Source organism: Micromys minutus (genome assembly GCF_963924665.1).
Source record: "Micromys minutus genome assembly, chromosome: 8".
NCBI lineage: Eukaryota > Metazoa > Chordata > Mammalia > Rodentia > Muridae > Micromys > Micromys minutus.
The window spans coordinates 25,410,968-25,471,274 of record NC_137977.1 but is presented as its reverse complement, the minus strand read 5'-3'; the positions used below and the strand labels follow the sequence as shown (position 1 = coordinate 25,471,274).

Here is a 60,307-nt window from a genome sequence, read left to right as displayed (position 1 = left end):
TCTTAATCCCTGAGCCATCTCTCCAGCCCCCTACCATGTAGATCTTAAGAGAATCTGAAAACTTGATTGTTATTTTTTTTTATGGAGGTTTCATCCTAAAAACAAAATGAAACAAACTAATGATAAATTGATAAAGAAAAGCATGCGGATAACTCTGTTATGAATAATTAACAGAATTTTAACCATGTACTAGGCCCTGCTGGAAGAAGCTGTGTACTGACTGAGCTAAACATATAGTGACCCAACATAACAGTCATTGCCTTGGCCATCATCAGCAACCTAGCTGTCACCATCCCTAGTTTATTAGGTTTAAAATTTTGATTATGTGAGTGTATGTGTGTGTGTGTGTGTGTGTGTGTGTGTGTAAAAGTATGTGCACATAAGTACATACATATGAGATCAGAGGCGTTGGATCCCCTTAGAACTGCAGTTACAGGTGATTGTGAAACAGCTAACATGGATCTGGGGAGCTAAGCTCGGGTCCTCTACCATAGCAGAACATGTTCCTAATCACTAAGACATGTCTTCATCCCCTTCGCCCTGTTTTAAAGCTGAGAATTGCTATTGTTGTTGTTGAGCCTAGGACTGAACCTAAAGCTGTTCTTGCTGGGAAGCACTCTACCACTGAACTAAACTCCAAGTCCCGAAGCTGAGGAATGGACTATGGAGAAGGTCATTAGTTTACCATTGTCTCTGACAGGGTAAATAATAGTGCGGAGCTATGATCCCGGACAGATAAGAGCCCGCATCATCATCTCCAGTACCATGCTTGGACCAACTCAACACTCTTCACAAATAAAGTGGTCAATTGGGTCTATAAGGAAAAATAGTCAGACCACTGGTGTGACTGGTTCCCTGAATCAGAGCAGTACAAACAATCCCATGGGCCATCCCAGGGTGACACAAAGACAGATCTCTACAGAGTTTCTGGTGGCTGACAGCATGGAGCATTTCCTGTACTTTCGATGCAAGACAAAATTTGATTACAATAATGGGCACAGAATGGTCCTGTTTATACTTGCAACCTGTCATTTTATTATTAGTCCCTTGAATAAGAGGGAAAAGAGTTTTGTAACCTCAAGGTAGCATGGTTCTGTGAAGAGGAAGGAGGGTGAGCTTTAGCAGCAGCTGCCATCATAAATCAGTGTGTGGCAGTTTCTCTCAGAGCTCCAGGCTCAACTCCTAGCTGTCAAAAACTTGTAAAGGGAAGCCCCATGAGAATTTATGTAACGATGGGAAGGCTCATTTTCCTTCCTGAAAGAGCTTTCTGGACCAAGGAGAGGATTAAGCTGACTAGATTCTACACAAAGAAGAAGAAAAAAAAAATCCCAAACCCAGGGTTCAGAGAGAGGGAAAATGTGGGTCAACTTGAGCTATTTCCCGTGCCCCCTAAAAATTGACCTTGTAAACAGAGAAGAACATGCTGAATTTCACCAAATAAATGAATGATTGGGGGACTGAATGATTTAATGACTAAGTGTGATCCAGGCTTCCTCTGGGCTGATTCTTTCGTGTGAGAACAGTTCGATCCCAGACTGACCCAGAAATGCTGAGTGTATAACAAGGCCAACCACCAGAGTCAGCTAATGAATATTCATGTGCAGATGATGCTCCCAGTCAATGTGTTTGATTTTCGTATTTACTGATACATTTTCAACTTCACCATGTATACTAGAATTCTGGGGGGCTGGGGGGACTGGAAGAAAGTTGTGCTCAAGGTGAACGTTATTTTTTGGGCAGGTCTGTTGAGTAAAAATACTTAGAGCAAAAAATATACTCGATGTTTATCTAAACTTCAGATGTAACTGGGCAGCCTTATTTTCATATGCCAAATCCAGCCATCTGTATCTGAGCCAATAATGCTCAGGAGAGGGCTGAGGACGGTAGCTGGAGGACATGCTACACCTGAGAGCCAGAAGGAATAAGACGCAAAAGTGGGGTCTAAGAAGCAGAGAGCTATGCAAAATGTGGAGACAGAGCCAGGTGAGCACAGAGGTCAGGGAAGCAGAGAGACATGGGAATTGGGAGAGAAGGTGACCTAGAGGATGCTGAGTAGGGAAACACTCACCTCCTGGTGAAGCTCTGGAACTGGTGCTTCTGCGAAACTAACCAAAGTTCCTAGTGTGGCTGGGGTGGTGATTGGACACTTGAAGAATCACCTGTAGATTATCAGAATTGAAGTCTATAAACCAGTAACAGAGACACACACCTGTAACCCCAGAACTTGAGAGATGAGGCAGGAAGACCAAGAGTTCAAGGCCAGCCTGAGCTACTGAGAGCCTGCCTCAAGCAGTCACACCAACAGTGACAAAAACAAACAAACAAACAAACAAACAAACAACAAAACAAAAAAACCCAAACAGAACTGGGGCTGGAGAGATGGCTCAGTGGTTAAGAGCACTGACTGCTCTTCCAGAGGTCCTGAGTTTAAATCCCAGCAACCACACAGTGGCTCATGACCATCTGTAATGAGACCCGATGCCCTCTTCTGGTATGTCCAAAGACAACTACAGTGTACTCGTATTCATTAAATAAATAATATTTAAAAAAAAAAACAGATAGAACTGAAACGAGTCAGTGAAGCTGGCAGTGGTGGCCACGTCTTCTGTCCTAGCACTTGGGAAGTGGAGGCAGGCATGGTTAATCAGGTCTGCTCTACAAGCGAGTTCTGGAGCAGGTAACTGCACACAGGAACAGAAGAACTCTGTCTGGAGAATCTGGGGGGAGGGGGGATTGAAAATACTATCAATCTGTTTTTTTGCATTTTTTCTGAAGATCATGAAGAAGGATCACAGTTTGGTACAACTTCTCCCAAAGTCCTGCCGCTGTTTCCCTTTCTGATGTCTCTCCCATAGCTTCTTCAGTTTTTGTTGGTACTCTTTTCATCTTACTCCATAGACAGCAACACAGGCTCTCCAGAAAAGGGATCCAACCAACCTCCCAGGATCTGAAAGTAGAGGCCCTCTAGAAAGAGTAATAATTGAGCTAGAAATTAGAGAGTCACTAGTCTTGGCAGACTAGGAGGGAGAAATATGAATTCTCTTATCCTGCCTCTGGCATTTCGAAAGCTTTCCAGTCATTCCCGGTGTGGCCCCTTTGAGGACTACTGCTCTTTTCTAAGACAGAACACCTTTTCTGTTCTTGAAAAGTCCTATATCTTGGCAAGTTTCTCCTTGAAAAAAATCCATTTTTCTTCCTGTCCTTGTCTAGAAAGAGATACCCTGATGTGAGATTTGACATTTGTCACCTGTCCTAGGAAAGTCCCAAAAGTACCTCACCAGGAGCAAGTGACCCAGAATAACAAAGTTGAATCTCAAAGCCAAGACTCTGGGCTCTCACATCAACTAAGTCTGCCCAGCCACCTGCATGAGTGGAATAATCCTGAGAGCAATGCTTCCAGGCCTCTTTGGAGCTGGCTTAGAGTGCAGTCTCAGGAAGAGCCAATGCAGAAGGCCAGACCAGAATGTCTACACTGAGTGGGTGGGCTTAGCCTTTTGCTAGCTGGCCAGTCAATGCAGAATCTGACCACTGTGAGCCCTGGGGGTTCCAAGTGCTCTGAACATCCTTTGGTTCTTACCCTCCTCATTTTGCCTCTTAGCTGTGGTCAAGGGTTCCCCTCAAGGCTCAGGGTGTGCAAAGACACCAAGCACCAGCCTTAATCTACCCTCATCTTAAAATCTCTAGTACCCGAAGGATGCTGTGCTCAGCTGTTTTAAATCTATTTCAAAGACTACCTCTGCTCCTTCCAAACTTTTTTTTTCCAAATTCAAGGAAATGAAGTCTTTCGGGACAAACTCCAGTGACAGCTCCATTCATTCTTTGACAGGCTGCTGCTAAAGGTCAGCTTTGCCCAGAAGAAGGAAGGACGAAATGGAGGCTGTGTTCCCAGAGACAATCACCTGTGAACAGTCTGATGTCTTGTTTCATAAACCTATGGGACTTTGAAGGGGTGGCTTTGCCTCATGTCACCAATGCCAATAAACCAAACACAATAACAATTTAAAAAAATCACACACACTCCAGAGAATCAAACAATCCTATTAAAAAATGGGGTACAGAACTAAACAAAGAATTCTCAATTGAGGAATATCGAATGGCTGAGAAGAATCTAAGGAAATGCTCAACATCCCTAGTCATCAGGGAAATGCAAATCAAAACAACCTTGAGATTCCACCTCACACCAGTCAGAATGGCTAAGATCAAAAACTCAGATGACAGTAGATGCTGGCGAGGATGCGGAGAAAGAGGAACACTTCTCCACTGTTGGTGGGGTTGTAAGCTGGTACAACCACTCTGGAAATCAATCTGGCGGTTCCTCAGAAAATTGGACATATTTCTACCTGAAGACCCAGTTATTCTACTTCTGGGCATATACCCCAAAGATGCTCCAACATACAATAAGGACACATGCACCACAATGTTCATAGCAGCCCTATTTATAATAGCCAGAAGCTGGAAAAAACCCAGATATCCTTCAGTAGATGAATGGATACAGAAATTGTGGTATATTTACACAATGGAATACTACTCAGCTATCAGAAACAATGACTATATGAAATTCCTAGGAAAATGAATGTATCTAGAGAATATCATCCTGAGTGAGGTAACCCAGTCACAAAAGAACAGACATAATATGCAGTCACTGATAATTGGATACTAGCCCCCAGAAAGCTCTGAATACCCCAGAAACAACTCGCAGGCCATATGAAGCTCAAAAAAGGAAAGGCCAGAAAGTGGAAGCCTCAGTTCTTCTTAGAAAAAAAACAAAACAAAACAAAACAACAACAAGTGTATAGCACCCACACAGAGTGGGTTACACCTCGATCTTAAATTATTAATAACTCAAGAGCTGAGAATATAGCCTTGTGGCAATTTTTGGTATTTAAAAATCATTATATTTAATCTTTACACACCAAGAAAACTTTGACTATTTCCATGTTACATTTGGTTTTACATGTACTTTATGCTTATGGAAACTACTAAGATTTCAATGCATACTATCAAACCTTTAAAAAAAATCAAGTACTGACAAAAATATATTCATATGGTTTTATGCCAAAATGCTTAAAAAATCTGTACATGTATCTCTTTTTTAAAAAAATAAAGGTGTAAGGGGAAAAAAATCACACACATACAACATGCCTTTAATCCCAGCACTTAGGTTGCAGAGGCAGGCAGATCAGTTTGAGGCCAGCCTGATCGATAGAGTATGTTTCAGGATAGTCCGGTCTATATAGAGAAACCTTGTCTAGAAAGACAAACAACAAACCCACATACAACAAGCTGCAAATGGTAGCATGCATCTGTAACTTCAATGCTCAGGAGGTGGTGGTAGGAGCAGGAATTCAAGGTCATCTTTGCTTCGAGGAGAGTTCAAGGTCAACCTAAACCATATGAAGCCCTGTCTTAAAAAAAGAACCTCAAACTGGGCTGGAGAGATGGCTCAGAGGTTAAGAGCACTGACTGCTCTTCCAGAGGTCCTGAGTTCAATTCCCAGCAACCACATGGTGGCTCACAACCATCTGTAATGAGATCTGATGCCCTCTTCTGCTGTGTCTGAAGACAGCTACAGTGTACTTTATATATAATAGATAAATTTTAAAAAATAAAAAAGAACCCCCAAACCAAAGCAATAACAGCAAAACATATGTGCAATACTCATTCATAGTCTCATGATATGAGTTTTTTTTTTATTCATGGTCATAACACACATATGCACATACATATAAGTACATGTTTATTATATATAATTTATATAACATTGTTATATATTCACAGCAGTCTCTTTTCAAGACTATACATAGCACATAAAATGATGAACTTCGTTCTTCCTGGCACTAGTTATCCTTTGCCGTTGTTGCTCTATTGAGACAGGGTCACAAGTAGCCCAGGCTGGCCTCCAACTTGCTATGTATGTAGCCAAGAATAACATCGAACTCCTGATCGTTTTGCCTGCCCCTCCCAACTGCTGGCCTAACACACATGTATGGCACAACATAACATGTACTGCCACACCCAGGTTGGGTCGTCTATTAAGAGATGTGGCATTGTTTGTGTTATCTTTTCTGGGTATGTTGTTCTGTGCAACATAGCTCTATGAATCCTCCTGGATTGGTGACTGTCCCCTCCGTGTTTCTGCTTCCTTCTCTGCCTTTGGCCACCAGATGGCATTCTGGAAACACTGCCAGCCTGGAAACATTTTCTGTACCCAGGCTCTCCCTCCTGCAGACTCTCCATGGCCTCCCCTCCCTCTGCCACCTTCCCGGGTACAGCTGAAGAGGCTTTCTGGGAAACAAATCTGTAGTTAGGATCTTGGACAGATTTCCTGTGTTTGGATTCTTTTTTAGCCCGATGACTTGACTATGGGGTCAAAATGAAAGGACATAGGCTGGCAAGTCATGGCTGATTTCACTGTTCTTCCCAAACCTCTTCTTCAGAGTAAGTTGTAGGTCCTTTCTGTGGGAACCCAGGCCTCACATCATCCCGTGACCTTGTTCCCATCTTTCTTCTGTACAACATACAGTCTCTAGCTGCAGTGCCAGGAACCAGCTTGTCCACTTTGGGGTCTCTGCCCAGTCTGCTGAGACCCTGAGAGGACGATACCTCTGGATTCCCAAAGCAGGGTCGGTAACCACAAGCCACCTCGGAGTGGGGGAGGGGCTCCCTAATCAGCAGACTATCACCACCCTCCCAGACCCCGAAACCTGAACCTCAGTAGAAGGTCTCCAAAGCTGAGTCACAAGAAACCGGCTATGGATGCAGGTCCCTCGTCATGACTCGGTGAGTCCACTAAGCAAACCACAGGAGGGAAATGCAGGATAGAAGGAAAGAAAGGGCAAGGTAAGCGGAGGGAACCACCCCAACCTGACTTCAGTGGGTCTCCATGCCAACAAGCCCTGAGTGCTGTAGCTTTGCCTTTCTTTGCTCTTTCCCTTGGCTTAGTGAACTACTCCTGTCCACCAGGGGGCGCCTGCCCCGAGCCTTGCTGCTGACTCTCAGACCATAGTCCACCCAGCTCACTTTTTCATTCCTCCTACATCAGCATTGACTGGAGGCCCTTGGGGGGGGGGGGGGGGCGTCACAGTCTCTTCTCTGCCTGGTGCTTAGTAGGATAAATAAGGGTCAGACAGTAAAGTCATCATGTATGCTGTCATTAGAGGGTAATGAGCACCCACTGTGTTCCTGTGACCACATACATGGCTCTTGTAGCACAGGTTGCCTCTTGCTCATCCACAATGAAGATAGACCAGACCAGGGGAGGAAAAAAGAAAGAACAAAGCCAGAAAGGTAAAGGCATAAACGGCTTCACATTTGCATGTGAGCCATTAAACCTGCAAGAAGAGGAGAAAATTGTGATCCTACCTGCTGAGAGCTATCTGCCAGGACCCACAATCAGGGCTCCGTGTGAATCGCTCTTTTCATTCTTACTGTAAACTTATAGGTGACAACACACCGCCAGAAAAGGAAACCCGAGGCTCAGAGAATAAAGTCACTTGTGCTCGAAGTCTGTGAGGGTTTCGAAGTCCCCAAAGCTGAGTCACAGGAAATGGTCTATGGACTCAGGACCCCCTGCCATGACTTAGTGGGTTCAGTGAATCCACTAAGCAAACCACAGGAGGGGAATGCAGGATAGAAGGAAAGAAAGGGCAAGGTAAGCGGAGGGAGCATACGTGGTTAATCCTCAGCTACCCCAACCTGACTTCAGTGGGTCTCCATGCCAACAAGCCCTGAGTGGTGTCACTGTGTCCAAATGGGGCATCGCTGGTTCCAAGGACTCAGCAACAGACACCCATCTTTGGGAAGCTGACCTTAATTTCCACCCGTTCAAATGCTTTACAGACCTCCAGAATGAAACCTACATAAGGCTGAGCCATAAGGCTGGATGGATACTGGAGGCAATTTACTGGGGAGAAAGCAGAAGCCAAGAGGTCATGCAAGCTGCCTGCCCCACGCCACCCCCACCCCTACCTCCACCAGAGAGAGAAGGTGAATGGGAGTGGAGGTGGCCAGGCAGCTGCTGTTTGTAGGACTCTCATAAACAAAAGTGTGGTAAGAAGAATTGGAGGAAGGGAGGGCAAGACAGATGAAAGGGAGAGGAAGGAGTGGGAGAAGGAGCCGTGAAAAGGTTGAGACAGAGGAAGAAAGGCTCGGGGGTTCCCCAGACATGGACTCAAGTTGGACCAGATGCAGGGAACAATGGATCTCAAGGATCTCAGGAAGGGAGGGGGAGGGAGCCTTGTAGTCAGATCAGACAGGTCCTCACAGCTTTTAGTGGGGCCACCAGCACCCTCGGGGGTCTGTGTGAACAAAAAACATCCCATGGCTAATGGATGCTCCAGCCACAGGTGGGATGGGCTGTGGGGACTATAGTAACCTTAATCCAACACATTATCCTTTCTGTTTGGGGACCTGGACCAGGCCAAGGGATTGTAAACATCATTTCTTCCAATGCTCACAATTTCCTACCGAGAGGACAACTCTTCTGTCCCCTCCAGCCCCCCACTGAAGATGAAGGAATTGAAGCTCAGAGAGGCTAAGACATTTGTCCCAGTAGAGCCAGGTGACAATTGCAGAGGCAGCATTTGAACCCACACCATTTAGCTCCTGCAGCTGTCGTACTAATCACAGCTGCTTTTCAGAGACAAGCATGGGGGCAAAGTTGAGGCTGAGAGTCCAGCAAGTGTAGGAAAAGGACAGGGGCAGAAGGTAGGAGACTGGGGGAGGAAGGGAAGCAAAGAAGATGGAGGCAGAGATGGGGAGCCTGAGCCGCCCTAGGGGGACATCAGCACAGGTCAAGTTCTTTGCTCACTTGGCTATGCCATGACTCCTTGTCCCTCATTGGCTGCCCTGCTGCACGGACAGCACCTTCTCATCCAGTCTGTCCCAGGAGTCCTGGCCTCCTCCTCTTCAGCAATAAGCCTCTCGGCCTCACAGGAAATGCTCTTCCTCTAATTGCCATTGAAACTCACAGCCCTCCCTTTTCCTGTAGGTGGGGTTTCCATAGGAAAAAGCTGCTTCTCTGCTTCCCCAGTCTAGTAACTGTTTGGAAGTCAAATCCCTACATCCTGCTTTACTAGGTCAAGTCTCTCTCAGACCGGTACTTGTCCATCACTGCTAAGTGGACCAGCTGGTGCTGCTGTGGAGCGGGAATCTCTTCTAGCAATTTATCGGTTCTGGGACCTCTCACATCACTTGTCACCAAGATGGCCTTGCTTGGGAATCCTGATCCTTACAGCATCTTCTAATTATGGGACAAAGTTGTACCAGCAGGTCTGAAGAGGGAGATCAAGGCTGACCGAATCATTCAGGAACTACTGGGAGACGACAGGTCCTGCCTTTGAAAAACTCCAGTCCAGCCCTCCCTCTGGTAAGCATGATGCTACTTCTGCCGTTCCTGCTAGGGCTCGGGCCAGGATGCCTCTTGTTCATTTTAGGGGATTGTCAGGAGGTGGCCACTGTCATGGTGAAATTCCAAGTGACAGAGGAAGTGCCGTCTGGCACAGTGATAGGGGAACTGTCCCAAGAACTAGCGGTGGAGGAGAGGCGTGGGAATGCAAGAGGTGCCTTCCAGATTCTGCAGCTGCCTCAGGGGCTGCCGATTCGGATGAACTCTGAGGATGGCCTGCTCAGCACTTCCAGCCGGCTGGACCGGGAGAAGCTCTGTCGGCAGCAAGATCCCTGCCTGGTGTCCTTTGATGTGCTTGCCACGGGGGCTTCTGCTCTGATACACGTGGAGATTCAGGTGTTGGATATCAATGACCACCAGCCACAGTTTCCCAAGGAGGAGCAGGAGCTGGAAATCTCCGAGAGTGCCTCTCTGCACACACGAATCCCCTTGGACAGAGCTCTTGACCAAGACACTGGTCCCAACAGCTTATATTCCTACTCCCTGTCCCCCAGTGAACACTTTGCCCTGGATGTTATTGTGGGCCCTGATGAAACCAAACATGCAGAACTTGTGGTGGTGAAGGAGTTGGACAGGGAAGTCCATTCATATTTTGATCTGGTGCTGACTGCCTATGACAACGGGAATCCCCCTAAGTCGGGTACCAGCATGGTCAAGGTCAATGTCCTGGATTCCAATGACAATAGTCCAGTATTTGCTGAGAGTTCACTAGCACTAGAAATCCCAGAAGACACTGCCCCTGGTACTCTTCTCATAAACTTGACAGCTACGGATCCGGACCAAGGACCCAATGGGGAGGTAGAGTTTTTCTTTGGCAAGCACGTGTCCCCAGAGGTGATGAACACCTTTGGTGTAGATGCCAAGACAGGCCAGATCATTCTGCGCCAAGCCCTAGACTATGAAAAGAACCCTGCCTATGAAGTGGATGTTCAGGCAAGGGACTTGGGTCCCAATTCCATCCCAGGCCATTGCAAAGTTCTCATCAAAGTTCTGGATGTCAATGACAATGCCCCAAGCATCCACATCACATGGGCCTCCCAGATGTCACTGTTGTCAGAAGATCTTCCCAGGGACAGCTTCATTGCTCTTGTCAGTGCAAATGACTTGGACTCGGGAAACAATGGTCTAGTCCACTGTTGGCTGAATCAAGAGCTGGGCCACTTCAGACTGAAAAGGACAAATGGCAACTCATACATGCTGCTCACCAATGCCACACTGGACAGAGAGCAGTGGCCCATATACTCTCTCACTGTGTTTGCCCAAGACCAAGGACCCCATCCCTTATCAGCTGAGAAGGAGCTCCAAATTCAGGTCAGTGATGTCAATGACAATGCCCCTGTGTTTGAGAAGAGCCAGTATGAGGTCTCCACTTGGGAAAACAACCCACCCTCTCTTCACCTCATCACACTCAAAGCTCATGATGCTGACTTGGGCAGTAATGGAAAAGTGTCATACCGTATCAAGGACTCCCCCGTTTCTCACTTGGTCGTTATTGACTTTGAAACAGGAGAAGTCACTGCTCAGAGGTCACTGGACTATGAACAGATGGCAGGCTTTGAGTTCCAGGTGATAGCGGAGGACAGAGGGCAACCACAGCTCACATCCAGCATCTCGGTGTGGGTTAGCCTCTTGGATGCCAATGATAATGCCCCAGAAGTGATTCAGCCTGTGCTCAGTGAAGGCAAAGCCACCCTTTCAGTGCTTGTAAATGCCTCCACGGGCCACCTTCTGTTGCCCATTGAGAATTCCAGTGGCATGGACCCAGCAGGTACTGGTACACCACTGAAGGCTACCCACAGCCCCTGGTCTTTCCTTTTGGTGACAATTGTGGCAAGAGATGCAGACTCAGGGGCCAATGGGGAACTCCTCTACAGCATTCAAAGTGGGAATGATGCTCATCTCTTTGTCCTCAGCCCTTCCTTGGGGCAGCTATTTATTAATGTCACCAACGCCAGCAGCCTCATCGGGAGTCAGTGGGACCTGGGCATAGTGGTAGAAGACCAGGGCAGCCCCTCCTTGCAGACCCAAGTTTCATTAAAGGTTGTGTTTGTCACCAGTGTGGACCACCTAAGGGACTCTGCTCATGAGCCTGGAGTTCTGAGCACACCAGCGCTGGCCATGATCTGCCTGGCTGTGTTGCTGGCCACCTTTGGGGTGATCTTGGCTTTGTTCGTGTCTATCTGCCGGACAGAGAAAAGGGATAATAGGGCCTACAACTGTCGAGAAGCTGAGTCAGCGTACCGCCACCAGCCCAAGAGGCCCCAGAAACACATTCAGAAGGCCGACATCCACCTGGTGCCTATGCTTAGGGCCAAGGAAGCTGAGACTGACGAAGTCAGGCCATCTCCCAAGGATACAAGTAAGGAGATATTGATGGAAGCAGGCTGGGACTCCTGCCTGCAGGCTCCCTTCCACCTCACACCGACCCTGTACAGGACCCTGCGTAACCAAGGCAACCAGGGAGCACTGGCAGAGAGCCAGGAGGTACTGCAGGACACCTTCAACTTTCTCTTCAACCACCCCAGACAGAGGAATGCCTCCAGGGAGAACCTAAACCTTCCTGAGTCCCCACCTGCCCTACGGCAGCCACTCTTAAAGCCTGTAAAGGTGCCTGGCAGCCCTATAGCCAGGGTGACTGGAGACCAAGGCAGCGAGGAGGCTCCACAGAGCCCACCAGCGTCCTCTGCAACCCTAAGGCGACAGCGGAATCTCCATGGCAAAGTGTCTCCTAGGGGAGAATCTGGTCCTCATCAGATCCTGAGGAGTCTGGTTCGGCTATCTGTGGCTGCTTTTGCAGAACGGAACCCCGTGGAGGATACTGCTGGGGACTCCCCTCCTGTCCAGGTACCTCTGGCATGGGCAGCACTTTTTCCGGTCACCCCCAGAAAGAGTTAGATCACTAAAGGCATTAGACACCCTCATTTCCCATATTCATCCTTAGACTCATTCAGTATATGGTGATGCAGAAGGTTAGGGCACAGTGGCCAGGGTCACTAACTATGTGATCCTAGACACATTAGTTGTCTGTGAGCCTCAGTTTCCTTAGTGGCCAGATGGGTATGTCAGAGAGAAGTAAGTGCCTTGCAGAGTTGTCCTGAGAATCAGGCCAGTTAATTCCTGCAATATGCCAATGTATGCTTGGCAAAGGTAATGATTAGGAATAAAAACCGTAGAGTAAGGTTGCCTAAGGTTCAAATCCCGCTGCTACCTCTTCCCAACTGTGTAGCTCATAGAGAAGTTACTCAGCTTATCTATGGAAGGTGTCTACTTTATTAGCACGCTTCTTCCAAGTCCATATAAAAACAAAACGAGTCAATCAATGGTAGCAATGCCTGGACGGCTGTGTCTGTCTGTCCTGTAGTACATGCTCAGTGTGGGGTGCCATCATTTCCACAAAGCACCTCTCCTTCCTGCTTCATCTTAGCTAGGCAAACTCCCCATGAAGGAGTCAGGACGCATACTCCAGGGGGAAGCATATGACTTGCCTAAGACCCCAAAAGTCTATGCGCTGGGCTCACAGAACAGCAGAGTGGAAACAACCCTCCTAGCTAGGCAGATCCAAGTTCAAACACAGCATCTTCATGTACGAAGTGGGATGACAGAGCCAAGCTTACTTGGTCTCTACTGCCCCGAGGGGAGGATTAATGAGATGGTGAGTGACTATCTACTGCCAATGGGAGGTCTGCTTGGGGATGGTGCTTAACAGGACATCCAGAGAGCTTTCTCTGCATTAGCTCGTGCATTAGAGACACACTTCTGTTGGACCAGACAATCAGCTCAGGTTTTTCATGGAGCAAGGATACAGCTTCCTTTCCTGCCCCCTTCCCAGGAAACCACCTGGGCGTGGCTTAGCTATTCTCCTAGGAATCTTACCCTGGGGCGCCCTGCAAACCCAGAGGAACTACAGCCAGAAGGCTTCATTCATTCACAATCAGTCATCCACCAGCTGCTTTTTAAATGAACTCTTATGCTATGCCACAGGCCATGCCGGTAGAGAGCAGACACTCGGCATGACACATTAAAGTGATGGAAAGAAAGGTACCCACAAGGAACCAGTTGGAGGGCGAGAGTGAGATGCCCAAAGCCCAGGTCTTTTTGACAATTTCAGCCCCTCAATAAAGTCAGACCTAAGTTCAAGTTCCAGGCCTTGGTGCTGTGAAGACTGTGAACCTCAGCTTCCATCTCTTGAAATGTTTGGGATGGTGTCTCTTTCCTGCAGCTATTGTGTGGCGCAAATGAGATTAGTTGTCACCAGGTAATTACTAAGTGCTACCACGGGTTCTATCCATGAGTCAGGTGCCTCAGCTCACTGAAATCTAAGCACCATGTGACCTCAGTCTCATTTCCGTACTGCTGAGGACACTTCTAGGGCCATGGAGATGGGAGGTAAGGAAGGAACAGATGTAGAATGGGTTCCAACCGTGAAGTGACCCTGAATGTCTGGATGGAGCAGTGGGCGTGGTTGGATTTATCTGGGTAAAAGGTAACAGGTGTCTTCCTTCTGAGGGCTTCTGGGCCTGGTGGGGAGGCAGGATCTACCTGAGGCAGGCTATGGGACCCTAACTCTCCCACATCACAGTGAACCCCCCAATCCTGGCTGCAGAGAAGCAGCAGTTTTAGGGGTTATGTCCCTGAGTCTGCAGGAAATTCTTAGTCTCAACATATCTAATTAACACTGACAATGCTGTGGAGATTCAAACCCACTTCAGAGATGAGAGATGACTAAACTGGGGTCTCAGTAGATCTCAAAATCTGCCCGAAAGTTCCCAAGCTAGGGACCACAAGGAGAACGCAGTCTGCCAAGACAAGATCTGCCTCTGCTCTCTCTAGGACCTCAGGGGACAGGGCTGACATCTAGACAATCCCCACTTCTTTCACCTTCCGAAACTTCCATTTTTATGGCCCTTAGCAGAAGTTGTCTTCTGTTACTGTCTAGACCCCCTAGTTTCTGGCAGAATTCCTGTGGAGCCTTAGGTCTCAGTAGGAGTTCCTGGCACACAGCCAGAATTAAAAAAAAAAAAAAAAAAAAAAAAAAGTCAAATTGCCTGAAAGCCAAGTTTGGTGGCACATGCCTGTAGATCCAGCCTTTCTGGAGGGTAAAGCAAATAGTTCAAGGCCAGCCTGCACGGCATAGTCAGATCCTGTCTCAAAGGACAGAAAGCAAATGCACGGTTTTCTTCAGCAGTGCCTCCCTATGAGACCCCTGCTCCTACAAACCTCGCCCCTTCCCAACACTCAGATACAGTCTCTCACTCTCCCCACCCCACGCCTTCCTTGTAAACCATAAACCTCCAGAGACAAAAGGGGGGTATCCCTTTCTTGTTTTTTCTAAGTGCCACAGGAACACTATTCCTGGCACAAATGCTTTTAAATGCAGGGCCATTGATTGACAGGGTAAATAAGTGAATTGGTTAAATGACTCCATTCCTCCCCTATACAATGTGGCGTCCATATTGCCCACACAAGTTGGCCAGAATGCTTGAATACAGTTCAGAGAAAATCCTTATCAAAGTAACAGGAAATACCTTTTTCACTCCCGACCCTCTGAGTCCACCAGCCACTCCAGGGAATGAGCTTGTGGGGATGGTTTCAAGGGTCTCCATGCTATCTGCTTCAGCTGCCCTGGGCTTGTGACAGACAAAGCCAGGAAGCACCCTCCCCCAGATCCCTTACTCAGTTATACAGGTCCACCAGCCCCCACCCCCGCCCCCTATCTGATCACAGAAGCATCTGAAGCCAGAGGAAAAACTATAAAAAGAAAGCATCCAGCATTGAGGGAAACATCCGGCGAGGAAGCGTGCAGGGTCGGAATTGTGTGGAGTCAACAGATTTTTCCTGTCTTGTAGCAAATCTCCCAGCTGCTGTCCTTGCTGCATCAGGGCCAATTCCAGCCCAAACCAAACCACCGAGGAAATAAATACTCAGCCAAGCCAGGCAGCAGCAGGTAAGTAGCACGTAGCACCCACAAACAGTCCCCTCAAGGCCCCTAAGCCACCCTCCCTACAGCTGTGGTGATGTGTGGAAGGATAACCCCAGCCTAGGGGGTTCTTGTGGCAGACGGCACCCATCCGCCACTCTGGAAGCTCCGTCCTGGGGCCACTGTATTTATGATATTTACAGGTCCCAGTGAAAGAAATTACTTCATCTCTTACCTCTGATTATCTCTTCCCCGATTACTTGATTAGTCTGAAATCTGTAACTTTCTCCTTTCTTTCTCTTGGCCCTACCACATCAGGATGTAGATGTGAGGGTGTGGCCCTTAGGGCAGTCCTGGAATTGAAGAGACCTCAAGAGGATATCAAATCCTATTCCTCACTATACAATGGAGAAATGGGTTTTCTTCCTGCAGGCTCAACTTTTGAGCCTGTGGGAATAGACTGGTAATAGACCAATGAACAAGAGAAAAGCCATAAAAATGTTTTTAAATTATTTTACATTTGCTTTGCATCTGAGTGAGTGGAAGTGAACGTGGAGGATAGAGGACCACATGTATGTGACCCTTTTCCCGTTCCACCACCTGGGTACTAAGGATTGAACTCAGGTTATCGGGTTTGGTGACAAGTACCCTTAGCCACCGAGGCATCTACCTCGCTGTTACAATTTTTTCAAATTATAATTTTATGTGATACAGAAACCTTTAGATGGAAGATCCAAAGTCCTGTTCTTAAGATTGGGTTCAGTGTTGCAGGGATTCCTATGAAAATATAATTGGATAAGAGGGGTATGAGCAAGTGGAAACTTAGACCAAGGGGGGGGGGGCAGCAAGGCCTGTCTGTAGAGTTTCTTGACTGTTCCACTAAGAATTCCTTGCTTCCAGGTATGGGATAGGAGCTTTTTCTGGAACAAGGGACTTATAACCTGCAATCAAGCTAGGCAAATCACAAAATTTCTTTATTGCCAACTCTTACACAGAAAGTAAGGGGGACATTCAAGTCCTGTTTTTAGATTTTAGGGGTGGCTTTGGATAGAGTTCTAGTTTCTATGACCTACTTTCCGAAAGCGATTCTAGACTGCTGTCTACTTGCCTAGGGGGAGGGGCAGGAGCTCTGGGACAGGAGGTCAGAGGGTTAGGTTTAAAGGCCTTGGCTTTTTGGTGTGCTTCCCAGAGCCTTAATAGTACATACTCTTCAGAGTCATGAGTCTAGATTTGAATTCTTGCTTACTTAGTCAACAAGTGGGGGTGGGGGGGTGGATAGGCAAGCTACAAAAATCTTCTCACTGGTAAAATAGGAATGACTCAGCACTATTACCCCCAGCTTGCTACCTCCTGGCTGATCTCTTAACCACAGCAGCAAGGGTCACAGTGGGAAATGAGGACCACAAACCACAGATAGGACTCAGGAGCTCAGAGGCTCTGGGGAGGCTTTTCACCTGTAGAAATGAGCTTCTTCCTGAGGGGACTGTCAGAGGCTCTGAGGATCAGTGAGACACAGAGGTCACATGTTAAGCCATAAAGCTGGGGTGCAGATGTAGATATGATGCAACACACAGACACAGAGAGAGACAGACAGACAGACAGACAGACAGACACATACAGACATAGAGAGAGACAGATGGACAGGCACACACAGAGAGAGACAGACAGACAGACACACAGAAAGACACATACAGACATAAAGAGAGACAGACAGACACATACAGACATAGAGAGAGACAGATGGACAGGCACACACAGAGAGAGACAGACAGACAGACACACAGACAGACACATACAGACATAAAGAGAGACAGACAGACACATACAGACATAGAGAGAGACAGATGGACAGACACACACAGAGACAGACAGACAGACAGACAGACACACACACACAGATAGATAGACACAGACAGACAGACGGATACACAGATCTGCTCCTTTGCTCTGTGATATGGCTTTGGTAGGAAGGAAGCTACTTCTTCCTTGAGTATGTTTTCCAAGCACCCCGTGTGTGCCAGGCCATGTTCTGAGCACTTGACAAGAGAATAATAAGGAAATCAAAAATCCTTGCCTGCCTTGTGGATGACCAAACCAAGTTGACTGAAGACCGTTCCTAAATGTCGCCCTGTGCTATACTCATCGGAGCTGTGAGGGGGCAGTAGTGAGCAACACTACCAAAGGTTTTCTCTTCTGCGTGCCTACTGGCTACCCTGTTGCAGGGCCCTATGCGGAACCCTTTACCTATGAAGTCTCTTTTTACAATCGTCCAGGAAAGTTACTAGGCATTACTCCCTTTTCATTCGAGAGGAAACAATCTTCTGGAGTGTAAGACCCAGTTTACTCTGACTCTGTAAGCCAGGCTATGTACCAGTTCCTTGTATAGATGACAAATGCTGCCTGAACAGTTATGTGGGAATTTCTCACTTGAAACCCTATTGGCTTTCTTCACAGGGCTACCATCCCAGACACAGATGGCCTGAGTGTCAGGCCTGGTGGCCAATCAGAACCTGACTTGGAAGAAGGGCCCCCGAGCCCAGAGGAGGACCTTTCTGTAAAGCGACTTCTAGAAGAAGAGCTGTCGAGCCTGTTGGACCCTAATACAGGTAGGGATGCCCCAGGGACCCTGGTGTTGTCCCTGTGCCCATCATCCTCCCATATACCCAGGCTGCAGAGTTCTGCTCCCGTCTACTGTAGAGGTGCGCGACCAGCATTTTATTTGCCCTGCAGTCTCAGGAAGTGGTGATTTATATGTTTGCTTATTTAGTTATATAGTGTTAGGTTTAGTTATTTAAGACAGGGTTTCACAATGTCAATATGTAGCCCAGGCTGACCTTGAATTCTTCTTTGAAATCCTCCTGCCTCAATTTCTTAGCGTGAAGCACGGGGATCACAGGCATGAACCACATACCCAGCTTTCCTCTGTTAATGACCAGGGTTTTTACCTTTTTATGAGTTTTTTTTTTAATTTTATGTCCATTAGTGTTTATGCCTGCACATTTGTGTGTGTGAAGACATTGAATCCCCTAGAACTGGAGCTAAAGACAGCTGTGAGCAGCCATGTGGGTGCTAGGAATTGAACCCAGGTCCTCCGGAAAAGCAGTCAGTACTGCAGCAACTCAAATGCATATTTAAATTCAATTACAGGATGAGTTCTGCTCTACTCTGTGTTATATACGAGGAGGAAGAGGAGGGAAGCAAAGCAACTAGTTTTAACAATAAACATAATATGGACCAGGCTATGTGCCACACACCTTTAATCCCAGTGCACGGAAGGCAGAGGCAGGTGGATCTCCGTGAGTTTGAGGCCAACCTGGTCTACAGAGTGAGTTCCAGGACAGTCAGGGCTAAACAGAGGAACTTTGTCTTAAAAACAAAACAAAACAAGAAACACGATGTGGATTTTAATGCAGGACTCCTCCAGCCAAGCACCTTCAGTGGGATCTCCCTCCTCTAGGTGACATGCGCTACCCTGACCACCCATTCCGTTTGTGCAGTGGGTTTACTTTCCCCATGTTTCATCTGGCTGCGAGGTGTGGCAGCTTGTGCCCTTTCTGGGGCTAAAACCATAACTAGCATTGACAGAGTGGTTTTTAAGTGCAAGTCACCTATTGTAAGTTCCTCTGGAGAAAATATGAAGAGAAAGGGGCTATTCATTATCCACATTTCATAAAGGAAAGAAAAAGCTGAGGGTCAAGAGTGTTTAATAATTTGCCCAGGGTCATGCAGCTAATGGCAATTAACATAGGCAATATGGCTCTAAATTTCAGAGCTGTGCTGTTCAATATGATAGCCACTGGCCACATATGGTTCTTTCCATTTAAATGAAGCGAAATTAAATAAAATGAAATATTGAGTCCTCAGTCATACCAGCTACACTTCAAGGGCTCAGTCCCACATACGGTTGGTGGTTAGAGTTTTGAATTCTATCATTGACCAGCTGTGGCTAGAACCTGCAGGCTCAATCCTGCCTCCCCCCACAGCCCAGAAGGCATTGGGCAAAGTGGCTTTGGAAGAAAAAAAAAAAAAGGGTAGGGAAGACATTGCTATTCAAGAACTGGATGCTCTGGGACTACTGAGGGGTGTGCTTAGGACTGGGGACTTGGTGATCAGATAAAAAAATCCTAAGTGAGGGTGTGATGGTAATGGGGCATTGATGACTCAGAGGGTGACATGCTTACCACACAAGTTTGAGGACCTAAGTTAGGCTTCCTTAAAACCCATGTAAAAGCCAGGCATAAGAGTGCATCGGTAATCTCAGTGTTTAGGAGAAGGAGACCGGAGGATCCCTGAAGTTTGCTAACTTGCCAGCCTAGCTGAATTGTGAGTTTCAGGTTTGGTGAGAGAATCAGTTCTCAGAAGGTGAAGCCAGGTGGATATCTGTGAGTCTGAGACTATCTGGTCTACATAAGGAGTTCCAGGCCAAGCAGGGCTACGAAGTGAGATCTCATCTCAAAAACAAACAAAGAAGGGAATGAGACATCCGATGTTGACTTCTGGTAGTCTACACACACACTCTCTCTCTCTCTCTCTCTCTCTCTCTCTCTCTCTCTCTCTCTCACACACACACACACACACACACACACACACACACGTGGGAGTACACATGTGATGATGACTATTTCTTTTTTTTTAAGATTTATTTATTATATACAAGTACACTGTAGCTGTCTTCGGCACACCAGAAGAGGGCATCAGATCTCATTACAGATGGTTGTGAGCCACCATGTGGGCGCTGGGATTTGAACTCAGGACCTCTAGAAGAGCAGTCAGTGCTCTAAACCAGCCCAATGATGGCTGTTTTACTAGCTGCCATAAACTCGCTGAAGCCATAGTGAAGACTACACAGGAAACTCATACCTCTTTCCAGATGTTCTCATATAACAGACTAAGTCCCAGGCTGGGGAAGGGAGGGGCATCCCCCATCCTGTATAGCTCAAAACTGAAGACAAGAACCTGGGGATCATTCACTAATCCAAACAAATGATTAGCTGTACCCTGAATAACCTTTTCAAATTGCAAAAGGAACATTCTGGTAATGTAGGAAATATAGGCAAACAAACAAAAAAGAAAGGCAGATCATTTATGCCCTGAGAATTTCAGTTAACATTTTGCCCTATTTCCTTCCAGGATCTTCTTGCACAGATTTAAAACTACTAGCCTGAAAGAAGCATTAAATGCGTTACCACAAACATTTGTTCTCTCCCTCCCTCTCCACGCCCCCCCCCCCACCTTTGCTTTGCTTCCAGGGCTGGAATTCAATGTTTGTTTGTTGTTATTTGAGAAAGAATCTAATGTAGTCCTAGCTGGCCTAGTATATCCTAGAACTCCCAGTAATCCTCCTGCCTCAGCCTCCTGAGTGCTGGGATTTGCAGTAGTGTGTCAACACATCTAGCTTCTAGAATTATTATTTTTGAGGCAGGATTTTCCATTGGGGAAATGAGAAAACAGGTTTTTTTTTTTTTTTTTTTCTTACACATTAAACATCAGGCTGTCGATCTCGCTGCCCCTGCCCTGTCCCTTTCTCAGGACCATCCTCAGGCTGGCAGCCCCTTTTCAGCTGGATACTAGACCAGGATTTCCTGCCTTTGGAATGGCAACAGCGTGAGAGGTGTTCAGGGCCACGTGATGACAAAGCAGACCCTGGCAGCTCTGGAGAGTCCAGAGGCAGGCCCCAGGAGCGCCAAGAAGAGCACACTTTCCAGAGAGTGGCTAGGGATGGGGACTAGCAGGGGCTTCAAAGTCACCAGACCGAGGTCCAACCCAGTTTTGGTTACCCATTAGCCAAGATTTCTTTGAGGGTCATTTTTCTCACCCTTAAAATGAAGATAAGACTCCTGACCTCAAGGGTCTGAAGAGGCAAAATATGTAATTTCTTGGCATATGAGCAGTTCATAAATGGCCACTGTTATTTCTTTCAGTTTTGTTTTTGAGGTAGGGCGTCATTATGCAGTCCTGGCTGGCCTGGAACCTGAAGCATAGATGAGCCTCAAATTTAATGTGTCTCTCTCTTCTCAGTTTCCCTGGTGCTGGGATACCATAGGAGTCCCTCCATGCCAGGCTGAAACAGGCTAATTCTATCTGTCCTGATGCTTCCTTCCAACTAAGCTCTTCCGGCTGCTGTGGTCAGCAGCTTTCCTGCCCAGGGAGCTTGTCTGTCAGGGCCTCTTCCTTCCGGTCCCCTCTCACCTTAGTATGTCCCCCACCATTTCCCTTTCCTTCTTTGTCCATTGCTCTGGTCCTGCTTACAGCCCCGCCCTGCTTCGCTTCCCTGCCCTTCCGTGCATCTGGCCCTCACCGTGTGTCCCTCCTTCCTCTGCAGGTCTAGCCCTGGACAAGCTGAGTCCCCCTGACCCAGCCTGGATGGCGAGATTGTCACTGCCTCTCACTACCAATTACCGAGACAACTTGTCTTCCCCTGATGCTGCAGCCTCAGAGGAACCGAGAACCTTCCAGACGTTCGGCAAGACAATTGGACCGGGACCGGAGTTAAGCCCAACAGGCACGCGCTTGGCCAGCACTTTCGTCTCGGAGATGAGCTCACTGCTGGAGATGTTGTTGGAGCAGCACACTGTGCCTGTGGAAGCTGCTTCCGCGGCTTTGCGGAGGCTCTCAGTGTGCGGGAGGACCCTCAGTCTAGACCTAGCCAATAGTGGGGCCTCGGGCTCAGAAGCACAGCTGGGTAGAAAGAAGACAGCTGAAAGCAGTCTTGGCAGTGGCAGGAATCTATGAATATGTTTGTTTGGATTCAGGACTTGGGTCCCCTGGGAAATATTAGGGCATTCGGGTCTTGAGGATCTCAGGGAATAAGCTGGTTTCTAAAATTGTGGAATTCACTGGCCAAAGATACCCCTAAGTTTAGGGTAACTGATGCTATGCTATTCCCCACAGAGGAAGCAGAAGCCCAGGACGAACAAGCAATGGCTAGAGCAGACCTTGTAATGGTCTGGGTGGCTGAGCTTTACCGACAACAGGGACAGCTTGTTTCTCTCCAGGAGTTTGTGGTAAAACACACGCAGAGTGTAAAGAGGTGGCCCCCAGGAGGAACAAATACCACAGAGTGTAGACTCCTAAGCAGAGGGATGGCCTCACCGGACAATGAAGGCCGAGGACAGGCTCTTGGGGGAGTCAGGCCATGCGCTCTGACCTACCAATAAAAGGGCAAACTGCTGCTCATTCTCCTGTTGGCACTCCACACAAGGGAGGACAGTACCAGAGTGAAGGCTGTTTGTCATCAAATTCCTGGCATGAAACTCTTGTTGGGTCATGACAGGAGTGGGTCACACTAGTTCACAGTGACAGGTACGCAGATGACGGACATGTGTGTCCTTGACCCCATTCCACTGTTATCCAACAGTATGCTTCTCAGCTAGAAAATCAGGACATTAGTAAAGCAAGACTGTAAATAGACTATTTATATGAACCAGGCACTAGGCTTTAATTTGATCCCCCCTACCCTGCCGCCGCCTCCAGTGCCCAATACTAAGTCAGTAGTATTTTCATTCCCATTTCATAGGAACGAAGCTTGGAGTCACTGAGTGTCTTTCCCAAGATTGAGCAGAGTATAGAGGCAGACTCAGGATTTGTGCTCAGGCTGGTCCAAACCAAGGCCTGTGCCATTAACAATGGCACTAGATTGCAAACCAAGGATGGGAAGAGAAGTCCCTGAAATGAAGACTTACAGACTGAAGGCAATCAGGTCCGAACTAGCCCTTGCGTACAAGCGCGGGGTAAAAGGACCTTGCATCTGCCCAGTCCTGGTCCCTTTCCTTTTCCAGGGAGCAGCCCTTCCTGACACCCCATCTGGGGAAGTCTTTCTCTAGCTTAGGCCTGTGAATTGAGGCCCCCAGAGGATGGTGTGTGAACTGGAACTAGAAAATCCATACTGACAGCAGCCAGCCTTTCAGGGGCGGGGAGAAATAGCTAATATTTTCCTAAGGCTTTTTTGGTCCTGGAAATTTCCAAACAGCCACAGCTAGCTTAGGATAGTATGGGGTTGGAGAGAGGGGGCTCTTCTGGACACCAGGCAGAAGATATTGTCTGTTTCACCCGTCATTTCCAGGAGCTCAGTGCTCTTGACTCTCATCTATAGACAGGCCAGCTGTGGTCCCACCTAGGGCTGGTGACAGTCACACAGCTAGAATGCAGTGACGTTATCTCATCTTACAGATGAGGAGTATGAGACCTGAGGAAGGGAAGTGTTTCAGAGGCAAGGTCTGGGTCTCTGATCACCTCACTCCAGGTCAGGGTCATCTTATAAAATCTGTGCTTGTCAAGCTGGTTAACAGAGCTGCTGGGTTCCAGGGCCACTGGGAGAGGTTTCGAGAACGGAGGAGGCAGGAGCTCCGTCTAGCTTGTCTAGTCAGGTGCCTGGCCCAGATGACACTTGAAATACTTGAGTAGAATCACGAATGAATAAATGGGTAAACAGCTGCTTCAGAGCTTCCTTTTTTTAATTTATGTTGGTGGCTGGTGTTCCAGTAGGACTTCACTGGGGGGGGGGTAGTTCTACTGTCTAAAAGCAGAATCTGAAGACTATAATACAAAAATAGAGCATGCTGACCCCACAAGTAATCAGTAGATTTGTAGGCTGAGGCGAGATGGAGTGGGAATGCTTGCACCATAGCTGAGACTCGATCTATAGAAGCACTAAACCAAGCCAGGCAGTAGTGATCAGTGACACATGCTGGCTTGTCCCAGCACTCAGGAGGGGGACAGATCTCTGAGTTCAAGGCCAACCTGGTCTACAGAGCAAGTTCCAGGCTAGCCCAGGACTACATGGAGAAGCTGTCTCAAATAAGCAAAAACAAAACAGAAGGAGCAAACACTAAGCCACTGCATCAATATAGTTCCTAAACTGCAGTCCCGGTATCCCTGCACACCAGACAGGACTCTGTGAATAAGCGTTTTCATCTGAGCAGAAGATACAAAGCTCTCATCAGATTCCCAAGGAAACCGGGAACCTGTAAATTTATACAGCATAGCCCTAAGACATTGAACCATGATACACCTATCATCTGAACTTTTCATTGTTTGACAGTGGGTGGATGGCCTTGAACTCCTTTTCAAATTAAGTCTTTTTTTATTTTAGTTTATGTATGAGTACACTCTCGCTGTCTTCAGACACACCAGAAGAGGGCATCAGATCCCATTACAGATGGTTGTGAGCCACCATGTGGTTGCTGGGAATTGAACTCAGGACCTCTGGAAGAACAGCCAGTACTCTTGACGATGAACCATTTCTTCAGCTGCCAGACCTTGAACTCTTGAACCTGATGACTCTGCCTCCCAAGCACTGGGATTACCAGTGTGTGACTGTCACAGTCACACTTCATTTTGTAGCTAAGGCTACAGAAAGATGAAACAACAGGTGACTTGCACAAGGCCACACAGGAAGTTTGAGGTAAATCCAGGATCTGGAGTCAGGCATGTGGGACAATATTCTACATCACAATGGGTTTGTTTTGCTTTTTAAAAACAGGGTCTTACCAGGGATCGGTGGTGCTTCCCTTTAACACGAACACACACACACACACACACACACACACACACACACATGACCCCAGGGTTTCACTGTGTAGCCCTGGCTGGTCTGGTAGACCAGTGTGGGCTGGATCTCACCAAGATCTGCTTGCCTCTGCTTCCTGAAAGCAGGGATTAAGGGCATGTGGCAGGGTAGGGATGGGTGGGTGTAACCTATGCTAATTTAGAATTTAACTGTGTAGTCATGGACTTGAACACTTGACAATTCTCCTTCAGCATCCTGAGTGGTGTTATCAGACGTGTGAGCTTCCTGGCTTCTATCACAGGTTCTTAACCGATGGTGTTTGGGCTTTGGAATCTATGAACAGCTAAACTGCCGGGACAGGATGGGATGCAGCTTCCTCTGGGATGGAATAGTGCTTTCATCAGATTTCCAACATGGACTCTGACTTCCCTAAGACTAAGGACCACTGCAGCCCTCTGAGTCTGCTCTCAGCCTCCCCTGCAGAACCCAGAGAAGTCCCGGGCAATGCTGTTTTGTCAGTAGGGTGTGAGGCGAGGACTGGAGCTGTGCCCAGCACCAGGCATCCCTTCCTAGCACGCTGACACCAGCACTTTCCCCGTGATAGGCTCCGAGCGAGGCGGTGCAGACGGTGACAGAACTGGGTGTGCTCAACAGGAAGGTTACAGACATTTCTTGACATCAGCCAAGATGTCAAGGCTGAGGCTTTGGACATTCTTGAAACAAGTTTCCACCAAGATGGGCTGTGTCTTCTGGGAGACAGACAGAGCAGGCGAGCCAGCAAGCCCTCAGTTAAATGTCGTCTTAATTTGGAAAGCACAGAGGGACATTTTTTTTTTTTTAATCAATAGTCAGCCGTTCTCCAGCACCAAGAGTGAGATGCGGTGTTCACTCAGCCTCAGGGCAGCTCAAATTGACAGGCAGACTCCCTGTCTGTCACCCAACTTCAGCTTGGCAGCTCACTGACCCTACCTCTCTTCCGGCTGAAACAAGAATGAGATAGCAATGCTACCCTTGGGACTCTGGAGGGAACCAAATTCCCAAAAAAAGACAGGATGGGGGAGGGAGACAGCACAGGATCAACTTGGCACACCGTATTTACCTGCCAAGTAGGTCAGCATTTTCTGGCTCTTCCTAAGAATGATGTATATTACTAGGACACGTATAAACATCACTCCATAAACTCGTTTGAGTACAGAGTTTCTCACTGTAGGCCTTGAACTCAAGGCAATCCTCCTGCTTCAGCCTCTTGCATGCTAAGATTACAGATTAAGATACTACACTTGGCTATAATGTCTTGGAAACTTCCAAGTGTCAAAAGTAGCACAGGAATCATAGAGGAGAAAGGCATAACCATCCATCCATCCACCCACCCACAAAACAACTATTTAAAGCACCTACTATGTGTGGGCTTCTTGCTGGGCACAGAGTAGATGGGGCGCATAAAATCACCATTTGTTGACTAAGTGTTTGCTGGGCACCTACTAAGTGCCCTGCATTATATTAGCAATGACGGTCTAATGGTTGCATTCTTACCACAGCAACATGGCTTCCCGGACAGAGTATCAGTACGGCTTTGCTCAGAGATCTCATGGCTAAGGAACTGGTTCCACAGTTAGGCCTTTAACCTTGCATGCCCCAGCACCCAAGTCAAGCTGGCCCTGCTTGTGGGGGCGGGGCACTTCCCTGCTATCTTTTCACATTTTCTCCCCCGCAGGGCACTAATGAGTAATAGAATTTCAATGGCAGAAGCACAGCAGTTTTGGGTCTGTCGTGAAGCCTGTCCCCTGGGGCTGTCCTGAGACTGCAGTGACTATACAGCTGTAGGCTTTGTGTCTCTGAGAACATCTCTTGTGACTTCTACCCTGCCCTCTCCCAGGCACAGGCTCTTCTTTCTGAGGCTGGAGAGTTAGCACTACCCCACCCCAGCTCGGGTTCCGCGACCGTCTGTGCCTAGTACAGCAGACACAGTGGCTGGGAGAGCCTTGTCACACCATCACTACAGGATACCTGGAGCCACTGTCTGACATGCACAGATGGGGGAAGCAGGCAGGCTCAGGGGACCCAAAAACCTCACTTGGCTTAGTGAGACTCCTGGGGATGCTGGTGTTGACACTTCTCAGGGCACCCAGGAAGGCTCTGTTGCCTCGATGAAGAACCTCTTTCTTATTTCAGGGTTTCTTGGAACTGCCTATGCTGATGTGTACTGGGAGTCTATAAAAAGAGGCTGTCTAGGGCAATGCTTCCCAAACTCATCTGACCACAAAAACCTTCTATTTATTATTTATTTTTGCCATAGAGGTTAGAGTACTGCAGGGCTTCAAACTCTAAACATGGACCCCTCACTTTTCGTAGGACCCTGCTCTGAGTGTTGGGACATGAGCAGGTGCCCATGTCTTAGGAGCATAGTCTGCAGGAGGTACCATATAAGGTGTCCAATGGGGGAGGATGGTGTTTATGGCAACTCTGAGAAAGAAGCAGGAAGCAGGGAAGGCACTGGGGCCTTGGGAAAAGAAGGTGCTGGAACACTGTTGAGAGCAGTGGGGGTAGGCAGCAGAAGAAAACACTTTCCCTCCCAAAGCCATCTTTGAACTGACTATGCTGGCCAGGCAAGGAAACAGCTGCTGGGGGAGGTAGGGGTGGTGCCGGTCCTCAGTTCCTCCCACCCACTACCCACAACCACATTTCTGCTATTGAACTTGGGCTAATTTCCAGAAGCTGGGGAACAGCTATTCACAAATTCAGTAATTGGAGTCATTAGCGTTGACTCTGAAGTCATTTTTGTCGAAGTCTCTCTCTTGGAGAGCTTTTAAGACCCTTTAAATTGGTTAATGGAGAGTTTAGAGATGAGGATGGAGCTTCAGCCCAGCTTCCCCCTGCCCATCTTCCTGGCTCTCTCCAACACACTCAAGGGCAAGACTGAGAGATAATCCACCATCTGTTTTATTAAACACTTGTATATCCCTACCTGACCTTTCCCAAAAAGGACTCATGGTCTCCACTCTCTGGCTCCAAGACTCCAGGTGCCTAATCTCCACTGATCTGCAGGGTGAGGATAATGTTTTCAAATGATATTGCAGGGTGAACTGGTAGACCAGAAGTCTGGGCTGGAGTCATAATGTCAGCTTTGATCCTCATCTTGACCTGGTGACTCCTCTTCCTCCTCCTCCACTTTTTTCTTTTTAATGGTGATGGTGGTGGGAATTGAGACAGTGTTTCTCTGTGATTACAGCCTTGACTGTCCTGGAACTCATAGATATCTGCCTCCTGAGTGCTGGGATTGGTTGTATGTCACCACGCCCAGCAGCCTGGTGATTAAGGCCGTGGACCTGCAGGCACCAGTCTGTCTTTGGAAACCTAAGCAAGGAGTAAGGATCTTTCTGCACGGAAATGGTTGCACCTCAGTCGTTTAAGGCAGGATCCTCAGTCTACAATGAGGAAATATGATAGAAATCCAGTCACTGCTTCCAGATGGCACAGGCAGAGCCAGGGTCTTCACACATGTTCCTCTTCTTTATGGTGCTGGAGAGGTGCTGATGGTTTCTGGGAAGGTAAGTAGCTAACTGGCCTCCTCTTTGGGACTCAAGCTGTGCTATCTTTGAGAACTCTCAGGCTCCATCCATGAGGGTGAGGTCTGGAAAAAAGTCAAGCAGACACATGCGAGCATTCAGGTAACGTCTCTCTTCTGCATCAAAGACGAACATGATGGTGAGCCCACTAGGGAATGACAAGGCGAGAAGACTGGCACTATCAGGATTTCCTGGGCTTTATCCACTCATGGAAACACCTCCATACTTAAGCAAAGCATCTTGATCATATGCCATCATGTAAACTATCAGGGGCATACACACACCCAGAATTGTCGGCAAACTATGGTATGGTCTAAGGGTAAGGTAACAAAGGCACAAGAACAGAGGTCAGCTATATGCTCAAAAACAAAGGTGAAGGCAACAAACTGGGGAGAGGGGGTGTCTCTGGGGTCACTGAATATTTTTGCTGCATTTGAGGCTTAGGTGGGAGGAGGTCCAAGGTTCAAGTGAAGAAAAAGCTAGTCACCTACCTGAGCACCAACTGGAAATGCTACCCCAGGACAATACTAACAGCCAATCTTTGCCACCCAACCTCCAGTCAACCTCTTCCTAGCTCACCAGGCACAGCCAGGGCTGCATTAAATCTCACCTTAGCCGAAACCCAGTCTTACAAGACTCCTTTCTAAGGAAGGTATAGCCCTTCTGGGGGCTCCATGGCTGGCTCCAAGATGGCCACTTCTGCAAAGGAGGCCAAGGTTTCCAGTGCTTGAGGCGTGAGGGAGGACCGAAGCACCAGCCAATAGGGTGTTCAGGCTACAGAGGGAGGGGCTGGAGAAAGACTTCAGTCCTGTCGTGGTCAGGTGGCTGGGCCCTGAGGCAACAAAAGAAGTGACAGCAATGCTTAACCATCAGTCCTCAGCTGGGGGTTGGGGCTCTCACTGTTGGATTAAAGCGGGGTCTGTTTAACAGTGCCTGTCCTAGAACTCACGATTTAGACTATCTTGGCCTCAAACTCAGAGATGAGCCTGACTCTGCCTCTAGTGGTGAGATTAAAGGTGTAACCCATCTTGCAGGTTGGGCAGGGTCTTCTTAAAGGACCGGGCTCCCCTCAAATTTCTTTCCTTTTCTTTTTTAAGATTTATTTATTTATTATGTATACAGTGCTCCGCCTGCATGTATGCCTGCACCAGAAGAGGGCACCAGATCCCATTATAGATGGTTACAAGCCCCCATGTGAAATGGATTGAACTCAGGACCACTGGAAGAGCAGACAATGATCTTAACCTCTGAGCCTCCAGCTCCGTCCCCTGGAATTTCTAAGGGGGCCCAGTCCCAGGAACTCAGAAGTGAGTGGGGCTTTCACTGCCTTAGGAAGGTAGCTCAGCCAGCCTCAGGACATTGCTCTCCTAAAAAATCATGACAGCAACCATCACTTGCTAATTTACTGAACACTTACTGTATGCTATACTCTGCTATGGTTTTTTTCCTATGGCAGTTTCTTGCTGTTACCCAAGTCGACTGGGAATGTATTCCTCAGCATCCCAACATCCCTAACGTTGTGACCCCTAGCATGCACCACCATGACTGCTAAGCCCTTTATTTCCCTTGGAATTTATTGCTTACAACAAGCTAAGGAGTTAACTTGTGATTATTAGAGAAGAAACTGAGGCTGAAAGGCATGGAGTTCTAGTTCAGTGTCAGCAGAGGTTAAAACACACGTTTGCTTCACTCTGAAAGCTGGGCTTTGAACTACTGCTAGGGCCAGGACTGACAAGGAGACCTGGGGCTACCGCCCTCTTTTGTCACAGGGCACTAAGCTTGGAAGGAATCAGCCTTGACTTGCATTACCTGCTGTTTCCACGGCAAAGAGGATCCGAAGCCGCTCCTGGGCAGGTTCATTGCCCATAGCTGCTGACTGCTGGTAGCACTTGACAGCCTCTCCAAGATTCCTCTGTACACCAAGGCCCTTCTCATAGCAGATTCCCAAGTGAAATCTGCTCTGAGAGTCCTAAAGGAAAAGACAGACAACCTGAAGAACTGGAATGCTCAGTCAGAAGCGAGGTGGAGTCAGGCAGGCATGCTGGGCCTTCATCCATGCATCCTGCCACATTCCAAGCTCCTCGACCACGAAATGATGGAGGCCCAGTGCTTGCCAAAGGAGTTAGGTTTCTCTGCCCAGGGATATTCCACCCCATCAGCGTGAAGGCTTCTCTTGTAGAGCCTGGATGAAAAAGACTGCAGAAGGCAGGAAAGTGACCAATAGGCCAGCCTGCAGGGAGGTTTCCCAAAGCTGGGTCTGACTCCCCGACTTAGCCTGAGAGGACTGCAAACCAGAAACCACAGTATAAGCATGTCTTCGTCAGAGGCTCTGCCCCTTGCCTGTGGCTCTCTCTCCTCACTGACACGGCACTCCTCTTTGAGACAGAACAAGTAGGCGTTAGGAGCCTGGCTAGCCTTCTGGGCTTCCAACCTAGGTGCCTATGTTTCCTCACCTGTGGAACAAGGTAACAGGAGCACTGCCTGTTTATGTTGTCACTGCAGAAAAAAAACACTTAGCTCTGGGCCACTAGCATCAGATTCTCCTTTTGGCTGTGCACAACACTGAACTCTCCTCCCTTACTACAGAGCTTTTACCATAGTTTTCAAACAGAAGCCGTGAATGCAGGGAAATGTTGCTGTGCACACTGCTTGCTCCAATCCATGACTCCTAAGTGTCTATACTCTTTTGAATATGCATATCCACCCAATACACTGGAGGAATCCAACAAACCACAGATCACCTTGGCATTTCACGGTGATTGAAAAGCTCTGAGACTGTCTACGCCAAAACAACTGTTTTCACTTAGTGTTCCTGAAATCCAGGTAATCATGCTCCTAGCATTCTTCATCAGCATCCCATGGGAACAACATCCCATGGAACAAACTGAGTAATGCCACTTGAATGCCAACACCCAGGTCAGACAACTAGGTTGCCCTCTCTCCATTTGTGTCTGACTTCCCCACCATGATGGCTAGTCACTGGCACAGCCTCCAGGCATCTCTCTCACACCTGACACCTTGCTCTGATTCTTCCACTAGCCCTGCAAAGTAGCAGATGGTTAAGGTGGGCATTTCATGCTTGTTTTAAAGGTGATGAATCAGGTTTAAATAAAGAAGTGATGGATGGCCCGATATGTGGTGTCTGGGTAGCAACAGGCCCAGTGGCTGGCAGAGCAGGCCCAGCCTGCTGTGCCACACTCCCAGTGAGAGCAGGTATGCCCACCTCAGCTGAGCAGTTTCCCACCTTTAACCTCAGCACCCCAGTGGCCCTGCCCAATGTCACACAGCAGTGGAAGCCATGGCATTAATGATCAGTATTATTGATAGGATTATTGAATCAGCCCAAAGGCTCCCCGAAAACATATCATAAGCTCAGAGCTCAGAACCAGTTTCCAAATCCCTTTTCTTATCAGACTCAATCCCCAACATGCACGGACCAGAGACCTCATACATACCCCATTGTTGGCTGCCATCCAGAGGTATTTTACAGCTCTCTGTTCATCCAGGTGTGGTTCCTTGGTAAAAAGCACCCCAAGGAAAGCTTGGGCCTGTTGGGGAGGCATGACAAAGCATCTCGGTCACTTTCAGGCTCTGACACCTCACTTAGACCCCACCAGTGACACTCACCTCTGTCAAGCCAGAATCTGCAGCCTGCTTCAGCAGAGAGACTGCCCTCTGTCCCTCAGGGTCTGACAAAGAGCCTGAACTTTGCAACAGGCACCTGGCATAGCGGTACTGAGCCAGCCTGTGGCCCTGGATGGCAGCCAGGTGATAAAAGAGGATAGCCTGGGTCAATAGGAGAAATAACCAGATTGCAGATAACTTGCCTCTTTCTTTAAAATTCTAAAAATCATTCAAATAAATACATAATCATTACATATGAATCAGGTAAATGCTGGCAAGTAAAAATTTAAAAGCAGAAAGAAACCTAAAAGATAAACATAAAACCCAAATATAGCCTGCCTCCTAAAGAACATTAGGCTTTTTTCTTCTGATGTGTTTGTTTGTTTTTTGAGGGGGGTTGATTATAAATAGAGTTCTATATCAAGATCTCCTTATCAATAGGTCTGTTATTATCTACAGAGCTCAGACTGTCCTCAAAAGTGTGGAAATCCTCCTGCCTCAGCCTCCAGAGGGATGAAAATATAGGTATCTGTTACCATAATCAATTAAGATATTTTTTAATGATTTTTAAAAAGATTTATTTATTTAATATATGTGAATACACTGTAGCTGTCTTCAGACACACCAGAAGAGGACATCAGATCCCATTACAGATGGTTGTGAGCCACCATGTGGTTGCTGGGAATTAAACTCAGGACATCTGGAAGAGCACTCAGTGTTCTTAACCATTGATCCAACTCTCCAGCTCAAGATATTCTTCATTAAAATGTTAGTGCATAGGCTTCCAAGTTTTTCCCCATGGATAATTTATACACATTGTACACTATGTGTAAAATTATACATGTATGATTGTGTACATGTTTATATACTTTGCATATATATACACACATATATAATACATACATTATTGTTTTTATTTTGTGTGCATGGGTGCTTTGCCTGCATGTATGAGTGTGCACCATGTTTGTACAGTGCTTGTGGAAACCAAAGAGGATGTCAGATCTCCTAGAATTGGAGTTACAGATGGTTGTAAGCCACCATGTGGGTGCTGAGAATTGAACCTAGGTCCTCTGAAAGAACAGCTAGTCGGCTTAACTGCTGAGCCATCTCTGCAGCCCCTATAGTTTATGTATGAGTATATACTCACAGTGAAAGAGACATAACAGTATACTTTGAATGTCTTTGCCTGTCAATTTAGATCTGATATATCATTATTATGGTCCCACAGACACAAAAGAACATTAATCTGATTTTCCCCCTTCCTTTCACATACAGCTCAACAAAATATTTCACACATGACACCCTTACATACCTATCTTTCTATCTTAAAATTAATTTCTTTGTCAGGGCACAAATCTAGGCTCTGACAATACAGTTGCAAAGATAGGCAAAATGTCTACACCCCCTGAGTTCTGAGCACATTTCTGTAAGTTAGGAATATCTTACTTTGCAATCACAGCTGGGTTCCAACAGAACCAGGGAGAGAAGTGGAAGTATTAATTCCTCTGCTCACGGCTCAGTTTTTGAGCTCACTGGGTCTGGGATGAAACAGTACCTTGCTGAGGTCCCTGGGGGTGCCTCTGCCATGCTCGAAACACAAGCCCACATTGTACTGTGCTTTACTGTAGCCACGGTCTGCAGCTTTCTGGAAGTAGGAGAAGGCTGCCATGTAGTCCCCAGTCTTTATGTTCTCTGTCCCTGTAGGAAAGCATGGAGCACAAACACAGTTCCTACTGAGACTTTCTACATCTTCAACCACACCCTCGAGGCTACACATCTCCTCCCAGAATCCCTCTTTTCTTCAAGTGTGCAACATTTGTTTTTCCAGTTGGCTCACTGGGGTTAGAGGTCAGGGGCTTAGTGCCAGAGATTGGTGGCTCTGCTTGTTTATCTGGCCAATAGTTCTGGTTGCCTTTTGGAAACAACCCCTTCCCTGTGCTCATCCCCACCAATGAGACTTTGTCAGGGGTGTGAATCTTAATCAGGGTGACAAGGTTGTCACAGAGAGGAAAGAATGGTAAGTAATTCGGAAAGCAGCGACCTTGAAGTACTATCAAGTGCTCTGGCCCCTGGGTCTCAGAAGCGTCCTAGACTCCTGTCCCCAAGGCTCAGTAGGTCCAGAGAGCCCAGAGAGGGTTTACACAGTCTACTCGAATCCCACAGGCGATCCTGTTCAGCTAGTCTCACAGGGTAACAAGGAGCCTTAGAAGAAGATGACTCAACACCTAACTGACATGCAAACTCCAAAGTCAGGGCCCTTTGCTTGGCCCAGGCATTAAGGAAAAAGCCAGGACTCAACTTTGCCAGTTTCCATCTTTGCTCACACTGACTCCTGCCTGAGACCCTGTGGTTCTGTATCTGTTGCCAGGCCTCCCATTGTTTCTGTTCGAGAACCTTCAGACCACACTCCGGGTTTAAACTCTTTTTTAGTACTTTCCTAATATACCAAACCTTTGTCTCTGGACACAGCTGTGACAAAAGAATAAGCCCTGTCTCCTCAATTAGACTGTAAAATCCTCGAGGCAGGCAGAACAAGACCGGAGAAGTAATTTCGCATGGGATGAAAATTCTACATAAATGCAAAATATGATTATAGCTTGTGCTGCCTTTGTGTTCTGCCACAGGGCTCAGCACTTGCTGAATAAATGAATATGGGAATGGAGGAGTGGGCACGAGGGTTCTGAGAAGAACCTGCCCTTCCAAATCACATTCCTTCAGCAAGCAGAGTTAAAGTCCCTTCCATGTCCAGAGTGCATGGATCCCGTGTCCTTGGGAAGGAGACACAAGGGGCAGAAGAGGCCACCTGGTCACCAGGAACCTGGATTCCCCTACTTCTCTAGTCTCGGCTTCCTCTAGCCATGGCTGAGCCCTCCTCACATCTGGATTAGTTCGCAGCACATCTTCCTGCCTGGTCTCCCATTTCCCTTCTGGCTCTCCTCAATCCATAAACAGCCACAGGTCACATGACCATCCTTCTTCATGCTTCAGCGCTTCCTGTTTCACTTAAAACCCCTGCTCTCTTCCTGGGCTTAGAAAACCTTACGTGATCTGGCTCCTGCCCGTTCTCTGACGTCATCTGCCTACCCTTTCTGTGTTTGCCAAGTTCCAGCCACACTCACCTCTCTTTTACCCCTTAACAAGTAAAACTCAAGGCTGCCTCAGAATCTTTGCTCTCACTTTTCCCTCTGCTGGGAAGCGTTCTCCACATGGGAATAAGAATACTTTGCCTTTGTCAGCCACGTTTCCGCTCAAGGGTCTCCCTTCCAGCATATTTCTACATGAAAAGCCATTCCTTGTTCAATTTCTTCAAAACATTTATCATCGAAAATTCTTTTTATTTGCCAGATTAGTTTTTCTTTTTTTGACCCAGGGCCTCATTATGTAGCTCTGTCTGTCCCGGAACATACTATATAGATCAGGCTGGCCTCAAATTTAAAAGATCTGCTTGTCTCTGCCTCCAGAGTGTTGGGATTGAAGTTGTACACCACTATACCTGTCCAGTTTACTGATTATTATCCTTCAATTCACATGAGAGTGAAGAACCACCATTATCTCTAGGACATATCTCTAGCAAATGGTGTACATACAGTATATTCTCTAAGTGAGCTCCAGCCTCTCACCCACTCAAGTACTAGACCCCAACAGATGCTGCTGGGAATTCAGGGCTTTCCCTTAGATGGTTAGAGACGTGAGCCAAATTCCCACAGAACCAAGACAAATCGCTGAGTCACGTGGAGTTCCTAGATTTAATAAGGGTTTGTTCCCATGATGCACTTGGGTGCCTGCTGCAAACTTCAGGAGCCTGCTCTTTTCTAAGCATGGAAGAGAATGCTGGGTGCCCTCTAAAATTATTTTCGACTGCCTACACAGGACAGAATTTTCAAGGAAGCACATGGCCATCTGACTGAGACATTTCTCAGCCTCCTCTGTAACAGATGGCCTGTAAATCTACCTTGTGGTTTATGCACCTCCATAAAGGGTAACTTCAAGGTCATGCCCTTAAAGGAAAGGAGTGGTCCTCTGGCTCACTGTGTCCTTCCTCCCAGCTGACAAGAATATATCCAGGAGGGCAGATGCTACGTTGACTAAGACAGCGCTCATAACGAAAGCTGGTTTTAGATTGGCTGAACCTTTATGATCAAGGATGGGTCCCTGACCCCACTGAACCACCATGCCACATCTAGTCTACCTACCCAAGAGAAGATAAACCACCTGTTTAAAGCACTCTCTACTCTGACTGCATCCCATCCACCCTATGCCCTTTCTGTTTCCTCATCCCCCTGCCTTGGGGCAGGAAACCAGGTACCCAGGAAGTTGAAAGCAATGGCGACACTGAGTTGAAAGAGCTGTTGGATGGAAGTCACGGCCTCCTCCAGAGGAAGAGCCTTGGGTGTGCCTTGTTCCTGGAGAAGAAAGAGAAAAGAGCATCAAGGTATGGTTCACTTGGATTTCCATCCGCCCCAAGAGTGAAGTGGGCATCCAGGGTTCCAAACCTGGACCATACATTTTTTCCTCCAGGGGGGCCGGCCTCGGCTGCCTTTGCCTGGGATGCGAAGTCCCTGTTAGCATGCAGGAAGCCAAAGTCACTGGGCTCTGCAAGGGAAAGGCCGACACCCAGGTGGTCAGAAAGAGAAGGGTGTAATGTCTCCCTTTTCTCTCCCAGTCTGCCCTGTCTATGTCCAGTAACTCTCAGTCACCCCAGAAAGCAAGAGGTCTCAAAGGGATGACAACTAGTTACCTGGGCATAGAGAGCAACAAAGGTCTATTTGCTAGCCCCTCCTGCTTCTGTGGGTGTTCGATCCATCTACCAGCCCCTCCCCACCTTTTGATATTAGGTGAGGTTGTACCTTCTTCAGGTGGGTTCAGAAGGCCAGGTCTCAGGGAGCTATCTGAAGGAAGGCACTGGGTCTGAGCTGAGGGTTCTTCCTGGCCCAGCCTTGGTTCCCTCAGGCCAGTGTTCTTGAGAGATGGGCAGTCATGCCTGGGAAGAACATGCCTCCGAAGTGCTGAAGAGAGCCAGCAAGGTCACGTGAGAAAGGGATCAGTTCTTGGGGGTCCCTTGCCAGTCACTCTCTCTGAGACCTGGGAGGCCAGAAGAGGAATGTGGAACTCCTAAGAAACTTCCTTTCTACTCTTCCTCTTCCACTTTGGCTGGCTTTCCTCTATAGGGATCTGTACTTACGCTGATGTCCTGTCCTGAGCACAAATCACTATCACTTTAATTCTCACAGTGGCAGGAAGTACCTACCTCATTCATTATCTGTAGCCTAGCATCCAACTCTCTGCTGAATGCTAACAGACAGTCTGCTATGTAGGACAAGAACTTACACTCCAACCAACAATAACCGAGTGTACACTGTGTGCTATGTACTTGACACATCATAACACATTTGGTCTTCCCTAAGGATCCCTACAGTATCACTTACTACTCCATTTTACAGATGAAGAAACTGAGGCATGGAGAGATTAAAACTGATTTTTTTTTTTCAGGAACAGAGGAGTAGTTAGTAAATAATAGTTGTGGGGTTTGAACTCTTACAATCCAATTCCAGAGCCTCAATCATGAGGCTCTAGGCTTTTTTAACACAACCCAAAATACATATTCAGTAGATGCAGTTACTGACAAGGGACCATTGGACTGAACTTAACTTGTTGAGCATTGGGCAGGAAGCCACACCCAGGGTCTAAAGCAGCCTAGGCCTTGGGGCTTCCTTTCTAGGAGGTGACAGAAGGACACTGAGGAGCACTTAGGGGCGGCACGGCCCACACCCAGTGTGGACAGCACTTTCCCATTTCCCACTCCTCTTCCTCTGACTTTAGCTAGGAAAGTCACGGAGCTGCTGATGGCCCACTTCCTGAGGTGTAGCCAGAGATACTTCCTGGCCCAGAGAAAACTCCCAGCCTGCCCCAGTTGCCCCTTGAGGACCGAGAACTTACAGGAGTGTGGGTGCCACCAGGAAGAGGAGAGGAAGCGGTACAGGGGACTGTGCCAAGAGCAGTGTTCAGCTGGCTGAGGTCCTACTACCAGAGGTGCGTGGAAGTGGATCTGCCTCGCCAGGTGCAAGGCCAGCACAGCCAGAGTGCCCTGGAAAGAAAGCGGTCCATCAGGATCACGGCCCCCGCTGGTCATTCATCATCTGCCCTGGAGCCTTTCCTGACTAACAGGGGCAGCTCCACACCATGTACTTCCACAGCACGTGAGCCTGGCCTTTGTGTCCTGTAGTCCTTCTCAATTAGTCACTTAGGGTCACTTAGGGTCTGTCACTCCTGTTTAGTTTTTAAGCAAGACAGAGGCAGGGCCCATGGATCATGCACATTCAGGGATCCCTGGAGCCCAGGGCAGTGTTAAGTGAAAATGGGTACCTAAAAGAAATGGCATGCTGAATGCATGTGCTAGTGAGTAACAGAATAAAAGGATCTAGGCAGGCGCAGAGATGCTGTGGTAAACTGGAGCTTAGCCTACAATCCAGGGACATGTCAGAGCACCAACCAAGCCGCAAGAGCAGACATGCAGAAGGGGAAGTTTGAAAAGGTGACACAGAACAGCTGGGCTAGCTCCTATTCCAGGGGCTGCATGCTCACCCCTATCTTTCTGTGCTATGCTGGAGACACCCCAATACTTCTTCATTGCTACAGGAACTACGCGCCATAGCAAACAAGACAGAAGCTGTCTGTATCTATGCCATAAAGGTATATGACATACAACACATGTCATTTGTACCTTTTGTTGAAAAAGACAAAACCCAAACTCACAGAGAAACAAATGCAATAACCTAGCAATTATGCTAAACACCTAGAGGAAAGCAAACCAGGGAGCCACAGAGAGCCTGGGAAGACAGAGCGCTGTAAAGTGCTCCCACGAGGCTGATGAGTGAATGAGCTGCAACCAGAAGGAGGAAAAATAAGGCACTGTTGTTGGGAAGATAAGGTGCCACATACATGGTGTCAGGGACAGTTTGTGTGCAGGTCCTTCCAGGTGGTAGTGGTGACAGAACCTAGAGATGACAACCTAGAGATCTGGATGCTAGGTCAACCACAGGACTACTTCCCTAATGGAATGAGTGCGGCACTGACCCAGGACTCAGATCTTCGGCAGCTTGAAAAGATATTCCCTCCTCTACGGCACACTCTGCCTCCAGTCCACAGAGTCCCAGATGACCATATCTATATCACGGAGACGCCCCGTGACCATCACTGCTGATGACACCAAATGGCAGGTTTAAAAGGGGGGGAGGGGACTGGAGAGACGGCTCAGCGGTTAAAAGCACTGACTGCTCTTCCAGAGGTCCCGAGTTCAATTCCCAGCAACCACACGGTGGCTCACAGCCATCTGAAATAGGATCTAATGCCCTCTTCTCTTATGTCTGAAGATAGTAACAATGTACTCATATAAATAAAGTTAAATTAAAAAAAATTTTTTTTCAAAGTGAGACTCAGAGTGGTTAAGTCGTTTGCCCAAATTACACAGCATGAAGTACCAGGTTGGGATGCGGAAGACCTGAAAGTGATATGTGTACCCGAATTATTCAGAACACCTTAGAACTGGAATCTCTACATGGAACACTGCCTGCACGGTCGAGATGCTGCCCTATGAGGCATAATGTTTGCTTTGTTTTTTTAAGATCTGTGTAGTCCTGGCTGTCCTGGCACCTACTCTGTAGACCAGGCTGGCTTCGAACTCAGAGATCCATCTGCCTCTGCCTCCGGAGTGCTGGGATCAAAGCCATTCACTACTACCGCCCAGCGTGAGCCGTAATGTTTGCCATGTATCCCTGACCTTAAAGAACAAGTTCAACAAGTATCCATCAAATAGCTATTGTGCATTAGACTCCAAATTAGGTGATTCTACAAGACACACTCGAGAGCCGACCAATTGGTTCTACCACTTAGGAGCCATGTGACCTCAGATATAGTACTAACATTCCAAAGCCTGAGTGTCCTCGTGCGTGGAATGAAGGTTAACTCTCCCTTGCAAGGGTTCTGTAAGTATTAAAGATGTGTGTAGAGTAGTTCGTGTTGGTAAGTGATGCTGTCTATCAGATATTTATTGTCATTTGTGCTGATCTCCATGAAGGCAAGAATGATATTGTTCTCTACTCTGTCCCTAGTGCTAGGCTCAGAAGTGTTAAGTAAATGTCTGTCAAATGGAGAAGAATAAACACATGGCAGAGGCTGGGGGGATGGCAAGGTTTCCGTAAACACGCTCAGGATCACAGGCTTCACCATGTGAATACATCTTAGCCTTGTTTCTAGACTAGGAGGTTCTTCCATGCAAGATCCTTCACAGGACAGGGCTGGGGAAGCCTTACCCATGAGATGGCATCCCGCAGAGTGTTTGGGGAGACATGAGCAGACATCCAGTGGAAGGCATCTTTCCATCCACAGCACTTTGGGTCCCTGTTCCTCTTTGACCCATGGGAGCCTGATCTAGATGGTGCAATTAGAGACTATTAAGTTCTGTACAAACTGGGAACAATAGGGCACATGTGACAGAATGTCAGTCTCACCTGTCAAAGCTGAGCCTAGTAAGCAGCAGGGTAGTGGAGGTTGTCTGAGGCCCATCTGAACTGGTAGGTTTGGGTGGTACCCTTCGGAAGCCAGGTCCCAGCAGGCGGGGAAAAGCTGTGGGAACAGGGGCAGTCACACCATCAGGGATGGATGGAAGTAAAGAGGACATCCACAATCTTCCCTCCAGTCTTTGAGGACGCCTTATCCTGAGAGCCCCGGAATCACTGACATTGTCTGTGCAGTTATTTGCTGGAGTTTGAACCCAAGACTTTCAACATTCTAGGCAAGCCTCTTGTACCTCTTGAGCCTGCCCCTCTAACCCTTGCAAGTAGTTCTTAAACAAGGGTACAGACAGCAATCTTTGGCGTATTGAGGATCCCAGGGTAACACCACCCCAGAACTAATAAGGCAAGACCCTTAAGTATGTAGCACGTTTGTTTTGAAAAAAAAATTCTCTTTGAGTTGATGCGAGTGGCTACTTCTGTTCTAGAACCTCAGTCTCACTCTACTGAGCGCGTGTCTTTAAATTCCTCCTCTTTCCATTGGCTTTCTTTCATTGACTCCTCCCTTTTAGAGCTTCACCCACCTTGTTGGATCTAAGCTCCACCTTCTTCCCACTCTGTCCAACCACGTCTAAAGTTCCAAAGGCTCCGGACGCCAGAATGGAGCCTCGTCCCGTATGTCCCGCCCTCCCCAATCTAATCCCACCCACTGCCGCTATGGCAGTTTTCCCGCGGATCGCAGCGCACTGCAGTTTACGAGTCCATCGCCTGCTGGAACTCGCCTGGCAGACGTCCCCTACCTCGCCCCAGGATCCCTGTCAGGCGCCACATGTCGTGGCCAGCACCATAGAGCTTGCAGCCGAGGGATCGAGGCCCGAAAGGACAGGGCAGGGACCAGAGTGGCCGCTGCGCAGTCCCCAGCGGCCGAGTCCCTAGCCAGCCAATCAACAAGGAGCTCTGCCGGAAGGATGACACTCTAGGAAGGAAGTGGCGGATGGGGCGGGCTTGTCGCTTGGCGAGGTGAGAGCTACAAGGACTTGAATCGGGGCCAGGGCTAAGGTGTCGTCCTTTGTCGCCATTGCAGGAGCCGCGAGGGTCCGCGGTTCCGAATGGTGGCTGGTTGGTGGACCGAATTACCCGGGGCAAGTTTCCCCCCAGGTCCTAGCTCTGGCCCGGTTTTTACTCTTCACATTTAGGCTGTAGGTGGAGGAAGTCCTCACCAGCGGCCGGGCAAGAATTCCAGCGCATTTAACAGTTAAGGCCTTTACCCCCGCTTCGCAGCCTCAAACTATTGTTTCATTAGGAATCTCACCAGAAACCCGTTTACAGGTAAAAGACATGTATTAAACTCCTTATGGCCCAGTTTTTTTTTTTTTAATAACACTGTAATTCCATCATACGAACCACCCTATAAATTCACTAACAGAGAGAAAAGTGGAGTGGTTCTTAACAACCTTTTAACCACCCAAGAGGTGTCTGGCTAGTATGGCAGCCCTCAGGAGTCCGTATTTACGCGTTGATATGTATTGTTTTGTTTCCCTGTGTGCCTTCTACGCCTCGAGTATGCCTATGTTAAAGATATCGTCAATAAAATCCCCAGCTCTTCTTCACAGTGGCTAGTCCTGAAATTCTCTTTAATCCTCTAAACCAGGAATCCTGGTTTGGCCTGAGTCAAAGTTCCTAAAAAAAAGTAGACCTCAGCCTGCTGAAGGTTAAGTGTAGCAGTATTTCCCTGTCCCTACTGCTGGTGTTCTGTTGCCTGGGCCTCTGCAAGGATAGGGTCAGCTGGAGTATCTTGACTCCTTGTTCCTGTTCCCACGGGCTGAATTCACAGGCCCTCATCTGTCTGAGCCTGCCAGTATAGTTTTAGGCAAAGTTAGCTTTTGTAAACCGGACCCACTTTGTGCACACTAGAGTCCTGTAAAAATAATGTAAGGTGTTCAGACTTCTTCTCCCTCCCCCCAAACCCCCCCCCCAGTATGTGACTTTTAGGTGGATGGAAGTGTCTGGGATAAAGGAGTACTGGGTGTACCTAGTCTTAGACCCAGGCATGTGGTGTGATAGCTGTGTTTATCTGTAAAATGCTCTCAAGCCTTATGTCAGCCACTGTTGTAGGCTAGGAGAGGACAGATTGATAAAGAGCATTTGTTGTCTCCAAAAATACATGGCTTCAGTACACAGAGTAGACTGAGGTAGGGTGTGGTGGCATAAGGCTTTAGAAGTGGAGGTAGGAGGATCATTAGTTCAAGGCTGTCCTCAGCTATATAGTTCTAGGCCAGCCTGGGCTACATGAGAGTCTGTCTCAAGGGGAAAAAAAAGAATAGAATCTGACACAGGCTTTCCAGTAGTGGGGAGGCTGAGATAGGAGGATCTCAGATTCAAGGCAGTTCTGAGGTTTATAGTGAGATCCTGTCTCAGAAGAGAGAACAGAGTTGTAGGGTTGAAGTTACAGCTCCGTGTCAGAGGTCAGGCCAATCCTTTAGAAGGCCAAGTTCAATCTCTAGCACTGACAGAAAGCAAATGGGCTCTAGTCCCACAAATAGCAGCTTTCTGATTTCCTAGCCAGGTTATTGGACATTAAGCCTGGTACCTGAAAAGTAGGGAAAACAATACCGTATGCAGCTGCAAGAGTCAAAACAACATAAACGTCTACATAGGTCCTGGAACATAGAAAGTGCCCATGAAATGTAGATTAGTATTAATCATAGTGGGAGGGGGTGAGCAGGAAACTGTAAATAGTATTTTAACAATCATGAGTGGTGCCTGCAGGGGAAGGGATGTATCATGGAAGGATTCAGACATGTGGTTTGCATTTGAGTTGGTCCTTCAGATACAAGTTTGTCAGGAGAAGGGGAAGGCATTACAAGCAGAGGAAACCTAATAAAAATCCTGGATGTGGGGAACTATTCGGAAGCGTTCTTACTTGGGGAATTGGGACACCTTTCGTAGTCCATTGCTGCCTGAAATAAACCTACAAATGTGCTGCCTTGGCTCTGTTCTCCTGGGACTTCTGTGTTCTTCTTCCTCCCAGCCTGTCTCTCGTTGGCTCCCTTCCGCAAGGCTCAGCCAGATCTCAGGTCTGCAATGAAGACTCCCCAACTGCTGGAGCCGAACTTCTCTGCTTTTCTCAATCCCTGTAGCACTTAATTTTTACTACACAGTTTAGCAGTAATTATATGTTGTCCTGTTATTTAATTACCTCATCTGTGTAAGTGTAGTCTCCCCAGGTCTCTCCCTCAGGGCAGGGGTGGCATCTTCCCATTTTATGTCCCACATGGGACTTAACCCGCACCGTCAGCCCACAAAATATGTTTACACAGTGTCTCTGAGCTGCACATAGCCAGAAGAACCAGACCCTAATCGTGGAAAGACTGATGTGAGCAAAAATGTGTCCATTCTACATACTTTCATTTAGGCTCCATCCAGCCTGTGTGAAGTTGGTTGAAGGAGTCTGAAAGGGGGCATAATATATCTGCCCCCATTTGCAAAATGGCATCATGTCTGGGGGTGGTGGCACACACCGGTAATCCTAACACTTGGATGACTAAAGCAGGTGGATGGAGAGTTCTAGGCAAGTCAGATAATTAGTAAGACTCTGTCTAGAAGGCTTCAGAACACCACATGGCTGTCACATCCATGAACTCAGAAGCTGTGGTTACCTATGCCAGATCAAGCAAGCTAAAATTCTCCAGGCCCCGCCCCTTATTTGAGGAAATGTTGGCCGTTGATCTCTACCGGGAGAGGGGAGATTGTTGTATTTTTGAAGATGTGGTTGCTGGTGGGTTTCCCATGCTCCAGGGGGAAAGAGGGAACATTGTTTTTGTTTTTTTGTTTTGTTTTGTTTTTGTTTTTTTTCTCCTCAGACTCTTGGGAGCATCAGAGACTACTTGATGTGACTTGTATAGAGGTTCCTGGAATCCTTACATCCATTCACTCTTAGTGCAACCCACAGCAACACTTGTTGGAGCAGCTCCAACTTTTGCCGTAAGCCATCAGCCACTTTCTTCTTCAGTCCTCACACTCTGTTTTTGGATCAGGCCCAAAGTCAAGTTGATTCAATCCTTCTACAAAGACCAGCTGTTGTCATTAAGAACCTATTGTCTAGGTACCAAGTAAATCACTTCTCGAGATGTGTATACAAACCATTCTGTTCCCACAACAGGGAGTATTGTAGACATTTAATGTTGCCTTTATTTTTGTAGACATTTTTAATTTGTACTAATCAAGTTTATGAGAGTTTATTCAGTACTAGAGAGTATTTAACAACTTGGAAAAAAAAAAAGCATGTGGCCCACTATAGTGGCACACGCCTATAATCACAGCTCTCAGACTGGGAGGCTGAGGTGGAAGGATTGTCATGAGTTTGAGGGCAACCTAGTCTACATGGGCAGCCTAGGACACCGGTCTCAACAGCAAAGCAGCTTGTTTGTACAGTGGGCAGCAGTCAGTGAAGAGACGTATAACTGGTCAGAGTGCTGAGAAGTGACTGAGTGCTCAGGCTTCCAACCTCCAAGGCTTAGGGAAGATGTCAGAAGAGGTAAGAGCACTGACTGCTCTTCCAGAGGTCTTGAGTTCAGTTCCCAGCAACCACATGGTAGTTCACAACCATCTGAAATGGGGATCCATTACCCTCTTCTGGTGTGTCTGAAGACAGCGACAGTGTATTCACATACATGAAATAAGTAAATAAAGCTTTAAAATAAAAAAAGGAAAGTCTTCAGGATACAACACAGCTATCACATTCATGAACTCAGAGCTGTGATTACCTGCACAAGAGTAAGCCAGCTAAAGTTCTGATAGAGCTGAGAGAGGCTCTCCAGGCCTCACCCCTTATTTGAAGAACTGTTGGCAGCTGATATCTGCTGGGAGACGGAAAATTGCTCTTAGGAGGATATGGTTGAAGGTGGGTTGTCCCATGCTACAGGGACAACTAACTTAACTGTGGGCTATCAAAGGAAAAAGACTTGAAGAGGAGATGTGCTGGGAAGATACAGGGGGAAGTTGGAGAGGGAAGTGGGCAATGTTTAAATACATGATCATATTGCATTGTGTACATGTATGAGATTCTCAAGAATAAAGATCATTTATAAAAACAGAAGGGTATGGCCCCACCCCCACCGAGGAGACAACATAGCAGTGCAAACAAAGCCAACAAGCAATTAAAATACAGAATGGCATTCTAGTTACTCGGTGCAGCACAACAAATACTCCAGATTTTTATGGCTTAAAACAGTCATTATTTTCCTCTAGTTCTGTAAATTGATGGGGTTCGGCTGGGTGAACCGCTGGTCTCACTTGGAGTTTCTCATGAGGTTGGACTTAGATGGCATCTGGGATCAGAGTCATATGAAGAGCAAAGGGGCTACAGAAAGGCTGGGCATCTTCAGCATGGAGTCTTGGGGCCTCTCCATATGGGCAGCTGAGCTTCTTACATCATGCTCAGAGGGTACGCAAGCAGAACTGCTGGGGAGCACAAAAAGTAGGCCTGGAACCTGCACTGTTTTGCAAAGCGAGCTAGAGAGCAGTCCCAATTAGTATAGAAGGGAAGACACCAGGCCGCGAGTGTGGGAAGGTGTCCTTTGGAGACCAGCAGATTCTACAGTAGAGGCTGTGCAGGGCCTCACATAGGATAACAGTGACATCAACTCCTCCTTTTTCTCTTCCTACTCTTTCTCCTCCACTTTCTGTGCATGTGTGTGTGTGTGTGCACACTCGTGTGTGTACATGAGAGTGCACGCATCTAGGCACATGCATCCACAATCCACAGAGGGACATCGAATTCCTTTATCCCTCTTTACCTTAATTTCTTTAAGACAGGGTCTTTTATTAAACTAGAAGCTTCCCATTAGGGTAGGCTCTCTCACCAGCAAGCTCCTAGGATGTTTGTCTCTGTCTCCACTCCCACATTGAATTGTTATATGTATGCACAGCTATGCACAGCCTTTTGCTGTTGTTGTTTCAGGATAGGGTTTCTTTGTGCATCTTTTGCTGACCTGGAATTTGCTCTATATTCAAGGCTGCCCTCGAACTTAGATCTGCCTGCCTCTTGCATGCCAGGATTAAAGGCTTATGCCACTACCACTCAACCACGCACAACTTTTTACCTGCTGGAGATTTGAACTCAGGTCCTCATGCTTTTGCCTACTAAACCATCTCTCCAGTCTCCATGGGTTGAATTCTTTCAAAGCTAAATGAGGGACTAGAGATATCGCTGAGGCTAGGGAATGTCACTCAATCCTAGAATGCATGAAGACTTGTGCTCAAGGACTCCATAAACAAAGCATGGTGACATATGCCTGGAATCCCAGCATTAGGGAAGTGGAGTCAGGAGAGTCAGAAATGCAAGGTCATCCTCAGATAAATAACTAATTGGAGGTCAGCCTAGGATGGATGAGACCCTATCTCAAAAAAAAAAAAAAAAAGACTAGGGAGTGTGTGTGTATGTGTCTGTGTCTTAGGGTTTTACTGCTGGGAACAGACACCATGACCAAGTACAACTCTTATAAGAACATTTAATTGGGGCTGGCTTACAGATTCAGTCCATTGTCATCAAGGCGGTAGCATGGCAGTGTCCAAGCAGACATGGTGCAGGAGGAGCTGAGAGTTCTACATCTTCATCTCAAGGCTGCTAGTGGAATACTTAATTCCAGACCCATAGGAGTAGGGTCTTAAAGCTCATGACCACAGTGACACACCTACTCTAACAAGGCCACACCTCCAGATAGTGCCACACCTCCAAATAGTGCCACTCCTCTGGGCCAAGCATATACAAGCCATCACAGTCTATGTGTCTGTGTAGTGTCTCTCTCTCTCTGTGTGTAGTGTCTGTGTGTGTCTGTGTGTGTCTGTGTGTGTCTGTGTAGTGTCTGTGTGTGTCTGTGTAGTGTCTGTGCGGTATAGAGAGATAGATTGGATCCAGGAAAGAGGTCAAGTCCTCATTGTCACCCTGTTCCTTCTCAGCCAGCAAACTCACGTTTGTCACTGAAGACTAAGTCATTGCCTCAACATAGACATGAATTCTTTTTGCTTTTTACTCTCGGGACTTTTCTTTAATGCAAACCCCTTCTTACAAATGTTCTGTTTTGTTTTATTTAACTTTAAAAGAACATTTTGCAGGAACCTGCTGTCTGGTAGGAATCTGGACATGGGGTTGGTCAGGTGGCCAGACAATTTATCCTTGGGTGTGAAGCATGCTGAGGAAGAGCCTGCTGGCAAGGAGCAGGGAGCATGCCACTGACCTCAGATGAAAAGACAGATGAAATTGAAATTATCTTCTCATTACCACTGAAAGGTAATGTGGAAGAGGGCAAAGAAGGTCGTTAAAAGAGTTTCTACTCTAGTAAAAAAGTCAAATAGTACTAAAGGGTTATATCAAAAAGCAGCAACCTCTACTTCATGCTCTCTGCCCTCCAGTCCAGCTCCCTGGAGACGGCCATTTTCAAGTCTTTGAAGTATCAGGAAGTTGTGCAGAAGAGCAGTGGTTTTGCGATAACCAACAGCGCTCCCACTGACCGCCTGGCTATCTTGTTAGGTTAGTTCTTATCTTTCCCTTCACTTCTCTTATTTGTATCATGGGACTAATAAAAGTGTGACTATCTCACGAGGAATCACAGTGAGTGGGACTGTGGATGATGATGATGATGATGACGATGATGGAGGGAACTTGAGAGCTACTGTGAACATACTTGGACTTAGTCACACACCATACAAATAAATATAGGACATGGTTGTGACTTAGTAGAAGTGACAAGAACCCAGGCTCAGTTTGAGAAGTTTGAGCTTTTTTGTTCTAAGACAAACTGTTCTCAGCCCCCTTCCTTTCCCGTCTCTTCTACAACCTTGCCACTATAATTATCCTGATCCTCATATCAAAGCATGCATCTTTTCACTACGGATTTGCTTTCTGCCTATGAAATATACACAGGCCTTCCCTCTCTTGGCCAAGACTTTTAATTGATCCTTCTGCTTCTTCAATTATCAGTCTGTTTCTTTGTCTCCACTGCCAAATCTCTCAACACAAATGCTGCCTCTTGTTTCTGTATGAATCCCTACTTTCAACCTTGTCATCCCCCAACCCCGTCTCCGTCTTTCTGCTGCCCTGGACACTGGGGTCATCAGAACCCACCTTACTAGCCACTAGGGTATGTTTGGACCCGGAGTATTTGACTGAATTGATTCTATTACTTCTTCAGTCTTACCTCCAAAGACCTACCACCCCACTTCCTTATTTCTGTTTACGTTTCTCCAAGTGATCCAGGAAAACAGCAACCTTGACCTCTGGGTTGACTCAGCACCTTTCTCTTTCTCCCATGTTACTTTGTATTGTCATTGTCAATACCGGGGACTCACTGAAGCTAGCGTCCGTAAAAACTGCATCAGTGTCTGGTGCAGAGCATTAACAAATCCGAAGAGCAGGATACAGTTGGATCCCAAGAAAGACCAGAAACATGGATTCAGGATCCAACAGATTGAGCCCCTCCCCAGTGTGCCTTATGGATTTCTTGTGATTGGTACAGGCACCCCAAAGGTGCCAGACACTCCCACACTTGGCTGATCACCAGGTCCTGCACAAATCACCCGCACACTCTTGCATCAAGCACTTGAATGTGTCTGTGTGTGACTTCCCCCGAGATGCTGGACATCCGAGTTCACAGCTGTTCTGCCGGAGAGGAGGCTCAGCAATTAAGAGCACTCTTTGTTCCTGCAGAGGACCCAGGTTCAATCCCCAGCAGCTGCATGGCGGCTCACAACCATCTGTAATAGGATCTGATGCCCTCTTTTGGTGTACATAAAGACAGCGTACTCATATACATATAAGTAAAATAAATCTTAAAAATAAAACCCACTGTGATGCATAGGGGCAAATTAACTCATATGCATAAAACGAAATCAATCTAAAAAGCATTTCTTTTAAGTAAGAAAGAAGGGATGGTACGACAGCTCAGCAAATAAAAGTGCTAGCCACCAAACCTGACAACCAGAATCCTATACCAGAGACCCACGTGGTAGAAGTCGAGAAGTCACTGCTGCAGGCTGCCCTTTGACCTTGATGCACATGCACACACTCAACAAATAAAATAAAAGACGTTTCAGATGCTGGGGAGGGTGCAGGTTTCTGGGTGCTGGAGGATGGGGAAACTTGAAAAAGGTGGTCTCAGCAGCTCCTTGAAGAAAGCCCTATCTGGCTTTTCAGCCAGGGCTCAGCTCAGAAGAGCCTGAGGCAGGATTCCCTTCCCAGCTCCCAAAGCCTGTGCCGCTGCTAACTCTGAAGATCTAGGTGTGGCTGCCACTGAAGAGCAGTGAAGAGAGCACGGGAATCCAGTCGTTAAAGATGTTGCCGGTGAGAAAGAGATGTAGCAAGATCTGCAGCGCTTGCAGGAGGCGAGAGAGGTGCTAGGCTCAGACTGAAGCCTTCCTCAAGTGCTGTCAGGGAGAAACCAGAGGTGTGCCTGAGTCTGCTGAGCTCTTGCAGGTCCCCTCTGCACATTTCTCATTAGGCTCTATGTGTGGGACAGGGTGTTCAGCTTCCTCAGGTCCAACAGCCTGGCTCTCGCTGCCTGCCCCTGGGTGGTGGCACTGCTGCAGCTGGAACTGCACTTCCCACCCTCACCAGCACAGAGCTGGGGGGTGGGGTAGGGAGAGCAACCTCACAGCTGTTTGCTCCCTGGCAGCACCGCTAAGTAGTTCACAGCTCTGGCTCTGAGTCAGAACCTGCCCATTTCAACCCCCCAACCCCCACCCCTGCTGCCAATACTTTCTTTCTGGCCCTGGGCGGTTTAACTTCTGATGCTTCTGTGCAGCGGGGATAATGATTAGGCCTTCATACTGGCCCCGATGCAGAGAAAACACCCAGCCCCTTCCACCTTTACCTCTTGGAGCCAAGGACCCTCCCACTCCCACACTCTGCAGTCTGTCTCCCACCTGCCTTGCCCTCTGTTCCGATTCCATTTCCACCTTTGGCCTGGGTTCCACAGAGTCAAAGGTAAAATTGTATGAGTCTGTGTTCTTGGTGCCCAGTCCAGGGCCTGGCATGCATATTTAAAAACAAGAATATGCATTTACTTTTGGAAGGAATCGGTGAGACAGTATGGAAGATCCAGAATTCAGGGGCTTGGGGAGATGGCTCAGCATTGAAGTGCATTGGCTGCTCTTGCAGAGGTTTGATTCCAGGCTCCCACATAGTGATTCATAACTCCAGGGTACCTGACACACTCTTCTGTCCTGCATGGGCTCCCACGGGGTACACATACATGCAGGCGATGTCTTTGTATACATAAAACAATAAAAGAAAAACAAAAGGCCAGGTGTGCTGGTGCGTGCCTTTTAATCCCAGCACTTTGGAGGCAGAGGCAGGCAGATCTCTAAATTCAAGGCCAGCCTGGCTTACATAGCAAGACCCTGTCTCAAGAAGAGAAAGTGCACGCGGGGTAGGAGGGTGGGGGAATGATGAAGGACTCGGGGGAGGGAGTTGTCTTCAAATTTTCATCTGGCTTCAGTGGCTCACCTTCCACTCTGGTCATTTACTGCATTTGAAGAAGCTAAAAGAAAACGACAAGGACCGCGGAAGATCACACTACGACCTTCTGGAGTGAACGGGATCAATAGACATGGAGCATATATCCAACCTAAGGATACATTTCCTCCAAGAACCTTGCAAGGAAGGAGAAGCCCGCGTTCCAACAGGGAAAGCAGATTTCGGGGAGGGAGGAAGCACTAAGAGTCTCCTGGATGATGTGAAGGGTAGGCTGTGTGGAAGCAGAAGATGAAAGGCCTTCGCAGAAAGCCTCGGGCAGAAACGAACAGGGCTGATGGGCAAAAGACAAGGTTGGTGCAACTGGAGCCCAGTGACAGGGCCTGTGGAGTCTTCTATGAGGCTGCAGAGCTGGCAGAATCCTGCAGAGCCACAGTGAGAGACATGAGCCTCTGTCCTAACGGTAATAGCTCACATTTATTCAATTTTGTGTATATGTACACTGTGCTAAGCACCTTGTGTGCTTTTGTCATTTACCACCCACAATCCTCTAGGAACCCGGTACTCTTATTCCCACGCTGCCTCAGGAAGGTAAATAAATCTCCTCAAAGGCGATCAGCGGGCTGTAGCAGTTAAGATTTGAATCCAGACATCAGGACCCAGCACCTTCCCTACAAATCCCTGGGTGGTCCAGCCAACGAGCTAAAAGCAAGCAGGCGACGATCTCGACCGCGACCGCACGCTTCTCCTTGGTAACCCTGGATCCCTCAGGTCAGGGATGAGCTTCCAGGCGGTGAAGAAGCTGTCACAGAGTCGCTGGCCTGGGCTTCCACCCGCGTGGGATGCGACCGCAGTGCGGAGGGCGCTAGTGCGTGTGCACGCGCGTGGTCGCCGCAGCTGTGCGGGCTGCGGCCGTGAGCTGCCCGGGTCGTGTGGCAGGGGCACCCCGCGGCGTCCGGCAGGGGGCTCTCGGTCCCAGGATCCCACAGCTCCACCGCCTGCATCACATCCCCTCCGGCCTTGGGCGTGGGGGGGGGGCTTTCGTTTCTGATTTAAAACGACTATTTTAAAATGGCTCTCATTCTCTCTCTTTTTTTTTCTTCTCCTCCACCCCCCCTCGCCTTCTCTCTCAGCCAGAAAGAGGGGGAAAGCGACACCAAGAATCCATTCCAAACTAAAAACCAAGAGGAGACGCGGCAGCTCCCAGATGTTGATGTTTTGTTTTTTGACATAAATCTTCGCACTCATATGGGAGTTTTCATTGATTCATGTTCCCATCTGCTGAATTTCCTTTTATTTATTTAATATTGCTTTTTGGGGAAATCTTGCTTCGAAGCTCTGGAGAAGCATAAACCGTGGCAATCACTGCAGCCCTCCTCCCTCTTGCAAGCCTTGGCTGCTGGGGGCAGGGAGATGCGGTGGCCTCCTGCAGAGTGGGTGCTGGGCGCCTTCGAGGAGGGGCTGGAGCGGCCTGCGCTAATATGGCGGTTCTGTCTCTTCTGAGCCTTCCAGAGGCAGGGGGAGAGGAAGAGTGAGGAAAGGAGAAAGAAAGGGGCAGAATGTTCCTCAAGCCTCCTACTCATCCCCAACACTTCATACCCATACCGTCCCTTTCCTACTAAAGTACACATTCCCTTTGACACCTTGGGTAGTAGGAAACACCCACTAGTGGACATCTGTATCAATGTGATTGTGTATCCCCCCATCTGACCAGTACCCTTCCACCCCAACAGTGATCCGTCAGTAATTACAAACTCCAACTCTGGAGACAGACTGAATCTTGACGACTTTCCAGAGGGAATTCTTGAACAAATTAACGTTTTAGAGCTTTGGGTTTCTTACATATAAGAAGAACTACATCCTTCTTGATGTCAGTAAGTTTTAAAGAAAAGAAAAACCGATGCAGAAACAAATTAGGGCATTGTTCAACTCATGCCCACCTAAACACACATCTCTACCAACAAGTTCCCCATTCTAGCCTCTCCGCCAGGATTCCACATTAAACTATTTGCCTGGCAAAGATCAGAGCCTCCCCACTCCCTCACCCATGAGACAGAAGAAAAGACTAGAACTTAGTGGTTCAACATGAGGGACCATGGAGAACAGTATCCATTTAATTTGGAAAATAGGTTCAAACTTGGGAGAAATGGAGAAGTCATCCTACTGGGTTCCTTACCGAATCCATCCACACTGGTCCTTGACAGGCAGGGCTCTTTACCTGTACAGGTACCTATTCTATTGGAAGATACTTTGAGACATTAAGAAACTTATAAGACCAGGTATAGTGTCACATGCCTTTAGCCCCAGCACTTAAGAGGCAGAGGCAGACACAGAAGCAGACGCAGGCAGATCTCTGAGTTTGAAGCCAGCCTGGTCTACATAGAGAGTTACAGGGCAGCCAAGGCTACATAGTATAAACCTGTCTTACCCCACCCCTCAAAGAGCCCTGCAGATTATGGGATAGGAGTATTTGAATGTTAAGAACCACAGTTTCCATGGAACATGCCCCTTAAGACCTATCACTGTCCTGATCTATAGCTGTTAAGGTCAAGTCCTAAGCAGAATGGAGTTTCCTATGTTGTGTGACCTTTTTCTGAGAAGAATGAACAAGTGTCTGTTTATCCATAGGAAACAAACCATAGACCGAAGAAACAATTTTAGCCAAGTCTAATGAACCAATGAGTTTAGCCGGGACCACAGGTGATGGATTATCTAAAAAAAAAAAAAAAAAAAAAAAAAAAAAAAAAAAGCCCCTCTCTACCAGAAACCAATCTGAGTATTTATCATCCTTGGGGAAAGGCAGAGCCTTGTGAAGCCCCTCCTTCTACTATTTGATGTTAATGGGTCCGATCTAGTGTGACCCTCATGTTCTCAGAGTTGCTGAGAGTACAGCTGGACAATAGCTGTGTCATGGCTTGGAAGACAGCATCCTACAACACCTGAGGTCACTTGAGGGTAGTGCTAGAGTTATAGTACCCTCCTCTGGCTCAACGTGCCTTCCTTATGCCTACCTCACCCAGCCCAACCTCCTCTACATGTTCTGGGGACTTCTTCTGGCCAGGCACAGGTAGCCAGATGGTTGAGAATAATTCGATTCTAGGCTTGGCTTTGAGTAACCTTCACGCATACATGCTGTTTTCTGGAGCCCCTTTGGATGGTAACTCACACAGTACTTTGGCATGTGTTTACAGGTTACACAGGAAGCAGGCACTCAAGAGGTGTACAGTGCAAAAATTAGCTCATGTAAGAGAGCATTCCTCTTCACTTTGCCCAAAAGCTACCTAGGCTGAAAACATGATTTCATTGGGAAACTAAAGCCTACTCATCCAATCTATGATTTGTCCTTGAGATTGTTGAAATAGAGCATACACATCACATACAAATACAAAAATAGAAAAGCAAGGGATACTGGATCTATAATTCCATGGTAGACCAGGCTAAGATGGGAGATAACTGCTCATATGCACATTTTAGGCATCTTCTAGACTTGTTACACGTCACAATAAGGTTGTTTAGACATACCGTACTTGGTAAGTTGTGTGCTCACTGAGGAAGATAATGTAGTTTAAGCTCTAACCAACCCTGCCTGCTGTGTAGTAGGCACTTAATGGAAGTGACTTTCCATGTTGAGGGAATGATTTAAAACCACACAATTGGTCACTGACAAAAATTAAGAAAAGGCCCTTTGAAGAATTAGCTACCTATTTTTGTGTGCATGCATACATGGGGGTGTGTTTATATGGTGGTGTTTACTGATTTAGAGAGACTGACAGTTACAAATTCAGTGCAGAGTTGGAAAACATTGCTCTGAGCTCCCCCATCCCCAGAGAAGACACAGAAGGAAGGAACAGGAAGATTGGTGGACTCCAGAGGATCTCCCTCAGAGGAGGGGACCAGGTCTGAGGTCCAGGAGACCCCTGGATGTTCACCTGAGCCCACTTGGCTGTATCATGCTTCCTGCAGTACAGATGTGACTTCAGAAGCCCAGGCGACAGTCCCTTGGCCCAGGCCCAGCTCATGGATGGTGAGGGAAGCCATTCTGCTGACTTCGTGCTATAAAGGCACTGTGGAAATGGCCAAGAGTAAGAATGCTCGCCCTCCAAAAGGCACTGGAATCAGCCAGGAAAGCCTTGCCAGAGTCCTCTAGCCAGGAGATGCAGCAGAACTGTGGATCTCTGGATGGAAGTTTTTTTCAGGGGGTTCTTAGAGTCAAAGACTACTCTGGCCATAAGCTGTATACTTGGCTTGCTGTATACTCCATGATATTCCTCTCCAGATAGAGCCTAGTTTGAGGTACTGGGAACGACTCCTTTTCCCACGCATCCTTTCTGCTTGTGCTGTTACAATACGAGACCACACAGTGGACCACAAACAACAGAAGTGTGTTCTACTCTTGGTATTGGAGGCTAGAGACTTCAAAATCAAACAAACATCTGACCAAAGCCTTCCTGCTGCACAGCATGGCAGAACAGTATGGTAAGCATACCAAACCGAAAAGACAGCGCCAGACAGAGGGAAAGGGAAAGCCACCGTCAGAGCTCTCATGGCTTAAACTTAAGACAGCAACAATGATACATTTCAAATCCACTTTTGAGGCCAACACTGAAATTCCAGCCCTGCCTGTTTCCACACTGTATGCTGATACACCCTGGTGAGTGACAGCACCAGAGACGATTGGAAGCTTGACCCTGCCACCAGTTCTGTGGATGCCTGGGCTCTTGACCATTTAGGATTAATTTCACTTTACTCTGATTCATTCTTGTTCATTTAGTTCAGTCATTCTGTAGTGGGCCCCCAGACCTTATCACAACCGACTCCATGATGGAAGTGCTGTAAAGACCGTAAAACTCGGCACATGAACAGCACCACCTGCCAAATGAAAACAAAGACCCAATCTATCAAAGTCCATAATACCGGGGAAGTTTGTAAATGTCTCAAAACTTTTCTTTTTGGATTGGGTAGTAATTTTTAAAGATATTTATTTATTTTATGTATGTGAATACATTGTCTCTTCTTCAGACACACCAGAAGAGGGCGTCAGATCTCATTACAGATGGTTTTGAGCCACCATGTGGTTGCTGGGAATTGAACTCAGGACCTCTGGAAGAACAGTCTGTACTCTTAACTGCTGAGCCATCTCTCCAGTTCCTTAGATAGTTATTTTTCTGGCTAACTATTCTTGCTAACTGAAGTATGTCATTCAGGATGTGTGTGTGTACATGCAGGCGTGCACACATTTAAAAGCTCACACTGAGAAAGGCTTGAACCTCACTGGAATCCCAAACACCTATTATAGTCACTGGTTAGAGACTTTCTATTGGTTTAACCCAAGGATTAGTCTTTTCAGTTGGATACCCTACATTTCACCCTGTGTCTACTGATCCCATATAATATCCAGGAGTCTTTTTTTTTGTAGAGACTATAGATACTGGGGTTATTATGATAAACAATATCTTCATGAAATTGATAACTTTTATTTATGAGTTTTAAGATTTCTGTTCCTGTAATAAAACATGGTGATAAAACACCATGACCAAAAGCGGCTTGGGAAGGAAAGGGCTTACTTCATCTCACATCTTATAGTTCCATCATCCAGAAAATTCAGGACACGCACAGTAGGCAGGAACTCAGACAGGAACTGATGCAGAAGCCATGGAGGAGTGCTGCTTACTGGCTTGTTCCTAATGTCTTGCTCAGCCAGCCTTCTTTTTTATTTTGTCCTTTTGTTTTGTTTTGGGTTGGGTTTGGGTTTTGTTTGTTTGTTTGGGTTGGGTTGGGTTTGGTTTGGATTTTTTTGTTTGTTTTGTTTTTTGAAGCAGGGTCTCACAATGTATCTCAGGCTGTCCTGGAATGCACTATGTAGATCAGGCTGGCCTCAAACTCATAGAGACTGCCTTCCTCCGCCTTCCAAATGGTAAGATTAAAGGCATGTGCCACTGTGCCTGGCTTTAGCCTACTTTCTTATACTATTCAGGACCATGGGCCCAGGGATGGCTGGGCCTCCTCCTTCAGTCACTAATTAAGAATATACTCCTTAGGCTTGCCTACACGCCTATCTGATAAGGGCATTTTCTCATTTGAGGTTCTCTCTTCCCATGACTTTAGTCTCTGTCAAGCTAACAGTAAACTAGCTAGGGGCTGGAGAGATGGCTCAGTGGTTAAGAGTTCTTCCAGAGGTCCTGAATTCAAATCCCAGCAACCACATGGTGGCTCACAACCATTTGTAATGAGATCCGATGCCTTCTTCTGGTGTCTGAGGACAGCTACAGTGTACTTATATAACAAATAAATAAAATTATTTTTTTTAAAAAACGCTAGCTGCTACTGGAGAAAGAGGTTCAGGAAACTTCTGACTCATCTTGGAAAAAGAAAAGCACAAATACGTATTAACTGGAGGTAAGAAGTTGGTTATTGGTTTGTTTGCCTGTGACAAGGTTTTGTTATACAGCCCAGACTAGGCTCAGTCTATGGTCCTCCCTTTTGAATACTGGGGTTACAGTGGATACCCTCATGCCCAGCAGATATAGGATGCTAGATGTAGTTTAATGTTGCCTCTCCCTGGACCACCTGTCAAAAGTGATTGAGCTCCTTGTCAAAAAATTCAGATCCTGGACATTATGTCTCCTGTGTCAAGTAAAAGTTGGTGTTTCTGAAACTAGAGGAAAACCAGCGAGATGGCTAAGCAGGTGAGGGTGCTTACTGAGCAAAGCTGGCAACCTGAAGTCGACCCAGGAACCCAGGGAGGAAGACAGACATGTCTCCACAGTTCAGTCGCACACAGGGGCTTGCCCTCTCTTGTACACAATATTAATGACCAAAGTAAAATAAATCAGAAATTGGAACCCAAGTAATCTGCTTTTCAAAAGCAGATAAAATGTAGCTAAGGGGAAAAAAAACTAACACAAACCAGTGTGCACACACTCCAGCACCCTTTAGTGTTTTTTCCAATGGTGTGTGATCACACCTCTATCTAGTTCTAAAACACTTTTACCAGCCATCAAAGATGTTCTACCCCAGGAGCCTGGCAATCCAGTTCCTTCCCTTGACAGTCAGTAACCTGTTGTCTCTTTCTATAGATTTTCAGATCCTGGACATTTCGTGCAAAAGTGTGTGACCTTTTGTGCCTGAGTTTCTTCACTTTGTATGTGTTTTAGGAACATGCAGTTTAGCCAATATTTAATTTCTTTTGATCATTATATTATTTTAACCATTCATCCCCTGATGGACTTCTGGGTAGATCCACTCTTTGGCTACCCAGAATTTGGCTAATCCATCATTGCTCTAAACACTCTTACATATGAGTCTCATTAGATAGATGATTTGCAGATAACTTGTATAACACACATGGTTTAAGTAGATATTTTCAATTTCCTCGGGTTCACATCCAGTAATGGAATTGCTGGGTTATGTGGTAATTCTCTATTTAACTATTGGGACTTTTTGTTTTCTGTAGATATGGTCACCTGTAACTCAGGCTGACCTTTTGAACTCCTGTCCTTCTGCCTCTACTTCCCCAAAGTCAGGATTACAAGTGTATATTACCACACCCAGCTCTATATCAACTTTTTGAAGAACCACCAAACCACAGAGGTTTGGTTTCCATAGGAATGCACAAATAAGCATCATCTACACATTCTTGCCAACCCCGTTCTCGTCATCAGGAATGTGAGGCAGTTCCTCATGTGTCTTTGGTCTGCATCCCAATAATGATCAACGATGATAAGCATCTTCTCATATGCCTATTGGCCATTTGTATGTCTTCTTTGGAGAGATACTATACTGGCTTGAATAAAAATGGTCCCCATGGGTTCATATATTTGAATATTTGGCTCCCAGTTGGTGTGTTGTTTAGGAAGCATTAGGAGATATGGCCTTTTTGGAGGTGTGTCTTTGGAAGTAGGCTTTGAAGTTTCCAAAGGCCACACCTGGTCCAGTCTTGCTTGCTTTCTGCCTCTTAAGCGTGGAGAAGAAAAGAGTGAGCTCTCAGCTACTGTTCCAGTGCCATGCTTTCCTGCCATGATGACAGTGGCCTAAACATCCAAAATCTGTACGCAAATCACCAGTCAAATTATTCCTTTCATAAGTTGACTTGGCTATTGTGTCCCTTCACAGCAGTGACTGAGATGTCAAATCCTTTACTCACTTTAAGAAATGAGAAATAAACAAGTGGATTCTTTTATTTTATGTATATGAATACACTGTAGCTTCCTCAGACACACCAGAAGAGGGCGTCAGATCCCGTTACAGATGGTTGTGAGCCACCATGTGGTTGCTGGGAATTGAACTCTGGACCTCTGGAAGAGCAGTCAGTGTTCTTACTTAATCCCGGAACCATTTCTTTAGCCAGAAAGAAAGAAAGAAAGAAAGAAAGAAAGAAAGAAAGAAAGAAAGAAAGAAAGAAAGAAAGAAAGAAAAGAAAGAAAGAAAGAAAGAAAGAAAGAAAGAAGTGAGCTGTCTTGTATTGTCGAGTTGGAACAATTCTTAATATATTCTGAATACTAGAAATTTATTGGATAATATATGATTTGCAATAAAAGGTTTTAAAAATACTTTTCTGATGGCATTTATTTAAACAGAAGTTTTGAATTTTGATATAGAGTATATATTTTTCCTATGTTACTTATTGTCTTAGTTAAGGTTTTACTATTGCTGTGAACAGACACCATGACCCATGCTAATCTTATAAGGAGAACATTTAATTGGACTGGCTTACAGGCTCAGAGGTTCAGTCCATTCTCATCAAGGCAGGGACAGGGCAGCATCAGGCAGGCATGACGTAGGAGAAGCTGAGAGTTCTACATCTTCATCTGAAGGCTGTTAGTGGAAGATTAATTTCCAGGCAGCTAGATTAAAGGTCTTAAACCCATGCCCACAGTGACACTCCAACAAGGCCACACCTACTCCAATAAAGCCACACCTACTCCAATAAGGCCACACCTACTCCAACAAAGTCACCCCTCCTAATAGGGCCAATCCCTGGGCCAAGCATATACAAACGTTTCATCACACTTATATATGTGCATAAATATATGTATATTTTTTTTCACTACAAGCCCAGGCTAACCTTGAGCTGAGGCTCTTCCTGCCTTAGCATCCCAAGCGCTGAGATCACAAGCATACACTGCCACTCTCAGCTTGTTGATTGTAACTATTCTTTTGATTAGATTGATTGATTGAGGAGCATGTATAAGCCACAGCTTAAACACGGAACTCAGAGGACAGCCTGTAGTAGTTATTTCTCTTCTTCCACCAGGCAGGTCACAGAGATCTACCTCAGCTCATCAGACTTGACAGAGCACTTTAAT

General features: G+C 47.0%; 2 protein-coding genes across 3 annotated transcripts; one reads left to right on the top strand and one right to left on the bottom strand.

Moving 5' to 3' along the window:
- The first annotated feature begins 9,353 nt into the window (after positions 1-9,353).
- On the top strand, positions 9,354-22,204 carry PCDH12 (protocadherin 12). Its single transcript, XM_080920550.1, has 4 exons — positions 9,354-12,250; positions 15,253-15,350; positions 17,778-17,929; positions 21,646-22,204. Exons 1-4 carry the CDS (start codon positions 9,374-9,376, stop codon positions 22,053-22,055), a joined length of 3,537 nt encoding a protein of 1,178 aa, XP_080776676.1. The 5' UTR covers positions 9,354-9,373; the 3' UTR covers positions 22,056-22,204.
- Positions 22,205-27,541: 5,337 nt separating this feature from the next.
- On the bottom strand, positions 27,542-41,462 carry DELE1 (DAP3 binding cell death enhancer 1). Of its 2 annotated transcripts, none has more exons than XM_080919958.1 (13): positions 41,332-41,462; positions 40,529-40,643; positions 40,331-40,448; positions 37,959-38,106; positions 36,869-37,027; positions 36,526-36,614; positions 36,328-36,424; positions 33,577-33,719; positions 32,025-32,150; positions 31,853-31,945; positions 30,207-30,366; positions 29,008-29,229; positions 27,542-28,462 (listed from the first exon to the last, which is right to left on the bottom strand). In XM_080919958.1, exons 1-12 carry the CDS (start codon positions 41,360-41,362, stop codon positions 29,009-29,011), a joined length of 1,500 nt encoding a protein of 499 aa, XP_080776084.1. In that variant the 5' UTR covers positions 41,363-41,462; the 3' UTR covers positions 27,542-28,462; position 29,008. The 2 variants fall into 2 exon arrangements, with proteins under 2 accessions (XP_080776084.1, XP_080776083.1); XM_080919957.1 differs by having other exon boundaries at positions 27,544-28,462; positions 32,025-32,183.
- Positions 41,463-60,307: the final 18,845 nt, after the last annotated feature.

Coding starts and splice junctions, on each gene's coding strand:
- PCDH12 (XM_080920550.1), top strand. CDS start 9,374: ATGATGCTACTTCTGCCGTTCCTGCTAGGGCTCGGGCCAGGATGCCTC. Junction 15,351..17,777: donor GCCAAGCCAGGCAGCAGCAG/GTAAGTAGCACG, acceptor CTTTCTTCACAG/GGCTACCATCCCAGACACAG. Junction 17,930..21,645: donor CCTGTTGGACCCTAATACAG/GTAGGGATGCCC, acceptor CTTCCTCTGCAG/GTCTAGCCCTGGACAAGCTG.
- DELE1 (XM_080919957.1), bottom strand. CDS start 41,362: ATGTGGCGCCTGACAGGGATCCTGGGGCGAG. Junction 40,449..40,528: donor ACTAGGCTCAGCTTTGACAG/GTGAGACTGACA, acceptor TGCACCATCTAG/ATCAGGCTCCCATGGGTCAA. Junction 31,946..32,024: donor CAGATTCTGGCTTGACAGAG/GTGAGTGTCACT, acceptor CCTCCCCAACAG/GCCCAAGCTTTCCTTGGGGT.